Below are 72089 nucleotides of genomic sequence, written 5' to 3'. Positions count from 1 at the left end.
AGACAGCGGATAGAACCATCGATAACTTTCCAGAAACTTCACATAGCTTGAGGGTCGTTGTGCGGTCTAGAACAATTGTTAGAGAACGAAACGCTGTCACTCGACAAACAAGTAACGTGTTTATGTCCCCCCTCCCGCTGATGTTACAAACATACAAGGGAATCGAAAAATAAAAGCACATTTATTACAGAGAAAGTAACAAAACTACCAACAAATGAAGTCCAAAGCAACGAAGTCCAAAGAAAATTGAAAGGCCCACAATAAAATATTCCCAGACGTCGTTAGCGCTGCTGCGACCGCCCAAGTCGCACAATATGATGTAATTTAGGGCATCAGTTTTGGCGCTGTGAATACGAAAAGCCTTCTGGGACGACCTCTTATTCCAGTGTGCCAATGCGTCGGAAGACCTTGTAGGAGCGAATTAGCGGTGTAAAAACTTCACTCTAAGTGCTCGTCAGTGTGACATGTCCAATCAGAAACACGGTACGCAGGTTTGTATTCCACGTATCATCGTGGAATATTGTAGTTTCGACTGCCGGTCCTTTGCTGGTTCATTATGTGCAGGCGGATGAGCTGGCACCGATATCGGGATTCTGTTCGTCGGTGACGTCCGCCAGCATGGTGTCGAGAGTGGCCGCAGGGTTCCTGCCGTAAGCAAGCTTGAACGGTATAATCTACCTTGTTTCTTGCGCCACCGTGTTGTAAGTGGAGCTTACGTACGGCAGGACTGCATTTTACGTCTTCTGTTCGACGTAAAATTACATTGTAAGCATGTCGGCGAGGGTCTCGTTGAGTCACTCCCTAAAACATTTGACTACTGGTGGTAAGCAGTTGCCCTCCTGTGGATTGTCCGGCTGTATTGCAAAATGGATTGCGTGAACCCTGCAGTGAAGGCCGGTCCTCTGTCGAAGATTAGGATTTCTGGGGCACTGTATCGAAACACGGTGCCCTAGACGAAGAATTTAGCGACTTCGGCTACGCCACCTCATGGCAGAAATTTTGTTTCGTCCTAGCGCATAAGGTAGTCGGTGGCCACGATGATTCACTTGTTTCTAGATGTTTACGTTGGAAAGGGTCCCTACAAATGCATTCCGATCTGGTGAAACTTTCGACAAGGAGGCTCGATCGGCTGGAATAACACAGCCGCCCTCGTCGCTGGTTTCGTGCGTCGCTAGAAGTCTCGTTATCTCCTGACCTAACACGCGAGATCTGCAGTCAAGCGTGGGCAATAGTACTTTTCTTGTAATGATGCGAGCGCTCGAGAAAACCCGAGGTGCCCGGCAATCTGATCATCGTGCAGGCCGAGCAGCGATTCTTATCGGAGTGCTGTGCACAGAACTAGACGGTAGTATGCGCGGGCTCGCGAAAAGTTATTCACCAGGAAGTCGTTCGTTTATTAAATCAAATGAAGACAATCCTGCATAAATATTATCGGGACAAAGTCGTTTGGCCCTTTCAGGTTTTCAGCAAGGCTTCGGAGCTCCGGGTCTGCTCGCTGCTGCTTGGTAAAATCTCTGCACTTATCGTAGCTAAAAGGGCGTCCTCCTCTTGGTCCTCTTGGACCGGTGGGACGTTCCCCATATGTGGCAACTTGCTTTTTCTCTACTTTCATTTCTAATAGTTTATCATTTATTTAGCGCAATTGGTAAGTGCAAGTAAAATCCCCTATGTTTTCCCTTGGTGTCGTTGTTTGTTGGCTTCTTTTGATATAATTCCAAATCGGGCCACTCGGTTAATCATCTATTTTCCCGTTTCTATATATGTACATTTATATATTGTAGCACAATCAAGGATATACAGAGAAACCCGGCCGTTCTATTCTTTTTCATCTCCTCTTCTTCTGTTTCGCTCTTCCGGAGAAGCCTCCGATTCCCAGTGGCGTTCTTGCATATCACGTTCGGCCATGCTGCGGACATCGTAAAGAAAACAGAAACAACAGTTGAGTACAATCGGTGCAATCTTTTCTTAAGGCGTTACACTTGCACCGCGAAGTTATTTCTTTTCCACCGGTCTAGTGGGAATGCTTGGATCCGAGTTGCGAAAGCACCACGTATTATCTCTTACGCTTTTCGTCAACTTGAAAACCCCCGTCGAACTTTGCAAGGAGTTTCTTGCCCGTACAGTTGCCGCCTCTTCGCACCCGCACCTCATTGTCGAACCGGTACGGCGGGGGGGGGGGGGGGGCGGTTCGATGGCGACGGTCGTAATAACGCTTCTGTGTATCTTGTACTCGCGGGGATATTTCCTTCGCCGCACCTCTGATCTTCTGGCAGGTGACTGTGCGGCTAACAGAGCGTGGGACGCTAACGGGACCATCTAGGATGCAGACTGCTTTCAGCTGGAGCAGCTGCCCATATGCGATTTCAGGCGGGGTCACGTAAGTAGACATCTGCAGCGCTGTGTTAACCGCATAGCCATGTGCCGGATGGTGGACATCCCAATCGGCCTCTCTTTTCAGGTATAATTTCAGGCTTGAGCTGGTTGGTTGCACATAACGCAAATGGTTTCGAGCACCGTTGCTCCATTGCGCCATTGCACCAATAAATTTTACGACATAAACGGTTTCGGAAAACGTAATGATCAGCTGACACGCGAAAATTTAGAAGCCATGGCAATTACCAGAAGCGGTAAATCTTGAATGAGCGCACCAGCAATACTACTAACAGAAAAAGAAAAAGGCGACTTGTTCAAAGAGAATATCTCATACTGAGGAGTCGCTTAATAGCCGCGACAACGTAAAAAAAGGAGGCATAGGCTATCTTGAGCTATAAAAATTGTGTTAAATCAAGATTAATCATTCAGTTGCTCGACCAGCATGTGTATTTGTTTGTTCCTGTCCTTGTCAGAACGTTCGGCTGGAAACAAATTGTGCTATGAGTGAGTCTTGCCTGAAGGCTCTAGTTTATTCGCTCAGTAGCGCCGTTTGCCTCAGGATGCAATGTGGAGGCGTTATGTTGTAGAACCCCTGCCGTGCAAAGGTACTTTCGCAGTTCCAGCCTGCGAAATGTTGTACCACTATCTGATATCAATTTATTTGGCAAGCCATGCCTGTGTTTTATGAAACCGATTAAATGAGCGTATGCAAGGCATGATACGGCTGCTACTGCAACATATTTGGACAGCTAGTCCGCAGCTACATTGATGTAGCGGTTTCCAGCGGCGGTGATGGATAGCGGCCCTATGTACTTGATGTCATCCATATCAAAGATGCCTTCAGATGTCTCACCAGGTGTTCCGGGCTGGCATCCCGGCAGACGCTTAAACGTTTGACGCGCTTCGTAGCTTGAGACGTAATAGCGCAGATTATTTTGCATCTTCAGACACCAGAAGCGTTCTTGTAGCTTGCGCAGCGTGGCTCATTGACCGATGTGCCCTTATTCGCGGTTGTCATGAATGACTCACAATAATTCTGCGCGAAAACATTTCGGATCCGGTATCGATGACGTTATCGTCGGTGTAGCACGTCGAAATCAATGCCGCAAGTCTAAATTATGTTCCTGATGCGTGATAGTCCACCGTGCAAATTTCTGCTTCAACTGTTGCCTGAAAAACACCCCTTAACGCGGAATTATCTGATACCATAGCGAATCTGCCCTCGAAAGTTGTCGTACATGCTCCCCACCCCTTCCATACATTCCAGCTTATTTATTGGAGTGATAGGGGCGCTCGGCTTTGGATAGTTTTCGGCTGGCGTAAGCAACGATGTGTTCGACGCTACCAGGATCGCGTTGCACGTGTGCTGCACCTAAACAGACTTGGCTAGCATTGGTGTGCACTTCAGTGATCCACTCATCATTGAAGTGCACAAACATTGGATTGGAAAGTGGGCAAGGTCATTTCAGATGCGAAAAAAAGCTACACATCATCACCTAAAGATTACCGTCCGATATCCCTGGCAAGCGTTTGTTCCAAATTGATGGAACACGTTCTTTATCCTGAAATTGTGCATTTTGTCATTTCCGTAAATTATTGTCTTGTGGTATATGGCACACATGTGTTTTTGGGACCCTTGCAAAACTAACCACATTAACATGTTAGAAGGAATTCAACATCGCTGGCCGCGGTTGATATTATCTGATTATTCTTTCATATTCAGTCCTACACAACCTAAGTCACTGGCTAACCTACCTAACCTTGTACTTCGCCGAAAACTACCCGTCTCTCGCTATTCCACAAGTTCTTTCATACATCTCTCCAGTCCTCCAACATTTCGCCACTTTACCTCAGTTCTAATCGGACCAACCACAACAAGGCCTTGCATACTCCTTCAGCCTGAACCACCACTAATCAATATTCTTTTTTTCTGTACATCGAGAGACTGGAAGGACCTTCCCGCTTCAAATGTTCTTCAAGAACCATCTACACTTTGAACGCATCATTAGATAACTAAGTTATGTTGCATAAAATATACGCGCTTACCCCTCTGGTAAAACCCCTGTGGTCGCTTTGAGGTAATGAAATAAATAAATAAATAAAGTTGCCTAAGACAATATATACATGAGGGTGGGGTACGGTAATGTGGCTGGGCGCCAGCCCGCCTGAAAAAATGACAACTGTCCTCCTTAGCATGCGGCACTTGGGAAAATGTTAACCCAAAGATTAAGAGATAAGAGAAAATTCAGAAATAAAGGTGCCAATATTCTCGGAAAATTAATAATTTTTCTAAACGGCCTGATAGCTTAGTTGCTAAGGCGTAGCACAGCAAAGTATGAGGACGCAGGATGAAATCCCTGCCGTGAAGCCCCCAATTTGACGGAGGAACAATACGAAAACAACCACGCGCCTGTAATTATATGATCCTTATGTTTCCCCAGTTACTAACCATTATCGAAGTCCCTTATTTCCGCATAATGGAGGATCATATGATGTTTCTGACATATAAATACCGTTGGATACATTCACATAAAATTCTGTGTGGACGAACTACAGCACTTGTAAATTTTAATTACCAATACCCGAGTTCCTTATCTGCTGGAAACCTGCAAACCGACAAGTCATGTAGACGCAACGCTTCAAGCACCATTTGTTTAATGGAAAAGTCCATTTTCTATTGAAAAAGTTCGAAAGAAACAATTTCTGTCGGAATCGGGTTCTGATTCTGCTGGGTCACGTAAGTTTGCAGTCTGTAATCGTATCTGATTTTTGGGAAACTTAGCAAACAGTATCTTATCAGGTAGATTTCATGAGTAGGAGACCATGAAAAAGCAACGCGGTTGCGACGACGTAAACCCTAACGAATGTCGCAGAAAACTTTTATTACAAAATCTATGCAGCCTATGCAGGCTTCAGATGAAACATGCAAGAGCTGAATTAGATATGCTAATCTATTCACAAAGTTAGACTTGCAAGGTCTGAGAAGAAATCCCGTGACATGTGTCCGGGCGTTCCTTTTATTTATGACTGTTTCTTCGCATGATGCATTACCAGCTTAAGAGAAGCTTCTAGTTCGCGGTTGTTGATGCACTTTACGATGAAAGCACCGAGTTTAATCTATTCAGTTGCGCTGCGCCAAACAAAATTTACATGTATACTTTTGCATTTTAGTTGACGGTGTTGAAATATCTAGCAGCAGCAGGTGAAGACAGTTTAAATGTGTCAAATATACATGGTTGCGAACATATGCGCACTTTATTCTACTCCCGCAAAAGACGTACACAATATTCGTTAACACCCTTAACCCCGCTGTAGGGAAATCAAACAAAAAACGTATAGTTTGACATCTCAACTTCCCTTCAACCGGTTTCTCTGCGAAGAAATTCTCTCACAACGAAATGTTCCAGGTGAATCATTGTAGCATGGTTTTATACGGAAATATTAGTTTCATCGTAAGGGTGAATCAATGGACGTCATAGCAACGTGTCAGTATATTAATGAAAGTCCAAGGCTACCAGTTGTAAACACAAGCTAGCTATGTAACCATGCGTAGTGTGGAATGTGAAGATACATGGGTACATAAAACTACAACAGCGCGAGCAGCATCGGTTACAAAGAGTCAGGGGACCTTGTCCTCATTGCCGTCTTCGGTTGACCTCGCGTTCCCCTACTGCGGCATGCTCACGGAGGGCACGATGCGTGCGACTCCTTCGCGCCTTTTAAGGCGGCGCGCCTTTGTCGACGTTGTCACTCAGCGTTGGCGTCCTGTTCCCGCAGCGCCACGTCTGCACTCCTCTGGCGCTGAGTTGCATCGTGCGCCTCTCTTGCAGCAGCACATTCTATGTGCAGCAGATCTGACGAAGCAGTCCCTGCGCGTATACTGTTCTTTACATTCATTGGGGTTTCGTTGGAGTTTCTCGGGCGGTGGTCTGACAACACGCGGGGCCATACATGCGCCAAGTCAAGGACGCGTTTCTTTTGTGTGGAAACCACACTCTGCCAGGTACCCGTAGGTTTCCCTGTCGTACAGTGGTCCTCACGTATGAGCTGCAATTCTGTCGTGTTGATGTTATCACTGTAGTTGTATCATCGGCATTCAAACTTCGACATCCGGCTCTTTTCCTGCCACCGCCGTTCATACGTTTTCATCATGCCATTGTCGTCTCGCTGTCGCCATTGCACTGTCGTTTTACTAACGTCATCACTTCAGTAAATTATTTTTGTTATGCTGCAATTGTCAAACTGCATTCGTTGATCCATAGACGTCATTTACTCACATTACTTCCATCGTAATCATTCTGTCCTCGTGTAATCTCGACTATGCTGCCATCCTAATGGAATTGTCGTCCCTGCGTTGTCGTCAGAGTGTTGCTATCACGAAACCGTTGCGATGGCTTCACTGTGATGCCGCTGTTTTCCTGACATCGTCTTCATACCCTCGTCTTTAAGCTGCCATCCTTAGGTCAGCGTCTCCACGCTGTAATCATTATACCATGATGAACATTTACAAACCATTTCGTTGGCGTCGTGCCATCGTAGTCATGCCGCCTTTGTTCTTCCATCAAGTTATATTTTTTCATCGTTCCGTAGCCGTCACTGCGTTGGCATTATACAGCGGTAGGGAAGCCACCATGCTTCTGAGCGATCTTGTCAAACCAGGACCATAGCAAAGTGGGGCGAGACCGGCGTACGTCGAATATTCTGAAGCCGGGAAAGTCTAACATAGAGAGCCCCTGATGGTATGTAACCATGACTCCAGAAATATGGTGCCGCTGCCTTGCTTGCGCCTGAATTGGATTCCCTGGACAGTCAGGGTGATATTAGTTGTAGCGTAATTTTCCCTCTAGTACTCAGCGATGTGTCCTAGTGGATATGACGTTACAGTCCTAAAACTCACCTTCGTAAATATTTGATAGCAGATTCATGAATCACAAGCGCACATACTAAGTGGGGAGACCTATTTTCTTCCGGACGCCATACTGCGTACATCCACTGTGGGATAACAACCAATTTCACAAACTTCCGCACACTTCTAAATTTGAATTCGCCATTAATATTTTGCCTGATGGCAGTTGAAGTAATCCTACACTGGATTAAAAGTTATGTAGCTTATACAATACTATGGGACCGAAGAGGTTATGATATACGTTATGCGTCCGACTGTGTTTCCTCCTCGTTATACAGTAATGATATCATCCTCACATGCTTTCATTTATCCAGTAATATTTATGAGTCTCTGACTTTTAGTACTAGCTCCGACGCTGCATTTTTTATGTACTATAATCTACTTAGTTTAGATAAGTACTTGTGCTTCTACGAATATATATAACGTATCTTCCATCCCCCAGAGCGGCTCACATTTAAACAGAATCAAAAGTATTTTTATTAAAGCACACGATTATGGAAAGCGATTATTTTTTATCCTAATAGCAGGTACACATATTATTTCGCTTTGCTTTCTAATGCGACAAGGTAGTTTAGTGTCTATGACATTGTTCTCGGTGATCCTAGTCACCAGCTCCTAACCGCAGCGACTTATTTTCAGGTAGGCAAATTTAAAACCGGAGCTCTGAAATTAGCTAATGATCCCCAACTTCTATGTGCCCAATAATAAAAGGGTGGTTCAGGTAATTTAAAACGCGAAGTTGCTCTTGTCACATAGTATGTATAATTTTAAAGGGACCGAAAAATGACAAGACTGTGTAGCGAGACGTTGATGGAACATAATCGACCATGATTCAAGTGATTCAATCTAGCAAGCTCTTCGGTATGTAAGCTCAGATTATAGTTTTAAATTGACAAAGAAAATCTCAAAAACAAGTGGTGGGGCCCGGCAGTTAAATCTTGGTACCTTGGATGTAGTCTATAAGCTTATTGTAAGTCGGCCGTTATGAAGTGCAACATTATTATTGCTTAAAATTTCAGTTCCAAGGTAATAAGACCCTCGTGTTTTATTCTATGCTTCGCAAACCAAAAGCGCACGCATATATACGGCAACACCTTGAACCGTCTATCACGAGTAAAAGCGTATTTCTTTTTCGAACCCATTGTTTTCGCTTTGACTGGTTGAATACCAAAGCAGTCGGTCAGGAAACCAAGAAAACACGGATCTAATAACGTTGAACTACTTCACCACTTCGGAAAACATGAATCTTAAGTACATGGCCTTGATAAACAAAATAATACTATCTTACAGTTATGGCCACACTTGTCGTCTGCCTACCACTAAAGCGGGCGTATAATCGCTAACGAACTCATCTATCACCGCTTTCAGCATCCCAGGTCGAAAAATTCTGATCAAAAATGATCCACGGTGTTCTCCTCGTTACCACCTCCTCAATACACTCTGAACAGTAAGCTTTCCATTGCATAAACAAAATAGGAATCATAAAAATTGGTCGTCACTACCTTTAAAAGATGCCTTCGGGAACGTCGCCGAGCTGTACACAAAGTTCCCCAATGGAATGCCGGCGGGAATGGCTTATCTTCACTTAGGGGTAGTACTTTCTAGTAAGCGTCAATGCGTACTACAAAGGAAAGTCTTTCAAGATATCCGGCAACGTTTGTGGTTGGAATTCGTTTTTCATTGACAAGGGAACCACACATATAGCGCCGCTTATATTTTGGTGTGATTTGTGAATACTATATCGAGTCACTAGCCAAGCGCTGAAACTAAAAGATGGACCAAGGAGCCCACAAAAACCACGTAAACCCAAAGTATAAAACCAACCATGAATGAATTTTTGCCGGCCATAACCTTTTGGCACCATACGTGGGTCGAACCACATTCAGCCTTGTTTAGAGCATTTCGACTGGGCGTGGGAGCCGCTTTGCAATAAACACGTCTCCCGGACCGTAACAGTGAAATAGGTGCGAGAGCGTTACCCATTCTGACGTTCGGCTATTTCACATGGAGCTAGACACTTGAGGAGGACGCACACATGACACGAAAAAACGTGCATGAAATCGCAAGTCATTCTTATTGTTCCACGGTAATTGTTAAAGCACACTTTAGTCGTAGTGTGTGACAAATTTGCCGAAACAGAACTTCTGGCACGGCGGACGCAACCAATGGACGTTACTCCTGAAGTACATTATCTGAGAGGACCTTCCAGGGTGCATCAAGTTAAAGTTTAGGAAGTGGAACGATTTTGTTTTGTCCGATTGGTAATTTTTTGAAGCCGATCAGGCTCATTCCTGGTAGATGTATTGCAATAAATTTCTCTTGACGTCCAACACCAACTCGCAGGAGCGATACTGTGCCTGGGTAATGCCAACGTCCACAGCGTAACCGAATTAAAGTGTAACATCAAGGGGTTATTGTTAGTGCAAGCTGCCCGCTCAAAGCCCCGGCACATAATTCCGGGGAAATAGCTGGGGAATGCGTTTGTTAGGCTGTAAGGCGTTTCATATTGATAACCGGGAATTGAACATGAGGCCAACTAAGCAGTTAGGTTTGTATTTATATATACTACAATATTTTTTTCAGGATACCCTTCTGCTTTTCCTGTCCAGGTCAGTGAGCATGCATTGCAATTGGTCCCTGAGTTACTAAGCAAGCCAATATTATGAGCGAATGGCAAGTTACTAAGGTATTCTCAATTAAATCTTCTCCCCGACCCTTAATCCATGTCTCTGAATACCTCCTGTAAATACGCTGTGAATAGTATTCGAGAGATCGTATCTCCCTGCCTGACGCTATTCATTAAAGGGATTTTGTTGCTTTCTTTATGGAGGACTACGGTGGTTGTGGTCGCGCTGTGTACATCTTTTAGTATTTTCACATACGGCTCGTCTATACCCTGATTCCGTAATGCCTACATGACAGCTGAGGTTGCGACGCAATGTAACGCTTTCTCGTAATCAGTGGAAGCTATATATAAGAATTGCTTATATGCCGCAGATATCTCTATGACCTTATTGATAGTATAAATATGGTCTATTTCTAAGCAGCCTTTAAGAAATACTGCGTGGCCCAATGGTTGACAGAAGTCTAAGGTGTTCCTGATTATATATGCGATTTTTTTTAGTAAATGCTTTGTAGACAATGGACAGTAATACCGACCATGAAATGCCGGTGCCTATGAGTACGGGATATAAAGCAACCACATAAGTGTACGTGTAAACAGAAACCTAAATGCCAAAGCAAACTCATCATAGATATTTTAGCACTAAAAATACATTCAATAGGACGCGATGAAGCCGATTTAAAATTCGTTTGAGCAATTCGTACATCTTGGAACTCTCCAAAGGAATAACAAGCCAAACGTTAGTCCTTTCGTACTTTGACGTTTGTTATTGGACATAATAAATGAGCAATGTCAGACAATGTTCTTTTACGTCATTGGTCGCACTTGAATAGAAAAACACCGAAGGCTCTGAGCAATTGATTTGCATTTTGAAAGGAAATAAATGTGTTAGAATAAGTCATAGCAGCAGCGAGCGTAAATGTCAAATTTACAGATGTTCTTACGTATGAGTACACTTCTTTCCACCCTAGAAATGCAGATTCACGGCGGTGTTGAACAAGCCGCGCGGTACTCAAAGGAAAGCTTTTTGGAAGCCTTGTGTATTTTATACTTTCTGCCAATACCAGACACCATCAATCCGAAAAACGTTTGAGGAGCAGTATGGTTTCCGTTTTGCTAATTGTAGAGTTACCAAAGCTGTGTTAAACAGATAATTATTGTCAATTTTTAGCTTCCTAGCCGATAACAGGGTAATGATGTAATATGCTCGCTCATCGTGATTTTTTCCGTTTGTTTATTAGGGCGAAGGCAAATGAAAAAAAAATACTGGTCGTGTTATTGATGTTGAATAAGTATGACCATAGCTTCCAGCGCGAGAAAGACAACGTGTTCAGTAGTAGAGGGAGGCAGCGCAGGCTTTCAAAAACACACGTATTGAGAGTTGTTGATATCTCAGTCCAGTTGGTCTCATCTTGTGCTGTATCTGTTGCGAATATTCAGCAAAAAAAATCCACAGTTCCACCCGTACGCCGCATTTCTTGATGAGGCTTCACCTTCAGTAACAGTAACAAATTATCTCACTTCGGGGCTGTAATTTTTAATGGGAATGCCTAAGTTAATATGAAAAGACACACATAAAGAGATGGAGGTTATTATAGGTCTTAAATGGCAATATAAGTTGATTTTGAGTTAATCGCCATGTTATTACCTAAATTCCTATTATGTCTACATGAATCAGCGGTAAGTAGAATACAGACGTGATCTTAAAGAACGAGACATATCAATGAACAATGCTCCAAAATATGCTCAGGTAGCATCAGTGTTCACCTCCGCAAAAGCAATATTGTGTTTTGATATACTGCAATTATTAGGATACTATAACGTAAATAGTTTACCGATATTGTTTCAACTATTCACGTATGACAGCTGTTTCACCGTCTTAAATCCAGTAAAGCACCATATTTCTTAGTGTTGTATTTTTGTGAAATATTTTTAGGGTACATATGGAAACACATATGGAAAATATCAATATGAATACTCTTTGCTGTTTAGCCAGCTACATTCTCTTCGAGCGCCAATAAGTCGTATTTAGACACAGAAGTACACTTCAAGCATTCATGTCATTCTGCACTTACTATATACAATTCAATTCAATTTATTTCGAGAATTACAAGTGTTCTGGTGGATACTAAAGGCTACAAGCTGTTGGAAAACAGCTTGACTAGGCCGATGGTCCGTTACAAGACCTAAATGGTGGTTACATCAATATCGTAACATTGTTAGACATTCAGAATAAATAATGGCATATATTCACTATAACAAGACCGAAAATAATATAAGGACTTAGACAAAAAACATATTTGATACATCAGAAAAATGGAAGTATGTCTGTAAGGGCTAGTAACCACACTAATACAATGTGGTCTGACATATAGACACCATAATGCAGACTAAAAAATGAAGAAACATTCGATATACCAGACGGTAGAAATACATGTGTATGGGTTACAAAATTGGTAACACGTACAGTTGTCTCTGAAGAACGATAAACAATCACTGATCACATGTTTACAAAATGCATTCGCAGTTCCTAGGATGAAGTAGTGTATGAACCTTTATATTTATTTAAAATATGTGGTAGATTATGTTTTAATGACTGTCGGCTATATTTATTACGAAACCACGGAACATACCACGTATCACTATTTCTTGTATTGGAAGGATTAGATTTTGGTGCCAAAGATGCACTAGACACTAGCAAATTTTTGAAGGCAGTATTTGCGAAATAAAACGAATTTAGAAGGCGAAACATGTAGAAATATTCTATTTTTATAATTTTATGCTTTAAGATCGCTGGCCGCGTTGTCTACTGATAAACCATGTTGTCAATGTGCCGAATCATTTTCTTTTGCAAAGAAAGTATTTTCATTATAATTGTCTAACCTGTAGTCGCCCACACTAAGCTACAGTAATTTAAATGAGAAGAAATAAGGCATAATAAATGTTGAATTTTGCTTTGATTGGAAGAAGATGCCGACATCGACACAGACCGCCTGTTACAGCAGACGTTTTTGCAGATATTTTCAATATGTTTGTCCCAAGTAAGGTGCGAACAAACAAGGACGCCTAATATTTAATGTTCATCCACAATTTGCAGTTTTTTACCAGCACACGCTAAAGTTTGATTACTAGTAATAACTTTATTTTTTGCATGAAATACGATTACTTTTGTTTTCGTGGGGTTTATTTTTAGACAATCAGCGACTGATCATTCAGATAGCTTATTGAGAAGATAGTTACATTTTTCCATTAATTCTTGTGAATTCGGACCAGAAATGAGAAGATTAATGTCATCGGCGTACATGATAAATTTTACAGTTGTATAAATATAGAAATATGAGGTTTTACGTGCCAAAACCACTTTCTGATTATGAGGCACGCCATAGTGGAAGACTCCGGAAATTTCGACCATCTGGGGTTCTTTAACGTGCACCTAAACCTAAGTACACGGGTGTTTTCGCATTTCGCGCCCACCGAAATGCGGCCGCCGAGGCCGGGATTCGATCCCGCGACCTCGTGCTCAGCAGCCTAACACCATAGCCACTGAGCAACCACGGCGGGGTTGTATCAATATTAGTAATACCGTTAATGTAGAGGTTAAAACGCATAGAACCTAGTACGCTCCCTTGTGGCGCGCCATTTAGTAAAGGAACAAAACTTGCTTTCGTGTTTTATGCATACTGATTGTTTTCGATTAGTAAGGTAAGGCTCAAATAATGCAAAAGGAGTACCTCTAATGCCATTCTGGGATAATTTCCACAGCAAAATTTTATGATTTATGCAATCGAATGCCTCACTGAAATCAATGAATAGTGCCAATGTGAATAGATTTCTTTGTTTTTAGTACATGTTCCTTGAGTGTGAGCAAAGCAGTTTCTGTTGACCTTCCTCTACGAATGACACACAGAGCACTAGATAGAGTGTCTTGTCTGTCGAAAAAGTTTGATAAGCGAGAAAAAATAATCTTTTCTAATCCTTTGGAACATATTGGAATGATTGAGATGGGACTGTAACTTGACACGTCGTTTCTGTTGCCTCCTTTAAAAAGTAGTTACCCTACTCATTTTCACCTTTTCTGGAAACACCCCAGACTGTAAAGCTTGATTAAAAATATGCGTTAAAACTGGAGTCATGTATTCTAAAACATGCTTGATAGGTTTTATTTGGATATCATCAATATCAAGAGCTTTATTATTTTGAAGGTTCATGATAGTGGTAAATACCTTAAATTCACTAGTGGGATTGAAAAATAAGCTGTTAGAAACGGAAAGAAACGATGACGTATCAGCCCGAGTTTGCTGCGGCACGGTTATACTCGCAAAGTACTTATTGAAATGGCTTGCGAGTGCTAAATCTGAAATTTCATTGTTAATATAGATTGTCTTGTCTGGTGAGGTATAATGCTTTTCCCGGCCAAGAACCTGATCCATAATGCTCCACAAGGGTTCAGGATGTTTACCAGTGGCGTTTGCAAACAGATGTTCATTTATGCATTCTAAGCGCGTCTAAGTTCCGTATTTAGTTTGTTGCTCTGCTTTATAAACAGCGTCAGCGTTTCAGGCGAGCCTGTTGTAAGAAATCTGTGGTACAGTTTATCTTTATGTTTTATCATTGTAAAAAATTCCTGTGTAATTTACCGAAACAGCCTGTGCTTTTCATTGAGAATCTATATGTGGGCAGATCTACAGCCCTCTTTAGTGAGAGACAAACTATTACTCATTAGAAAACATCTGAAGCAAACGATGCAATTTGTGATGAAAGCCGCTCACAGAGGGATGAAGGAGGATAACTATTTAGAGACCTATCTTCTAAGGAGTCTCCTAAATCTGATTAAGCGATGAAACGGCACTGCTAAGAGATGTGTAGACCAGGGGTCATCATTTAAAGAATGCAAGATGCTGTTTACTAAAACATATCTGCTACGTATTCGCGAATCATAATCATCATCGTCATCATCATCAGCAGCAGCCTGGCTACGCCCAATCCATGGCAAAGGCATCTCCCATACGTCTCCATCTACCCCGGTCATGTGCTAATTGTGGCCATGTTGTGCCTGGAAGCTTCTTCATCTCATCCGCCCGCCTAACTTTCTGTGGCCCACTGCTAAGCTTCCTTTCTCTTTAATCCTGTCCCTAACCCTTAACGACCATCGGTTACCTTCACTCCTCATTACATGCCCTGCCCATGCCCATTTCTTTTTCTTGATTTAGACTTAGATGTCGTCAAATCGCGTTTGATCCCTGACCCAATCTGCTCTCTTCTTATCCCCTTGACGTTACACCCATCACTCGTCTTGCGAAAGCTCGTTGCATCGTCCTCAATTTAAGTAGAACCCTTTTCGTAAGCCTCCACGTTTCTGCCTCGTAGGAGAGTGCTGCTAAGACGCAGGTGTTATACACATTTCTTTTGAGGGATAATGGCAACCTGTTGTTTATGATCTGCGAATGCCTGCAAAACGCACCCCAACCCAGTCTTATTCTTCTGATTATTTCAGTCACATGATCCGGATCCGCAGTCACTATCTACCCCCATTACCACTTTCAGTGCCTCGCTACCTTTCTGCTTTCTCTCCTGAGACTGTTACAGAAAACTTCATTTTTCTGCAGATTAATTTCTAGACCAACCCTTCTCCTTTGCCTCTGCAGGTCAGTGATCATGCATTGCAATTGATCCCCTCAGTTACTGTGCAAGGAAATATCATCAGCGAATGGCAAGTTACTGAGGTATTCTCTAATAACTGTTATCCCCAATTCTTCCCAATTCAGGTCTCTTATTACCTCCTGTAAACACGCTGTGAATATCAATGGAGAGATCGCATCTCCGTGGCAGACGCCATTTTTACAGGGACTTTGTTGCTTTCTTTATGAAGCACTAGGGTGGCTGTCGTGCCGCTAGAGATATCTTTCAGTATTTTTACATACGGCTCGTCCACATCCTGATTCTGTTATTCCTGCATGACTGTTGAGGTTTCGGCTCAGTGAAACGCTTTCTCGTAATCAATGAAAGCTATATATGAGGATTGCTTATACTTGCAGATATTTCTAGCACCTGATTGATAGATTAAATATACTCTATTGTTGAGCAGGCTCTACGAAATCCTGCATCGCCCTTTGGTAGACAACAGTTTAAGGTGTTCCTGATTCTATTTGTGCTTACCTTAGTAATTGCTTTGTAGGCAATGGAGAGTAATACCGACTATGAAATGGCGGTGCCTATAGAGTAAGGGATATAATGCAGCTGCTACATAAGTGTACGTGTAAACAGAAACGTAAATATCAAAGCACACTTATCATACATATATTTCAGCACTAAAATACACTCTATAGGACGCGATGAAGCCGATTTAAAATTTGTTTGAGCAGTTCGTAAATCTTAGAGGTCTCGAAAGGAATAACAAGCCAAACGTTAGTCCTCTCGTATTTCGATGTTTGTTATTCGAAATAATAAATGAGCAACGTCCCACAATGTTCTTTTACATCATTGGTCGCACTTGAAAAGAAAAACACCGAGGGCTCTGAGCAATTGATTTGCATCTTGAGGGCAGATAAATGTGTGAGTAGAAGTCATGACAGCAGCGAGCGTAAATGTCAAATTTAGAGATGTTCTTACGTATGCGTACACTTCCTTGCACTCTAGCAATGCAGATTGATGGCGGTGTTGACCGAGCCGCGCGGTACTCAAAGGAAAACTTTCTGGAAGCCTTCCGTATTTTATAGCTTCTGGAAATAGCACGCACCATCTATCGCAAAAAGCGTTTGACGAGGAGTATGGTTTCCGTTTTGCTTGTTGTAGAATTACCAATACAAGGTTCCCCAGATAATTAGTGTCTATATTGAGCTTCCTAGCCGATAAAAGGGTAATGATGTAATATGCTCGCTCATTGAGACTCTTTTCCGCTTCCTTATTAAGGTGAAGGCAAATGAAAAAAAATACTGGTCGGGTTATTGATGTGCAATAAGTATGACCATATCTTCCAGCGTGAGAAAGGCGACGTTTTCAGTAGCAGAGGGAGGCAGCGCAGGCTTTCAAAAATACACGTATTGTGAGTTGTCGTTGCTGATATCTCAGTCCAGTTCGTCTCATCTTGCGCTGTAACTGTAGAGAATATTCAACAAAAAAATCCACAGTTCCACGCGTAAGCAGCACTTCTTGATTAGCCTTCACCTTCAGTAACAGTAACAAATTATCTCACTTCACTGCTGTAATTATTAATGGGAAAACCTGTGTTATTATGAAACGCAGAGACACGGACAAAGAGATGCAAGTTAATATAGGTCTCAAATGGTAATATAAGTTGATTTTGAGTTAATTGCCATGTTATTAGTTAAATTTCTATTATCTCTACATGAATCATTGGTAAGTCGAATACTGATGAGATCTTATTTAACAAGACGTAAATATGAACAATGCTCCAAAATATGTTCATGTAGCATCAGTGTTCACCTCCGCGAAAGCATTATTGTGCTTTGGTGTAATGTAAATATTATAATACCATAATGCAAATAGTTTACCGATATTGTTTGAACTATTCAGGTATGACAGCTGTTTCACCGTCTGTAAATCCAGTAAAGTACCATATTTCATAGTGTTGTCTTTTTGTGCGGTATTTTTAGAGGAAATACACACATGGAAGATATCAATATGAATACTCCTTTCTGTTTAGCTAGCTACATTCTGCTCGAGCTCAAATAACTCGTATTAAAACAATGAAGTACACCTCAATCATTCATGTCATTCGGCGCTTACTGTATACAACTAAACGGCCAGTGTTTTTCTTTGAGAATATATATGTCAGCAGATCCACAGCCCTCTTTAGTGAGGCACAAACTATTACTCATTAGAGAACACATCAAGCAAATGGTGCAATTTGTGATGAAAGCCGCTCACAGAGGGATGAAGGAGGATAACCACTTAAAGGACTGGCCGGTCGAACTACTTTGCGACCTATCTTCTTGGTAGTGTCCTAAATCTGATGAAGCGATGATCCGGCACTGCTGAGAGATGTGTATTAACAGGCGTCATCATTTAAAGAATGCAAGATGCTGTTTACTAGAACATATCTGCTACGTATTCGAGAATCATCATCATCATGAGCAGCAGCAGCAGCAGCAGCAGCAGCAGCAGCAGCAGCAGCCTGGCTACGCCAAATCCATGGCAAAGGCCTCTCCCATACGTTTCCATCTACCCCGGTCATGTGCTAATTGTGTCCATGTTTTCCCTAGAAGTTTCTTCATCTCATCCGCCCGCCTAACTTTCTGTGGCCCACTGCTACGCTTCCTTTCTCTTTAATCGAGGTGCGTAACCTTTAATGACCATCGGTTATCTACCCTGCCCATGCCCATTTCTTTTCTTTATTTCGACTAAGATGTCGTTAACTCGCGTTTGTTCCCTGAACCAATCTGCTCTCTTCTTATCCCCTTAACGTTACACCCATCACTCTTCTTTCCATAGCTCGTTGCATCATCCTCAATTTAAGTAGAACCCTTTTCGTAAGCCTCCACGTTTCTGCCTCGTAAGAGAGTACTGGTAAGACGCAGGTGTTATAGACATTTCTTTTGAGTGATAATGGCAACCTGTTGTTCATGATCTGGGAAAGCCTGCCAAACGCTCCCCAGCCCATTCTTATTCTTCTGATTATTTCAGTCTCATGATCTGTATCCGCGGTCACTATGTGCCCTAAGTTGATGAATTCCCTTACCACTTCCAGTGCCTCGCTAGCTATCGTAAATTGCTGTCCTCTTCCGAGACTGTTAAACGTTACTATAGTTTTCTGCAAAATAATCTTTAAAACCACTCTTATGCTTTGCCTCTATAGATCAGTGAGGATGCATTGCGATTGGTCTCCTTAGTTAGTAAGCAATGCAATATCATCAGCGAAGCGCAAGTTACTAAGGTATTCTCCATTTACTCTTATCCCCAATTCTTCCCAATCTATGTCTCTGAATGCCTCCTGTAAACACGCTGTGAATAGCAATCGAGAGATCGCACCTCCCTGCCTGACGCCATTCTTTACAGGGATGTTTTTGTTTTCTTTACTGAGGAATATGGCTGCTGTCGTGCCGCTATAGATATCTTTCAGTATTTTTACATACGGCTCGTCTACACCCTGATTGCGTAATGCCTGCATGAGTGTTGAGGTTTCGGTTCAGTGAAACGCTTTCTAGTGATCAATGAAAGCTTTATTTAAGGATGGCTTTTACTCCGCAGATATTTCTATCACCTCATTGATAGTGTAAATATGGTCTATTATTGAGCAGGCTCTACGAAATCATGCCTGTCACTTTGGTAGACAGAAGTATAACGTGTTCCTGATTCTATTTTCGATTACCTTAGTAAATGCTTTGTAGGCAATTGACAGTAACACCGAGTACGAAAAGCCGGAGCCTATGAGTAAGGTATATAAAGCAGCTGCATAAGTTTACATGTAAACAAAAATCTCAATGTCAAAGCAAACTCATGATATTAACACGTGAACTCATTTATCTTTTACGGGTGAGCGCTTTTACTGTCCACGAAATGTCATCGCTCAGCGCAGGACGCGTCTAAATTTATCTGGATTGGATTGGAAAAACATTAATAAACATCCTGCAGGACGCACGTCAGCGCGCAGTGGGCGTCTCCCACGCAGGAACCGAGAGGGAGTACCTGGCGGCCGATGCGCGAGCCTGCTGGACGGCCCATTGCTGGTCTCTTAGGAGCGGGCTTCGTATGGTCTTGTCCCACTTCTCGGAGCTAGAGTCAGGTGGAGCGTTTCTGCACACCCAGAGCACGTGTGCGAGTGTCGCCGTAACCCCGCACGAGGGGCACGCATCGTCTGTGTAGACGTCCGGGTAGATGGTGTGTAAGCTGGCGGGATTTGGTCAGGTATCTCTCTGTAATAAGCGTAGCGTTAGCGCCTGCGGCCTGTTTAGTTTGGGGTGCGGGAGCGGTAAGAGACGTCTTTCTAGAATGTTATCGATGGTTCTATCCGCTGTCTGTTGTCGCCGAACCTTGTGTAATCTGATTGCATGTATTGTAGTTATCGAGTCACGTCGTCGATATTTAGAGCAGGTAAAGTGAACTGACATTCTCTGAATTCGTTCTAGTCTATCTTTTAAAACCTTTTAATGGGCGTTCCACACAGCAGCAGTGTATTCGAGGCTCGGACGGATTATGTCTTGTATGCAATCAGCTTGCCTTCTTTCGTCGCCTGGCGCAATTTCCTTTGCAGGAAGCGCAACTTCTAATATGTTTATTGACAAATATTTTCAACATGGGGGACGCCAGTTCAATTTATCTGTTATAGTTATACCCAAAAATTTAAAACTACATACTGTTACCAGTATATTATCAGCAATATTATATGTGAACGAGATCACTTCGTTCCCTTTTATTATGTGTGTGTAAGTGGTTTTTTTTAATTAATTTGCTACCACATTTTTGACACCACGAGGTTAAGTTTTGAAGGCACTGGTTGATTTTCAATTGACCTTCCCTGCATGTTACTGGACAATAAATTAGGCAAACATCTGCGAAATGCTTAATATTTACAGGTGATTGGACAGCCGCTGAGATATCATTAATGTATTGCAGAAAAAGTAGTGGCCTTAGTACAGAATCCTGTGGCACGCCCGAATACACCTCACGATTTCCCGACGCAGTATCTGCGACTCTGACTGCTTGTTGGCGATCATTTAAATACGCTCCTATCCAATCGAGAACATCAGCACTAAGACCAATATTGCGGAGCTTGAAAAGCAGTTTACGTTGTGGAACTTTGTCAAAAGCCTTTGCAAAATCTAAGCACATAACATCTACTTGCACATAAGTATCTATAGCAACAAATAAATCAAGAATCATTTCAATCAACTGCGTTACAGTTGAAAGGCCACTGCGGAATCCATGCTGAAATGGACATAAATCATTTTGTTCCAAAAATTGTCTGTTTTTTGCCACTATATGCTAAATATTTTACAACACACCGACGTGAGAGACACAGGCCTATAATTGCTCAACATTGTTCTATTGCCGCTTTTATAAATTGGGACAACTATTGCTCTGCGCCAATCTTGAGGTAGCGAGTGGCATGCATAGTTTGGTGCTTTACACAAAAGCTCACTTAGTGCTTGTGACACTAAGTGCTCAGTCTCACTTAGTGCTTGTAACAGTAAAAACATTTTTTACCTTAAGTATTTCGCGAAATCAACATTTGACCTATATTAAGGCCCTCAAGTTTTTCAAAAAGAAATTTCAAGCGGCCGTGTGCCAGGTTGGGACAGCCGTCATGTACTAGCCTGCTTACACAAATAGGGAAGGTCATGTACACATTACTTTATGTTAAGATACTATTATTGATCTACAAAAGACAAAATGAAGAGTTCCATCCTATAAGCAGCTCTTCACATTCATTTACACTTTTGCAGATTTACATACATGGAGTCTGCTGACTTGTGTCTGTTTTCATTATCTGCTATGTGCAAATGGTAAACTTCAGGTTTGCCCTATGGTGAGTAATGTTTTGGTGTTTATAGATATGGATCTGTGTTTTTCAGGTCGGCTCGAAATTTCACGCTAGCCATGCCACACACTCGCTCCAGGCCTCTTGCAAACTACTTATAAACAGGCTCAACGCATCAGTGTCGAGTGAGTCCGGAAATCAAGGCAACCTGCTGTGCAACCAGCGTGCAACCTTTGGTGACCCCTGTACATGTTCCACCTAAATCACAACTGCATCTCAGCGTCCATCTATTCAAACACCATCAACAGCTGTGGTCACTTATCGAACCATGGATGAATGTTGGGGTGGGGTGATTTTAAGAGACATTCTATTCGCTTCTTCAAATTCTTACTAAATATATCTGGTATTATAATTCATATGTGTCTTTAGTACCTAGTTTTTAATAGTTCGTTTCTCAGAAATTTCACCATCGACTCCTGTTATTATAATGTATATCTGTCTTTATGCTCAGTTTTTCATAGTTTTTTTGTATTTGTGTACTTAATTGATAGGTTCCTAATTCTTGTTAAACAAAAGGCTAAAATGCAAACTTATGACATTTTTTTTCCTTTGATAATCTACAGCACAGCAAAGTGTTCAAGAAATGTAACCTAACACGGGCTCTGGTGCAAGAAAAATTTAAGAGCAATATAGAGTACTTATTTCAAACACCCATTATTTTTGAAAGAATCAGAAATATAGGAGCACAAAAAAAAAATACATTAAGCTGGAGAAACATGGGTTCCCCACATAAGTCTGGTAATAATGTGACTTTCTTTCACTGCAAAGATACTGCTACTCGCATACAAGGTTTGAGACATGAAAGCTATGATACCCTTGGCATTTCTCAGTGCCTATTTGTAACACTGACGAATGTCAAAGGCTTGTAGGTTTCATACACACATTCTGTTGTGTTACACCTTTTGAGTATTGCATTTCTCAAACACAAAGGTATACAGCAGTGCTTTAAGTGGCAAATGTATTTCCCAATTTTGAGAGTTTATTAGTGCAAGAATTATGTTACAGATCCTGTAAAAATAATTTTACAGACTCTATGTCCAAAAATGCATGCTTCTTCTGATGACATAGCAGTGACATCTGGTCGTGGGATGAATACCTTTATTTCAGATTGAAATATTGGCTTCCAGGTCTGGCTTAGTCTCCTACACTGAGTATTCTACGTCAGACTCCATTTAATAGAGGAAAGTGAATTAAACTAGGAATTCAAAACATCAAAAGATCTTGTTCGGGACACTAATGTGGCAATCAGCAAGGTTCTTTGTGCATTCATTTCCAAATTCATGAGGATATATTTTATGACTGCTCTCATTAATGCAAGAACAAATATTTCTTTATTGTAACACTAGAGGTTGCTGCCCCCATTTGTATACAGCCCCTTTACAGGCTAAACATTCTGTGGTTTAACAGCCTGTTTTTGGTTTTGCGCACTCAATGTTACGGGATGCAAACGGTGATTACAACCGAGTGCAAGAATGACTAAGAAATGCGAGCAGGGCATGAGACTTTTTAGGTAGATGCGTGCCTGTGCTGTTTATAAAACTCCCTATGGTATGCCTGAAGGCATTTTTTAACCATTTGATACAATACACTGACACCCACTTCCGAAGGAGGAATGCTCCTCGAAACAACTTTTTTAATTATTTGTACTAGAGATCTTAATATAATGCCATTCATAGAGTGCTTTATGTAGATTTGAATTGCTATAAATTTTTTTTGTAACTGTTGTTTTCTAAGTTATGTCCAATATGATGGCAAAATATTTTGTAGGCACTTTCTTGTGCATAACATTTTCACAAATAGCTTCACGCTGTATCTTACTTAGCTAGTTGCATACCGCAAATTGACTTTACCTATTCAGACACCTTGTACAATGACTGGACCTATGCAAAAAAATATTAGGCCGCCCTAAATAAATTTACAGATCGCAATTTCAATTAGATATGAGCATTTTGAAAATCTTGAAGAATATATATGCCGAATTTTGTTAGCAGGCAGGTATTCTCATGCTATGGTGAGAAAAAATTATTGAATTATACTCAATAATTTTTTTTGCAATAGCATGAGTAGTATGCAAGGTTAGGGCAGGCCTGCCTACCTGCCTGCTAATCTTGCATATTTCTTGTAACTTTACATGCTGTTTGAATAGATATGGGCACTTTGTAGTCCACAAAGAGCTGAGTTAGATACAGCACACTGCTTTTTGTGAAAATTTAATACACAATAAAGTGCCCGCAAAGATCACTGTATTTACCCGTAGTGTAGGAAATAACTCAAGAAGCAGCCAACCGAAAACTAATGACGTATGTGAAATCTGCATGAAGAACTATACAATTGCCTCTCATTTCAAACCTCTAGCACAAATATTAAAGGTATATTGAGTAATATTCAATGAGCAAAACGGGCCCCTTGCTATAGTGACCTACAGCATTGCGACGGAACGTTGAAGGCAAATCCTTTTGTCGAAGCGACTCTGGGCTGTCTTCCGAGGGGCTGCTGTTAAACACTGAATTTTCCTGCATTCGCCAGAAGTGCAGTACTAAAACGTTTGTGAATGTGTAATTACTATTGGCACACTAACAAAAAAGAAATAGTTCTGTGAAATAGAGAATCGAATATAACTTTGTTCGACATTTACAGTTTGACTCCATATCTTTATTTGTGTTTTGTACTGGGTGTTTCAGAGGTGACTATCTCTAATTATTGAACATAAATGCTTCATGACAATGCGACAATTTTCGCTAAGAGAAATTTATAGCAGTGGCAGGCATTAGAATTACAGAACTCCATAACTTCTACATTGTAAGAACTCGGACTGAGATAAAGAACCCCAAAAGTTCTGAGATAAAGAACCCCAAAAAACAATGATCAAATGGGTTTCTCTTTCACACAGAATTCTCCCACAAGCATTACAAAAGGCTTCGTGGCAAAGTAATATCTGAAACAGCAAATCATGTTTCATCAAGTATGGTGACAAATATTTCAGAGCGGTCAGTGTGAGGACTCCTACAAACTAACAATACATTCAGCACTGACTAACTTCAATGATGGGATGTCAGCCGTCTTGCTGAAATTAATAAAACTTGAATAATTGTGATGTTGTTTAAGAAGACATTTGCAATTATGATGCAGCTCTAATCTCTGTCACTTTTGTAAATATCTTGCGATTATTTTTTCAGGCTACAAGTTTTGGCAATAGAGGTATTCATTGAAGATAGAGCTAGTACATGGCATTTGATAATAAAAATACTGGTCATTGTAGATTTACTGTCTTCAGCATTTGTTCTGTTACACAGCTGTTTCTTGAAATCGGAAATTATGTAGGCGCCTCCTTATGTTTCCAATAAAACAGGGAAATTTGTCAGTATGTTTCGTTTTAGATACAGCTGATCAACCCAATAGTTAGGCTATTTGCTAATTATAAATCATAACGATAGTAGTTCAGGACCATAAATATAGATTGGTGCTGACTCACAACTGTGCCCAGCTACATCCACGCAGCTATGCCATACAATGTACATGTGTTCAGAAGAGCCAAACGCCCCACAGAGAAAGCAACAGTAACTCATGGTTTGCCATCTTGTATAAGCAGATTATGCGACAGATGTACTTTATGCTGTGTAAATACATAAATCAGTCATGTGAGGTGTCTTACTTTATGTTGCAAGTTCAAAGTTCTTGTAATCTTGCTTGTTTTTATTTTGTTTCCATTGTGAGCATGAGTGACTTGGTTGCCATGGCACATTATCTCAAAACTGTGTCTTCATTACTGGGAGTCACGAAAGTTCGTGTACACATAAAATTACCATTTACTAAAATGGTGGGGTTCGAGCTAAATTCTCTTACTCTTTATATGTTTATTTTTATATGTTTATATGTTTATAAAACAAAATAGTTTTAACGTTCATTGAAACATATACACGCAATGCGCAGTGGGCACCCAAATTATAAATATATGTTCTTGCTTTCTACCCTGCTCTGGAGTTTTCTTACCCTGGCATTGGTGCAATGGCCTGTGTGCAGCTGCAGAGAAGTAGCAAAGTGGCTAAAATTAAAGGTAAACAACATAATAAATAACAACGCAAAAATATAGGTTTGCAATTGTCCTCCACAACCAGTGTTTCACTTAGAATTTGAAAAAAAAATCGACATCCCGCTATGGTGTGAGAGTTGCTTTGGGCACCAAGTGAACTGCCAGCACCTGTGCTAGAGCACACAACAAAGCAACATATCACTCCAGATTGGAATGGCAGTGGAAATTGAAGAACAGATATGTTATTTCATGCAGCATTAATGTCGCTTATCATCTGCTTCTGTTCTGTGGGAACGCATACACTGGGAAGACAATCCTTTGCGCCAATGTTACCTTAGCACGACACCAAAGAAAGGTAGAAATCAATAACAGGTATTCACACTAGGTTGCCCACAGTGTATTATCTATATGTGCTTCACTGTACAAAAGGCTACTGTGGTAGATAATCATAAAGACAAAGACAAAAGAATTAAAAATTGTATGTGTCAGTCATCCGTTCGTGACCTCCAGTGTTTATAGAAACACTGGTTTCTGTATGTGTGCCAAGCCATAGGGAAGCTTTCCGTAACTCAGTCATGCTTGTTAAGTTAAAAATTGGAATAAGGAAAATCACAACATTGTATGAGTAATTTCTTAATGTAGCACCTAATGTAGCATATTCATGTATGTGCTGAGGGTAGAGTACAGCCAGTGCATAATGCGCTCTAACAAGATAACGTGTGATGAGTAAAAGTAGCCTTCCTCACATCTTCCTCTTTTTTTTCTATTGGATCTTTGTGCACCATGGTGTATTGTTACAGCTGCGTGCGTGCAGCTGGGTATAGTTTGTTTACATGTTCTGCTTCCTCCCTTGTCCTCATCATTCATGCGCTATCTTTGCTGTAACAAAATACAGCTACTTGTGCTGCTTATTTTGTCAGCGTGTTTGAATTACGGGAAGTTTTGTATTAGTGGTTGTTTCAATCTGTGAAATTGTCTGTGTCAGCTACTATACATAGTCTTGCAAAAGTATATGTTTGCCAACATAAATAAATGATCAGTATAAATGTTGCTGTATTTAGTTTGGTAATATTACCAGTTATGAAGTTTTTATACACTGTTGTATGTTGTATGACAGAATAAAATAATGCACAACTTTTTAATGTGTGTTCTTCAGATCAATATTGAACTCGTGCTAACACGCACAAGTTGTGTGGGAAAAGTGCCAGCAAGAGTACCATAAGGTAAGACAGCTGTTCTTATGGTTAGATTGCATTATCAATTGCCAACAAGTTGCTTTCAGCAAGCATAGTATATTGCATAGATTAAGTAATCTAAGTTGTAATATTGTTTTTATTGCACTTCATTATCTGGGTCTCCTTTGTACATAGGTGCAGTCTTCTTTATTTATTATGTGTAGCTTACTTGCTTAGGATGTTAAATCATAGGTTGTAAATAAAAATACCTCCCTGAGAACAGTGAAATAGGTTTAACTTACAAATCTTCTGACATATTATGAGAGACATGTGAAGTAGTGAATTGAGCTTCCACATGAGTTACATAATATTTTAGTTTTTCATGCTTCTGCGTGGCATTGCAGTGTCGTGCATATGCAGCCGCATGCTACATATTGGATGATTATTTAAGACTGTTCTTATTGCTTGGTTGGCCATTGAACCGGTTTAATAGTAATGAGAACTGTCTTACAATCATTGTGATTCTGTGCTGACTGATACATTTGAATTTTCCAGAAGACAATAACAAACAGTGATAAAATATTTACTTTTTCTTGCACATCTGCCATGTCCTTTCTGTCAAGTTTGCTATGGATTCCTTATTATTATTTTATTTTTTATTTATTATTATTTTATTATTTCTTTATTAGCAGACGTTGTTGACATATATTGAAAAGCGGCTAGACACTGCCATCCAAAAGTCAAACCACTTACATAAATTAGTTATTTTAGTCTATTTGCAAGAAACCTGCCCCACGCACTAAGGGTTACTTGACACATGCTGCTGAAGTCCTCAGACTCATCAAGAGTAGTTACCCGAATCCTTCAGCAGTGGTCATGTGACCCTTTATCTTGAGTCGTCTGACTCATCTAGAATAGTTAACGGACTTCCTCAGCAATAGTCTTGTAACCCTTTTGAGAGGGTTAGGAGACTACAACAACAGAGTGTGCATGACTATTGTGTTCGGAGTCACGTAACCACCTTGTATCGAGCACAGATAGTATCGGGACTCTCTGTCGAAAGAGGGTTCGGGTGTCTCCCACAAAGTGTGTCGTATACGTGACAAGTGCAGACTCTTCGAAAAGAGTAAGGGATACTCTTTTTTTTCTTAGTGTGTACAGCTTATGTAACCGTAATGTTTACCAGGAAATGTCGGCGGTAAACGGCGAGCCTCGCGCACCGCTGTACTTATAATTGAAATATTGTTGGAAAAGGGGTTTGTGTTTGGGTTTCCACATAGCAGACCCATGTTTTCTCGTATATTCAATTTACAATAAGAGGTCATCGTATCTCTAGGTGGTCTGTAAGCCCTACCTTACGATTTGTCTGACACAATTAAAGTTATTCAATTAGTTTAGTAACTTTCTGCTACCGGGAGGCCTGTGTGGGACGCTTTGCGTACTTCGGAAGGATTCAGCGAAAAGACGGTCCATTCTAGACCCTGGATCCCGCTGGCCGGATTTTCTGCGACACTGGGCTCTTAAAGCTTGAACCACGTTGCGCGTTTTTCGTTTGCGAAAGCGTGACGCGCGTCGAACGCCCGCACCACCGCTGACGCTGCAGCCCCCGCACCAGCACGCCGCGCTCACGCAGGCCACGCCTCGCTTGCTTGGTGCTCCGCGGAGCTCTTCTGACAGGTGCATAAAGCCCCTAAATTTTTCAAAATTAGCGCCATTCTTAAATGTTTGCGCCACCCCGCTCACCCTGGCGTTTCCTCCTCAACACCTCCTGTCGCCCCAGCCTCCTTCGCTCCCCCATTGGCCAATCTGTTTCACGTGGAAGCAGGCGCCGCGCTTTTGTATATTTGTTTCTTTCGATCGCGCTCCGACCTCCGTTGTTGGCCCTGCGTGACGAAAGCATGGCAGACGGACTGATGGAGTACGTTAGCGGAATATAATGTGTTCGGGACGAGAACTTAATTGTGATGCCGTGCTGCTGCGCCTTCTTTTGCCGCAACCGACACTGCGACGGCAAAAGGCTTCTTTCTTTACCATCCGGCGAGCGCAACGCACAAAGAAGGAAAGTGGGGATACACAGGATCAAGCGGGCTGACTTCGAGGAATTGGCAAAATACGCACGGCTTTGTGAAGTGCCACGGTTTCTCACAACTTCTTCTTTTGAGCTTAGTTCACGCCTCTCGCTTCACCCGCCTTGGTTGGTCAGTGGCTATGGTGTTGGGCTGCTGAGCATGAGGTCGCGGTATCGAATCCCGGCCACGGCGACTGCATTTCGATGGGGGCGAAAGCACCCGTGTGGTTAGGGTTAGGTGCACGTTAAAGAACCCCAGGTGGTCGAAATTTCCGAAGTCTTCCACTGCGGCGTGCCTCATAATCAGAAAGTGGTTTTGGCACGTATAACCCCATAATCTTTTAACGCCTGTCGCTTCGAAAAATTGTATCTATTCATGCTCTGCGTGTTGTACGCGTTGAAGTTGACTTTTATTGTGCGCTATGTTTATTATAGTTTCGTCTCGCGGCGAAAGTGTACGCATCTGCAGCTGGCCTGTGACATAGAAGCAACTTAATTTTATTCATGGTATATTTTGAGCTCCACCAGAAGTTAGCACATTCTCGACGTTTTTGCAAGGCTCACTATGACTTACGGAGGCAGTCGTTTAGCTTCGAATGTATCCCCCATGTATTGATTTGGTTTGGGTTAATTAACGTTTCTAACGTCCCGAAGCGACTAAAGCTATGAGGGAGGTCGTAGTGGATGGCTCCGGATAACATTATTTAGGTGTCCTGGGGATGCTTCACGTGCACTTTGATCGTAGTTGTTCGTGGGCCGTCAAATTTTTCGTTGGCGTTTCGCAATACTCGCGCGGGCGCGGTAGTGCTGCGCCAGAAGTTGGCGCCTCTGCGTGATTTTATTTCTTTATTAAATTGTATTTACTAGTTGCAACAACGAGGGATTATTTTGTGTTATTGAGGGTGCCGCCAGAGCACCAAAATGGCAACGGGAACAGTTGTAATGTCCCGTGCTCTCCATACGCCTCTGTTAGCCGTTACATGTTTCCTCTTGGAGCAGTACTTGTCAAAAAAAAAAAAACAATTTATTGTCGCGATTAACAAAGCACCCCGATACAAAAAGGCGCCCCGCGACTGCTACAACGAACCGCGCCCATGCGAGGGGAATTACGGATCACCAACGAGGAATCGTTTCTGGGGCCTCTTGCATTTAGCCTCCATCGCGGCTGCTGCCATACGCGTCCTCAAAATTGGAGGCATGAGCAGCGGCTACTCGCACGTTTTGTGTGCAGGATTATAATGGCCGAGAAAGGCAGAAATGGACCGCAGGCCCACTGACAAGGATTACCATTTCTACTGCTTAACGTCAACATTTTTATGCGTCCGAATAAGTAATTTAGTATCGCATGCGTCATATGCACTGTATGTGAACCTACGAAACCATGTACACATACTTGCACGCTTTCAAGGCCTGAAACTCTGGTAATTACGCGCGTGTTTGAGCACACCGCGTGCTTGCGTCACGTTTCACCAACGCGAACTCTCAACGTGAGCGTGCTTTACACCTCAAATACGCCTTAAGTAATGATTCGTTTCTCTATTTTTTCCGCAATTCCAACACGACATTCTTAAGGCCAGTTACCGACAGACAAAACAAGATCTCCATTGAAAAAACTGCTCCGCAGGGCTCGAACGAACTTGTACGCATATTTCCTCCGGTAGCGTGTTAGCGGTTGTCTGCTACGGCAGGGCCAGCATATCATACTTTTCCTTCTAATAGCATCCTATTGTAACTCCACCCATTTGGTATTTAGCTGGTCTGCATGAACAATGCTTCACGCCAACTTAGAACAGCATGTAATAATAAATGGCATGCGCGACTTTTTCTTGAAGCTTTCACTCCCACTTGACGCAGTGAATACATTCCTCCGGTAATTTCCTCTTCTTGAAGAAACAATTAGATCTGGCCAAACCTATGGCACTGGGAAATGCAACGTCAGTGCAATAGAGACTAAAACGATGTAGCGTGATACCGTGGAGCCGAAAGGAATGAATTATGGGTATAATAATGATCATATTGTTTAAAATGAATTAGGAGAAGTTACATACTGATCATAAAAGTGATTGCTATTCTCATCACCGTTGCGATGATCTCAAGAGAATGAATGCGTTGAAAACTATCGGATAGAAGCTCCCGATCAGCATCATGAAGCTCAAGTAGCGACAGGTACATTTACGTTGCGTTGGCGAAGTTGAACTACGTTACACACTAGAATAGCGTTTGTTACCTTGTTGCATAAGCATGTTTGACATACCTGACTGAACTTTGCCAGCACCTGGTTCAAAGCTCTCAGTAGTTACAAAAGGTAAATGAGCGTAAAATAAATCAATTAGAGATACATGAAAGACATACTCAACAGTTTACTCTAAACATCTATGTTTTTGCTTAAACAGAGTATGCTTTATTTATTTATTTATTTTATTTATTTAGTACATACTGCAGACCACATTGTGGTCCTTGCCGGACGGGCAGACATTGAGTACAATACATATACAAGATACGTTCGCATACATTCATAAAATATATAGACTTTACAATGATATGTTGCTCACACAAACATTTAGTGAAAAGGATCAAAACACAATACCTAAATCAATTAATGGTGCAAACAGAACGATGTGAAAAAAAGGCAAGGGAAACTGCACATCAAAGGCAAGGGAACTGTACATCAAAGGCAAGGGACCTTGAGAGCCGGGGACCTGCCCCGCTCATTCAACCGGAAGAACACATTCTATACAGAAAAAAAAGACAATAAAAGCTTACATAAAACAGAGTTCCATTCAGAAATAGTTCGGGGAAAGAAGGAGAACTTATAGCTGTCTGTCCTAGCATAGATAGGTGTCAGTGTATCCGGACGATGGTGTCGTATATACCCAGTGGTGTGATTAATTAGATTACCCAGTGGTGTGTGATATACCCAGTGTGATTAATTAGATTATGTAAAAAGTCTAGCCTGTGTTTTTGTCTTCTTTGTTCAAGCGAAGGAATACCGTTAGCCAACATCAGCTCTGACGGGGAATCCGAACTTTCGAACTTAGAATAAATAAAACGAACAGATTTTCTCTGTATTCTCTCAAGTTTGTTAACATTGACTTTAGTAGAGGGATCCCATGCAACGCAAGCATATTCAAGTTTTGGCCGGATATAGGTTAGGTAAGTGAGTAGCTTAACGTTTGAAGGTGCATTTCTTAGTTTGTGTTACAGATAGGTTAGCTTCCGAAAGGCGGAAGAACATGTGTTATCAATGTGAAGGTTCCAAGAAAATTGATTAGTGAACGTTACGCCAAGGTACTTGTAACTCTCAACTTGCTTTAATGAAACAGATCCCATTTGGTACGTGTATTCCTGGGGATTCTTTTTATGCGTTATGCGAAGAGAGACAGTTTTATCTATATTTGCAGCCATGCCCCATTCTTCGCACCACAAAAATATATTATTCAAGCTAGAGTTAAGTTCCTTCTGATCATCCACGGACTTAATAGTACGGAATACAACGCAGTCATCTGCAAACAGCCTTATTTGTGTTCCTGGTTTGACGACGGTAACAACGTCATTAATATATAAAAGAAAGAGCAATGCACCCAGGACACCGCCCTGAGGAACACCTGAAGTGACTGGTAGATATCCCGAGTTGTGATCGTCAACTGAAGCACACTGTTGGCGATTATCCAGATAGTCTGTAATCCAGGTAATTATGATGTCCGGAAGATTAATGTTCCTTAATTTTAAAATTAGGTTTCTGTGAATTACCCTATCGAATGCTTTACTCAACTCCAAAAACACTGCATTAATTTGACCGTTGGCATCCAAAGCTTTGGCAATTGACTCAATTATTGTAACTAATTGTGTGGTAGTAGAACAACCTTTTCTGAAGCCATGTTGAGCACTTGTTAGTATGGAGTGTTCATCTAGAAATTCATTAATGCGAGTTGCGATTATGTGCTCGAAAAGTTTGCAGCACGATGACGTTAATGATATGGGGCGGTAATTCTCGAGCAATAATCGATCGCCTTTCTTAAAGACCGGAACAACTCGAGCCATCCTCCAATCTTCAGGCACTTTCGCGCTTAACAAAGATGCTCTGAATAATCCAACTAAGAATTTGGCAACAGTTTCGACGTATCGCCTAAGAAACACATTCGGGAGGTTGTCAGGACCAGGGGTTGTTTTGGTTTTTAAATTGAGTAACATACACACTATGCCATGGTAAGATATAAAGCTCGCCTCATGCTCCTCAAACACTACAGAACTCAAAGGTGGGCCTGACCGTGCACGGGAGAATACGCTATGAAAATAAGTGTTAAAATGTTGTGCGATGGCATTCAAGTCGTTAAGAATGGTTCCATTCACTGCAATTTCCGTAACAGTCTTCTTGCTATTGCCAAGGAATCCCCAAAACTTATCCGGTACACATTGTACACATTTTCCCGTCTCAATTTCTCTCATTTTCTATTTTATGAGTTATGGTTCTTTATGTGCACCTGGCTTGAACATTGGTACACTCCGAGCCACCTTGGTGTTCCTCCATTCGAGAATCGGGAGCATAATATTATGGCCAATGTGAGGACTTTTTCCATGCGGTGGTACAAATATCAACTTATCAGTGCGATTGTCGGCGAATTAGTGTCGGTAAGTGCGACATTTACGACATCAACCGTAATGTCTCTGAAGCCATGTTTGTATTTTATGAGAGCAGACGATAGTGAGTTGAAGTCCTTCATGTAGCATCACCTTAAGGAGTCACAGAAGTGCTTTTTACAGCGAAGCTCTTAAATTCTAGCCCCCGTGAGCATCCCCCTAATGCGTTTCCAGGGCAGGTGCCTTGGGCGGGTTATATCTGAATTGGGCTTAGGGCGCGTGGGCAGGAATAGAGATGCGTAGGGGAGAAAGGCGAAAAGAGTGTGGCGACAGCACTGCAGCAATGGATACGGGTAGGGGGAGAGGGGAAAGAGGCTCCTGCGCACGTGGACTGCGCTGCTGTCGTTATGAAGTTAGGCGCGTCGAAGGTCTCAGCTTGGCTTCAGCAGCGCTTGCGGGAGATGCATGGGATGTGCCGCGACAGGGACGTGGTGAAGCAGGCCAGAGTAACGAGTGAAGAGGCATCTACTGCAGAAAGGCGAATACGAACAGCGATCTTGGGACCGCCCAAAAGCGGATAATATGTATGCAGCCTTATCAGCTACGCTGGTAATCCTTCGCCATATAAACTTATGTTGCGGCCTCACAAATCTTTTTAGGAGAGCAGTGAAGAGTTTCATTCGGAGCGGCGAGTGGTGAGACTAGGGTGAAAGGGCCATTAGCGACGAGCTTATGGCGAACGCAAATGGTGATGGTAGGAACTGTTCCATGTAGCAACAGCGTCGGCGCTAGGAGGTCGCTGGTGAAAATAGGCCACGAAACAGGGCGGGTTTGATTCAGACCCGCGCGAAACAAAAGATGTTGGCCGTGCAGGCGAGGAAAATTCCGGGAAGGCGACCGCCACTTCCGGCATCAAAAAAAAAAAAAAAAAAAAAACGAGAGAAGCACGTTATACGTGTAGAGTGCACCAACCCATGTACCCCTGGTGACGGCCTTGCTCAATCCCTTTGGGAAGAAGGCACACGTCCATAGTAGATTTCCGTGTCACTCCCCATTGGTCTCTGTTCATGTTCCCTGAGTGAATTAAGAAATACGCAATGGATGTTCGATGTGTGGGATAGTCGTAGTTTGAAGAAATGTTGAACAGCTGTATTGTGGTGTGAATAGGTTTACTGACAACTCGGGACGCCGAACTTGCGTGTGCAATGGCACAAATGGAAAACCGCTGTTGCCGGGGTAAATTTACTGCTCCCACGCTTTCATTCTGTCAACTCGGTGTATCTTTGCTGGTATATTGCCGTATGATTGCTAGGTATCCATGTCTTGGTTTGGATTTGCGCCATGCAGCGTACGGATGAATGAATTGCGCTCAGGTTCAGAATTCAGCAGGGTGCTACTGTAATTGCTAGGATGTACAACTGCATTGGTGCATCACATTGTGCGCAATAAAGCTACTGCGTGCTTCAAGCAGTGATCTTGTTGGTGATCGTCGCACCAGCTGTCATACATTTCATGTTTTAGGATCTATTTGGTGCCTGGCTCAGGGAATATTTGCCAAACATCGTTTCCAAGAAGAATAAATCAGGCTCTATTTTTGTGTGATTACAGCATAGTGAATTTTCAGCAGACAGGTGTTCCTTTTTTGGGGGTAGGGGCACTTTCTATATTGAGTTTACATTGAAATTGTTTTCGAAATGTGGTAGCTCAGGGCAAGTACTGCTGCTAAGTGCTACATGTGCTGTTGCTCTTCGATTTTCGCTGTAAATATCGCCTTATGTTTGTGAAGTCATTACAGCTTGGTCCTGTCTGAAGTGACTCATCCCACAGTATGCTATATGGGTTTCACAACAGTGTGCATCATGCGTGTGCATTTTTATTACTCTTAATGTTTCGTTAATATATTTCGCGGCGTAGGTCTGCAAAGTTTCCGCCGCAAAGGACTAATCGGCCGTTGCCTTCAATGCCCAGTACTTAGGGCAGCGCTATTCTGCCTTATGTATATCAGGTGATTTCTGTCTACACAAACTTTCGACTCAAATAAAATTCTAAATGGTTCCTAAAACTTTATTTTTCTACGATTACAAGCAGCTGACTATGATCACTTCAATTTAGGAAAGCACTAGCGACAAGGAAAGTTCCTAGACCTACGCAGCGGAATGTCATTGATGGTGCATAGTTCACTAGAACTCGTTTTCACCCGTTGTACTTTGGTGACTTGGTAACTTTTCTATGCAAATATGACAATTGGTCTTGTTGAGGCGATCTTCATGGCTGTCACTCGACGATATCAACTTTTTCAGAAGTAGCAATTTCACTAAAACCTGCACCGACATCTGGCTGTGTGGAGTCTTTTGAGGTATATGTTTTAACCAAAGACATGTGCTCATTACTAAGGAAATATGAGAGGACTGTGACTTCGAAATATTTCAGGATATCGAATCATTCAATAAAATTCACCGTTATTAAACAGGAACTTCATTGCGTAACTGGACTTGGCTATGCATGTCAGCGCTTCGCAGCTTGCACTGCGATGGCTCCTGCCACTGCGTCCTGCAATCACCGTGCCCCGACTACGTCACCTAGGGAGTTGACAGCCTTAGTGATGATGCCAAGCAGGCTGCCAGCCGACAGAAAGATTCAGGTAAATACATGTAATTAAGCGGCGTCATTTTGAGTGAAGTGGCTTGTAGCCACTCGGCAACGAAAGACTCCCTGCTATCGGTACAGGAATGCTCAAGTCCATGCATTTTGTCTTAGCCGCCATTAGGCTATGTGGATAAGACGAAACTCAATATCAAACTTTGGAACTTGTGGGAGACCACTGGTACAATATTTTTCTTGCTTAACGCAAAAACTACTTTAATAAAGCTTTGCCAATTTAAAAACAATACAATCTACTCTCATACATAATATTTGGCATAAATTTACTAGGACTGCCTAAATAGTAAGCGTGCCGATAAACTGAAAACTGAATTTTTTTGCAAGTTCATCCTCATCTCTGTGCACTGCTGCATAATTCATCTTTCTGAAACCAGTTTTTGCAAACAGCACAAGTCCTAAACACGTGGTTTACATAAATTTGCAGCTTTTGCTGTAAGCCAGTTCAGTCAAAATAAGGTTAATTAGCCATTTGGTCCTTTTTAATGACCCATAATAAACTGAGCAGTGGCTAATAAGCAGTTCGATTTTCGGCGTAAGGCCTCTCTTCGTTGTCCTAAAAAAATTTCCCTCTTCATGAGGGAAACAATTTTTTGGCTATGCCTTTTATGATTTATTTATTTATTTAGTCATACTGTTACCCTCACTTGAGGGTCGTTACAGGGAGGGTCAGTAATTGAATTGTACATAGAACAAACATTGAAGATCATTTGTAGGAGAACATTTTTAACTCATAGAACATTTGTTACATGCAAGCAATAAATAGTAAGCTACAAAGTTTGAGCGAAATACTTATCAAGACCAACCTCAAAATCAGTCACAGTATTTTTTGTACCAGATCATTCGGTAATTCATTCCACAGTTTAATAGCGTCGCCAAAGAAAGAAATGCGCAATAAGTCTGTTCGAGCTAATATTGGTTGCACGAATGTGATGCATGTTGTTCCTGGGAACCTTTTGTGAAAGAGCGTTAGATAATCATCCTTGTTTATTTTCATCTCTGCGTGTAGTATTTGAAAAAGCAGTTTCAATCACAGCTTCTGCCTTCTTGATTACAGCGGGTCCAAGTTACATATTTTTAACATTTCAGTTGTCGAGTCACGTGGTCGATATGTAGAGCAGATAAAGTGAACTGACATTCTCTGAATTCGTTCTAGTTTATAATTTAAAGCCTTTCTATGGGGGCTCCACACAGCAGCTGTGTAGTCCAGGCTCGGACAGATTACGTCTTGTATGCAATCAGCTTGACTTCTTTCGACGCCTGGCGCAATTTCCTTTGCAGGAAGCACAACTTCTCATATGTTGATTGACAAATATTTTCAACATGGGGACGCCAGTTCAATTTTTCTGTTATAGTTATACCCAATTATTTGAAGCTACATCCTTTTACTAGAATATTATCAGCAATATTATATGTGAACGAGATCACTTCCTTTCTTTTTATTATGTGTGTGTATTTCGTTTTCTTTAAATTAATTTCCCTACCACATTTTGAAGGCACTGGTTGATTTTAAATTGATCTTCCGTGCATGTTACCGGACAATACATTAGGCAATCATCTGCGAAATGCTTAATTTTACAGGTGATTGGACAACCGCTGAGATATCATTAATGTATAGCAGAAAAAGTGGTAGCCCTACTATAGAACCCTGTGGCACGCCCAAATACACCTCACGATTTTCCGACAGAGTATCTGCGACTCTGACTGCTTGTTGGCGATCATTTAAATGTGCCCCTATCCAATCGAGAGCATCAGCACTAAGACCAATATTGTGGAGCTTGAAAAGCAGTTTACGGTGTCGAACTTTGTCAAAAGCCTTTGCAAAATCTAAGCATATAACATCGACTTGCACACAGGCAACTATAGCAACAAAGAAATCAAGAATCGTTTCAATCAACTGCGTTACAGTTGAAAGGCCACTGCGGAATCCATGCTGAAATGGACATAAATCATTTTGTTCCAAAAATTGTCTGTTTTTTGCAACTATATGCTAAATATTTTACAACACACCGACGTGAGAGACACAGGCCTATAATTGCTCAACATTGTTCTATTGCCGCTTTTATAAAATGGGACAACTATTGCTCTACGCCAATCTTGAGGCAGCGAGTGGCATCCATAGTTTGGTGCTTTACACAAAATCTCACTTAGTGCTTGTGGCAGTAAAAAGATTTTTTGCCCTAAGTATTTCGCGAAATTAACATTTGACATATATTAAGGCCCTCAAGATTTTCAAAAAGAAATTTCAAGTGTTCGTGCGCCAGGTTGGGACAGCCGTCATGGACTAGCCTGCTTACACAAATAGGGAAGGTCATGTACACTTTAATTTATGTTAAGATACTATTATTGATCTACCAAAGACAAAATGAAGAGTTCGTCCAATAAGCAGCTCTTCACATTCATTTACACTTTTGCACATTTATATACATTGAGTCTGGTGACTTGTGTCTGTTTTCATTATCTGCTATGTGCAGATGGTAAACGTCAGGTTTGCCCTATGGGGAAAAATATTTTGGTGCTTATAGATATGGATCTGTGTTTTTCAGGTTGCCTCGAAATTTTACGGTATCCATGCCACACAGTCGGTCCAGCCCATGCTCAACGCATCAGTGTCGAGTGAGCCCGGAAATCAAGGTAACCTACTGTGCAACCTGCGTGCAACTTTTGGTGACCCCTCTACTTTTTCCACCTATTTCACAAGTGTACGCAAATTCCATCTATCCAAACAGCATCACCAGCTGTGGTCATTTATGGAACCATGGATGAATGTTGAGGTGGAGTGATTTGAAGAGATAATCTATTCGTCTCTTCAAATTCTGGCCAAATACTCCTGTCATTATAATACATATGTGCCTTTAGTAACTAGTTTTTCACCATCGACTCCTGCTATTATAATGTATATCTGTCTTTATGCTCAGTTTTTCATAGTTTTTTGTATTTGTGTATGTAATTGATAGGTTCATATATCTTCTTTTTGTTCCTTTGATAATCTACAGCACTGCAAATTGTTCAAGAAATGTAACCTAACACGGGGTCTGGTGCAAGATTAAGTTAAGAGCAATATAGAGTACTTATTTCAAACACCCATTCCTTTTGAAAGATACAGAATTATAGGAGCGCAACAAACAAAACATTAAACTAGAGAAACATGGGTTCCCCACGTAAGTCTGGTAATAGTGTGACTTTCTTTCACTGCAAAGATACTGGTACTCGCATACAAGGTATCAGACATGAAAGCTATCATACCCTTGACATTTCTCAGTGCCTATTTGCCACACTGGCGAATGTCAAAGGCATCGTAGGTTTCATGCACACATTCGTTGTGTTACACTTTTGAGTATTGCATTTCTCAAACACAAAGGTTTACAGCAGTGCTTTAAATGGCAAATGTATTTCCTAATATGGAGAATTTATTAGTGCAAGAGTAATGGTACAGATCCTGTAAAAATAAATTTACAGACTATACGTCCTTGGATGCACGCTTCTTCTGATGACATAGCAGTGACATGTGGTCGTGGGATGAATACCTTTATTTCAGATTTAAATATTGGCTTCCAGGTCTGGGTTCGTCTCCTACACTGAGTATTCTAGGTCAGAGTTCATTTACTAGAGGAAAGTGAAATAAACTAGGAATTCAAAACATCAAAATATCTTGTTCGGGACACTAAGTTGACAATCAGCAAGGTTCATTGTGCATTCATTTCCAATTTCATGAGGATATATTTTTTGACTGCCTTTAATATTGCAAGAACAAATATTTCTTTATTGTAATACTAGATGTTGCTGCCCCCATTTGTTTACAACCCCATTACAGGCTAAAAATTATGTGGTTTAACAGCCTGTTTTTGGTTTTGCGCACTCAATGTTAAGGGATGCAAACGATGACATACAACAGAGCGCAAAAATGACTAAGAAATGCAAGCAGGGTATGGTGCTTTTTAGGAAGATGCGTGCCTGTGCTATTTATAAAACTCCCTTTGGTATGCCTGAAGGCAGTTTTTAACCATTTGGTACAATACACTGACACCCACTTGTTGAGGGGAAATGCCCCTCAAAGCAACTTTTTTTTATTATTTGTACTAGAGATTTGAATATACTGCCATTCATAGACTGTTTTATGTATATTTGAATTGTCATTGATTTTTGTGCAGTTGCTGTTTTTTAGTTATGTCATATACAGTGGCAAAATATTTTGTGGGCACTTTCTTTTGCATAAAATTTTCACAAATAGCTTCATGCTGTATCTTATTTAGCTAGTTGTATGCGGTAAAGAGACGCTACCTATCCAGACAGCTTGTACAATTATTGGACCTATGCAAAAAAATTTTAGGCCACCTGAAATAATATTACAGATCGCTATTTCAATTAGATATCGGCAATATTCATATCTTGAAGAGTATGTACGCCAAATTTTGTTAGTATAGGAAAAATATAAGTGCCCAAGTTTATTCTCAAGCTAATGTGAGAAAAAATGATCGAAGTATACTCAATAATTTCTTTCACAATAGCATGAGAAGTATGTAAGGTTACGAGGCAGGCCGGCATGCCTGCTAACCTTGCATACTTCTCGTACCTTTACATGCTGTTTGAATAGATATCGGCACTTCGTAGTCTACAAAGAGCTGAGTTAGCTACAGCACACTGCTTGTTGTGAAAATCTAATACAAAAGGAAGTGCCCGCAAAGATCACTATATTTACCCGTAGTGCTGGACATAACTGAAGAAGCAGCTAAACAAAAACTAATGACGTACTTGAAATCTGCATGAAGAACTCTACAATTGGCTTTCATTTCTAACCTAATAAAATAGAACAAGAATATTTTTAGTAATATTGAATTAGCAAAACGTGCCCCTTGATATAGTGACCTACAACATAGCGACGCAAAGTTGAAGGCAAGTCCTCTTGTCGAAGCGACTCTGGGCTGTCTTCCGAGGGGCTGCTGTTAAACACGGAATTTTCCTGCAGTTTCCAGAAGTGCAGTACTAAAACGTTTGTGAATTTGCAATGGTTATTGGCACACTAACAAAAAAGAAACAGTTCTGTGAAATACAGAATCGACTATAACTTTGTTCGATATTTACATTTTGACTCCATATCTTTGTTTTGTGTTTTCTACTGAGTGTTTCAGCGCTAACTGCCGCTAATTGTTAAATATAACTGCTTCATGACAATGCGACAATTTTCGCTAACAGAAATTTATAGCAGTGGCAGGCCTTAGAATTACAGTACTCAATAACGTGTACATTGTAAGAACTCGGACTAGCACCAGTTCTGAGATAAACCCCAAAAAGCAATGATCAAATAAGTTTGTCTTCCACACAGAATTATACCACAAGGCTTACAAAAGGCTTCGTGGCAAAGTATTATCTCAAACAGCAAAGCATGCTCAATCAAGTATGGTGAGAAATATTTCAGAGCTGTCAGTCTGAGGACTCCTACAAACTAACAGTACATTCAGCACTGACTAGCTTAAATAATGGGATGTCAGCCATCTTGCTGAAATCAATAAAACTTCAATAATTGTGATCTTGTTTAAGAAGGCATTTGCAATTATGATGCAGTTCTAATCTCTGTCACTTTTGTAAATATTTTCCAAATATTTTTCAGGCTACAATTTTTGGTAATAGAGGTATTCATTGCAGAAAGAACTAGTACATGGCATTTTATAATAAAGGTACTGGTCATTGTAGATTTTCTGCGTTCAGCATTTATTCTGTTAAACAGCTGTTTTTTGAAATCTGAAATTATGTACCCGCCTGCTTATGTTAGCAATAAAACAGGGAAATCTTTCAGTATGTTTTGTTTTATATGCAGCTGATCAACCCTATAGTTAGGCTATTTCTTAATTATAAATCAAAACGACAATAATTCAGGACCATAAAAGTAGATTGAGACTGACTCACAACTGTGCCCAGCAACATCCACGCAGCTATGCCTTACAATGTACGTGTTTCCAGAAGAGCCAAACGCTCCAGAGAGAAAGCAATAGTAACTCATTGTTTGCCATCTTGTATATGCAGATTATGCGACAGATGTAATTTATGCTCAGTAAATACATAAGTCCGTCATGTGAGGTGTCTTACTTTAGGTTGCAAGTTCAAAGTTCTTGTAATCTTGCTTGTTTCTATTTTGTTTCATTTGTGAGCATGAGTGGCTTGGTTGCCTTGGCACATAATCTCAAAACTGTTTCTTCATTACTGGGAGTCCCGAAAGTTCGTTTACACATTAAATTACCAGTTACTAAAATGGTGGGGTAAAACGTGAGGAAGGCTTGTTTTACTGATCCCACGTCATCCTGTAAGAGAACATTTTCCACTGGCTGTATTCTACCGTCAGCACATACATGAATAAGTTACAAGTTACAATAAATGAATACCTGTTATTGATATCTACCTTTCTTTGGTGTCGTGCAAAGGTAACATTGGCGTAAAAGATTGTCTCCCCAATGTAATGCGTTCCCACACAAAAGGAAGAGATGATAAGCCACGTTAATGGCGCGTGAAATAAAAAATCTGTTCTTAACTTTCCAGTGACGCTCCAATCTGGTGTGATATTTTGCTTTGTTGTGTACTCTAGCAGAGGTGATACGCAGTTCACTTGGTTCCCAAAGCAACTGTCACACCATAGTGGGATGTCAATTTTTTTTTCGAATTTTAAGTGAAACTCCGTTTATGGAGAACAATTGCAAACTTATATTTATGCTTTATGTCTTTATTATGTTGTTGACCTTTAACTTTAGCCACCTTTCTACTTTTCTGCACGTGCACACAGGCCATTGCACCAATGCCAGGGTAAGGAAACTCCAGAGTAGGGTAGAAAGCAAGAACATATATTTATAATTTGGGTGCCCACTGTGCATTGCTTGGATATGTTTCACTGAACGTTGAAACTTTTTCGTAGGTAAACATATAAAAGATAAGAGAATTAAGCTCGAACCCAACCATTTTAGTAACTGGTAATTTAATGTGTAAACGAACTTTCGGGACTCCCAGTAATGAAGAAACAGTTTTGAGATTATGTGCCAAGGCAACCAAGTCACTCATGCTCACAAAGGAAACAAAATAGAAACAAGCAAGATTACAAGAACTTTGAACTTGCAACCTAAAGTAAGACACATCACATGACGGATTTATGTATTTACTGAGCATACAATACATCTGTCGCATAATCTGCACATACAAGACGGCAAACAATAAGGTTACTATTGCTTTCTCTCTGGGGCGTTTGGCTCTTCTGGAACCATTTACATGGTATGGCATAGCTGCGTGAATGTAGCTGGGCACGGTTGTGAGTCAGTACCAATCTATATTTATGGTCCTGAACTATTGTCGTTATGATTTATAATTAGCAAATAGCCTAACTATAGGGTTGATCAGCTGCATATAAAACAAAACATACTGAAAGATTTCCCTGTTTACTGCTAACATAAGGAGGCGGGTACATAATTTCAGATTTCAAAAAACAGCTGTTTAACAGAAAAAATGCTGCACGCAGAAAATCTAGAATGACCAGTACCTTTATTATCAAATGCCATGTACTAGTTCTTTCTGCAATGAATACCTCTATTTGCAAAAATTGTAGTCTGAAAAAAAATTGGAAAATATTTACAAAAGTGACAGAGATTGGAACTGCATCATAATTGCAAATGTCTTCTTAAACAAGATCAAAATAATTGAAGTTTTATTGATTTCAGCAAGATGGCTGACATCCCATTATTGAAGCTAGTCAGTGCTGAATGTATTGTTAGTTTGTAGGAGTCCTCAGACTTACAGCTCTGAAATATTTGTCACCATACTTGATGGAGCATGCTTTGCTGTTTCAGATATTACTTATGTCTCATCCATCTTTGATTAAATCAACCATTACTCTATCTTCTCCTGTTTCATGTCTCGCAAGGCCCTTGTAGCTTCGTGGCAAGCCATAGAACTAACCTCTGCAACTTGTTCATGAATACTTTGAATGGAGGTGTCGCGGCTCCTCTTGGTACTGTACAGGTCAGTATAGAACCCTTTCGCTGATTTGACTATATCTTAGACATTGCTGATGAAACAACCCTGTTTATATTTCAGTGCGTACATCTTAGTTTGTTTATGCCATGTTTAGTTCTCCCTGATTTTATGCTGCGTCCATTTCTTACGGCTTCCTATGTCTTTGTCACGTTATATTTTCGAATATTCCTTATTTTCTCGTTGTTGATATGTTTTGACAGCTCCACTAATTCTATCTTATGTCTTGAGTTGTACATTTTCATTCCTTGTCGTGTCTTTTTAGGCCCTTTGTTACTTGGAGAGCTTACCTACTGCCTTACTTTCGACTTCAATTCCTTCTGATGCAAGCCTAGTTAGGGTTTGATTCATTACATATATGTATTATTCATCTCTCGGTTTTAAGGGTACATAATGATTGGCAAGTACCAGCCTGAATTAGTCTGATTCGACCCTTGTTGCGTCTAGATTGACTTGCTGCTTCCTGACCAATTTTACTATTTCTCTCTTTAAATATAAGTGAATCCTAGATTTCACTTGTCTATGATCCCTGCACATTACCTGACCTAACACTTCAGCATCCTGCACTATGCTGGGATCGGCAGAAAATATGAAATCAATTTCATTTTTTGTTTAACCTTAAGGGCTTTTCCAGGTTCACTTTTCGTTTCTATGCTTTTTGAAGAAGGTGTTCATTATCCGCAGCCCATATCGATCCGCGAATTCTACCAGAATCTCTCCTCTTGGACTCCTAGTGTCGACGCGGTACTTCCCATTTTCTGTTGCACCAGACTGCATCCCCCCCTTTTCCGTTGAAGTCGCCCAGTAATACGGTAGAGTGAGCTTGCACTTTTCTCATCGATAATTCGACATCTTCATAAAAATGATCTTTTTCTTCATCATCATGACTGGTGGTGGGAGCGCTGGCTTGCACTACGTTTATTCTGTACTTCTTATTAGCTTTTATTGCAAATACTGCTACCCTCTCCCTAATGCTTTAATGTCGTCGATGTCACCGGCTATGTCCTTGTGAATTAGCATTCCTACCCCGTATTCCTTATAATCCGAGAGTCCTCAATAGCTGATGACAACATAGTGTCATTTGATGTCACTGATAATTCTGACGATAATTCAAGACTAATAACTTAGAAATTCTAAAACATAGATCACTAGCGATCAAAAAGTTCTGTGGCAGTATAGCGATAGCCATCAATTATTCATCTGAAATCTTCCATCATGAGCTGTAAAGAGCTGTAGAAGTGCCAATTGTGAAGAATAGGAAGTACTGCCTGTGATGACCGAGGGCACGACCGAAGACTAAAGAAGATTGTGTTAAGTGGACTATGACATATCCATGTCCTTTCTGTGTGAGATACTAAATGCAACACTACACTCCATAGATAAACAGATCGTATCAGCACACTCAGTGTACTTGACGAAACTTTTGTTCGTTACCCAGGGACTTGCTTTCCAGGAGCACCTCTTGAACAAAATTATTCAGCGGACATTGAAGCGATGTCGTAGCAAATTGCCGCCTAAACAGTCGCTTGCACGACGCAGATGTTTGTGTAGGGCTGACGGCGTAATAACACTTGAATGATGTTACATCGGTCATTTCAGAAAGGTAGCTGCGCTGCCTGTCGTGTTTAATTCTATACTTCTTTCCACAACCATTTTGACGTTCATCTCCATGGCGACTTCTTTATTGAAAACTATTTGACTTGCCCTACCCAAATCGTTCTGAGTCACGAATGCCTGTCGTTGTTAATTGGCAAGGCAAGCCAGGTTTAGCTATATACTGTGTCATTATTTTTGCACCCTTTCTCCGCATCGTTAATGTCTTGCTGATTTTTACATTGTTATTCCGAGAGAAATGAAAACTGTTATGCAATATCCTGAGCATATTGCCTCGGCGCTTGTTGCAGTAGGAAGGTTCACACAATCTTGCTGCAGAGCTTCTACTGCGAGAAAAGTACCTTCACTTGACTTCACTGGTTCGCGCCTCGTGGCCCCAGACATGCGGCAAAAAGATCGGTTGTGCTTGGAGGTTTTGCTCTTTATTTCTAAGAAATAAAGTACTCAGTTAGGATGATTTATTACAAATTTATTAGAGCTGCAAGAAGGTATAGCCCTTTTTTTACACGTCCTTCTTTTCTTTCTAGTTGTATAGGCTAAAACACAAAACTTCGATATCATACTTTTCCTGCTAATAGCACCCTATTGTAACTCCACCCATTTGGCATTTAGCTCATCTGCATGAAGAATGTTTCAAACGAACTTAGAACAGCATATAATAATAAATGGGTATGCGCGACTTTTTCTTGAAGCTGTCACTCCCACTTGACACAGTGAATACATTCCTCTCTTTATTTCTTCTTCTTAAAGAAAAAATTAAGTCTGGCCAAACCCATGGCACTGGGAAATTCAACGTCCGTGCAATAGACACTAAAGCGATGTAGCGTGATACCGTGGAGCCGAAACGAATGAAGTATGGGTATAATAATGATCATATTGTTTAAAATATATTAGGAGAAGTTACATACTGATCATAAAAGTGATTGCTATTCTCATCACCGTTGCGATGATCTCAAGAGAATGGATGCGTTGCAAGCTATCGGATAGAAGCTGTCGATCAGCAGCATGAAGCTCAAGCAGCGACAGGTACATTAACGTTGTGTTGGCGAAGTTGAACTACGTTACGCACTAGAATAGCGTTTGGTACCTTGTTGCAGAAGCATGTTTGACATACCTGACTGAACATGGTCCAGCGCCAGATTGAAAGCTCTCAGTAGTTACAAAAGGTAAATGAGCGTAAAATAAATCAATTAGAGATACATGAAAGACATACCCAGCAGTTTACTCTAAACATCTATGTTTTTGCCTAAACAGAGTATATCTATACCATGAGGCAGGTTATCTATCTACGACAGCACAAATAGCAGAAGAAGGTGTCTTTTCTCAGGAGGCTACGTATTGTAATGAAAAGAAATCTGTTCTTCGGAGCCTGCTCAGTAGTATGTTGCTTCATCTTTAACTAGACAGAGCATATCAATATTACAGGCAAAAGGAAGAAAAATGATCACTGATGACAGCATCAACACTTTCATAAATATGTTTTCATGAACACAATAAAATTACTCAAACTCCTGAACATGGTCGGCGAATTTTTTTTTTATCATACTGCAAATGCTGAACCCTCCCTACATGCTAGCAATGTGTAATTCCCCCGATTATCCTGACTAGAAAAGCAACTTGGCTATCATAAGCTTCGAAGAGCAACCCCGTCACGAAGCATCGAGTTTCTGCGTGGTTAATCTAATATTGTAGCTCCATCATGCTTTATGCTTAAACATTATCCTTCCCCCCATTGTGCATCACGTTTATGGCCATGATAGTTCCGCTCTGGCTATTTTAATACAGGACATTGCACTGGTGCGCCTTTATTATTTGCATCTGCACATGAAGATCAAATACACGGTCAAGCGTCGTTCCATGCTGGTTTACTCGGGAAGTAGTGCCGGTAATTAAAACTATCGTCGAGCTTGTGTTTTGCTACAACCGCTTCGAGTCCCGCCTGGACATTGCTTGAACTTCTACCGCACCTTCTCGCGACATTGTGCTGTGTTTCGGCTGAAGCGGTAATGTGTAGACAACAATCTGTCCTAACAATCAGTTCAGATAACACTGTGAGGACATTGAAGTCAGGTGTTACGAGCTGTTTCCAGCAAAAGATTTCATGAGATGACAATCAGTGAGAAGTTACGCATAATTTCGCTCCAACAGTCCTGGATGCATCAGTCTGTAAGCAGTCTTTAATATCCTTGATTTAATTTGAAGTTTCGCACAGGTAGACCGAACATTGGAAACCACAAGAAGATATACTGATCGCATCACTTTTCCGTGAAACGCATAAAGAAGCTCACACTGTCTTCATATTCATATTATCAGGTATTTTATAGCGGCGTTTGTTGTACGCAATCCTAATAACATACGCGATTAACCTTGATGAGCTCGATTTATGCAGTTTTGCTCGCACATGAATCTCGTCGTAAATGAGTTGCAGTTGTAAACCTCCCCGCTTTGCAGGCACACATTTCGGTCTGTGTCATAGTGAAAGAAAGCAGGTATCATCTGTCCATAGCCTAAATTATGGGGACACTGGCAACCTGCAAAATATCAATAAAGGAGTCACGTCATATGAAGCTTATATGCCTAAATGACATCAAAAAGCTAAATCAATGTAATGCGAGCGAATGGCACCAGCAATCGGATCGGAGTTAGCTCCTTCTGTAGTACCACGTGTGGCATTTTAAATGACACCGGGTTTAAATCCTATTGGATAAAATAGAATGTGGACGTCGAAATAAACACATACACATAGACACGGTCCCATCCTTTTGCTGAAGCGCTGCCTCTGTTCCGTTGGGCTTACACATTCCATCATGGATTTAACGCAACTAGCCCGTCAACATGTTTTAACCAAGTTCTTGGGGAAAAACCTTCTGTGGCAGAGCTTTTGAAATTTATGTGCCCGTTCAGGCAAAAAAGTAAGTCCGATGTGATGCTTAGTGTACAGAAAGCTTTTCACGTTAAGTGCAGTAAACTAAGAAAGGGTGAATATTTTTTGCGGATGAAGATGCACAAAGAAACAACGTTTAACGAGCAATCAAATTGTGCATTTCCAATTCTATTTTTATTCTTGTACCTAAATAATATTCGCCATCAAGGTCATTGTTTTCGAATGGATAAGAATATTTCCGTGATGCTAATTACTCGGGATTACCCGGGACGCCTAATTTGCATGAGCAATGGCACAAATGGATAACCGCTTGCCGGGGTAAATTTACTGCTCCCACGCTTTCATTCTGTCAACTCGGTGTATCTTTGCTGGTATATTGCTGTATGATTGCTAGGTATCCATGTCTTGGTTTGGATTTGCGCCATGCAGCGTACGGATGAATGAATTGCGCTCAGGTTCAGAATTCAGCAGGGTGCTACTGTAATTGCTAGGATGTACAACTGCATTGGTGCATCACATTGTGCGCAATAAAGCTACTGCGTGCTTCAAGCAGTGATTTTGTTGATGATCGTCGCACCAGCTGTCATACATTTCATGTTTTAGGATCTATTTGGTGCCTGGCTCCGGGAATATTTGGAAAACATCGTTTCCAAGAAGATTAAATCAGGCTCTTTTTTCGTGTGATTACAGCATAGTGAATTTTTAGCAGACCAGTGTGTTTTTGGGGGGGTAGGGGACATTTTCTATATTGAGTTTACATTGAAATTGTTTTCGAAAAGTGGTAGCTCAGGGCAAGTACTGCTGCTAAGTGCTACATGTGCTGTTGCTCTACGATTTTCGCTGTAAATATCGCCTTATGTTTGTGAAGTCATTACAGCTTGCTCCTGTCTGAAGTGACTCATCCCACAGAATGCTATATTCGTGTCACAACAGTGTGCATCTTGCGTGTGCCTTTTTATTACTCTTAATATTCCGTTAATATATTTCGCGGTGTGGGTCTGCATAGTTTCCGCAGCGAAGGACTAATCGGCCCTTGCCTTCAATGCCCACTACTTAGGGCAGCGCTATTCTGATTTAAGTATATCAGGTGAGATCTGTCTACGCTAACTCTCGACTAAAATAAAATTCTAAATGGTTCCCAAAACTTTATTTTTCTACGATTACAAGCAGCTGACTATGATCACTTCAATTTAGGAAAGCACTAGATCTAGGAAAGTTCCTAGATCTACGCCGCGGAATGTCATTGATGGTGCATAGTTGACTAGAAATCGTTTTCACCCGTTGTACTTTGGTGACTTGGTTGAAGATTGTAGAACTTTTCTATGCAAATATGACGATTCGTCTTGTTGAGGCGATCTTCATGGCTGTCACTCGACGATATCAACTGTTTTCAGAAGTAGCAATTTCACTAAAACCTGCACCGACATCAAGCTGTGTGGAGTCTTTTGAGGTATATGTCTTCACCAAAGACATGTGCTTATTACTAAGGAAATATGAGAGGACTGTGATTTCGAAATATTTCAGGATATCGAATCATTCAATAAAATTCACCGTTGATAAACAGGAACTTCATTCCGTAACTGGACTTGGCTATGCATGTCAGCGCTTCGCAGCTTGCACGTACGTACGCAAGGTATTCCCATATTCCTGTAACATCGAATACGTGCCTGCTCTCAAAGAGGACCCCTTTTTCCTGCTGTGTCACTGCATATGAAGAGTCGCCCCAACATTCGAACTAAGGAAAAATCACGGGCGTGAACTTCAGCTCTTCTTGCTGCAAAGCATTGTCCCCTGCTTCTAGTCCCGAGAGTACTTTGGAATGCGTCCGCTAGTTGGCCGTCAGTGGTGCGTCTATGGGCGGTGCGAAATTTCGGCACCAGCAGTGCACTGTGGTAGTGACTACGTATTTTTTTTCTTTCTTTTTTTCTTTTTTTTTTCTTTTTTATTATTTTTTTTGAAATGTTTACAGAAAAAGTAACTCTAGGATGTCCCATAGTCAAAGACTACGGAGGGACCTCCAACAATAAATACATAGAAAAAGTATACTTAATGCGGTTAACAACAGCAGTAGCAATCCTAGGAACAGAAAGTATTAACAAACAAAGTCGAGTCATAGTAATAACAATAAATTATAAACACAAAAAGCAGATCCAAGGAGTATTATTCAACATACAGAAGCGTAAAACAATATATACAACACAATCACTTTCCCAAGAAATGGTGACGAATTTTCCTCTTAAATAAATGAATGGAAGGAGATGATTTAATGGGGGGTGATAGTGAATTCCATATTGATGTTGCCAAAAAGTTCGCAGTAACTTTGCCGTAGTTAGTCCTTGGTTTCGGTAGGAGGTAGTTATTATGGTGTGAAAATCGAGTGCCAGTGAAATGGGGGGTTTGGTCTTTTGATATCAACGAAATTGGTAATTCTCCTCGACAAAATTTATTCGTCAGGACACTAAGACAACATTTATTTGAATCCACTACGGACAAAATATTGTATGTGCGGAGTAATGGCAGAGCACTACATGAAAAATGGCTGTAACTGATTATTCTCAAAGCTTGGTTTTGTGTGTGTTGTAGGGGTGCCAAGTGAGTTGCGTAAGTTATACCCCAAGAAGAAATGCAGTAAGAGATGTGGCTGTGAATAAATGCGTAGTAGAGTGAAATTAATATACGTATAGGAAAATAGGGGCGGACTTTGATTAGTATTCTGATACCATATGCTGCTTTACAGGCTAATAAGGATATGCGAGTTGTAAATTTCAAATGATTGTCGAGTTCAACTCCAAGAAATGTTGCATGGTCAACAGCCTGAAGCGAAGTCGGACCAATGTTAATGCATGGCTTATCCTGTATACTTTTTTGCGGGGATGAAAAAATTACAAATTTCGATTTAGTAGCATTAATATTGAGCATATTATCTCGGCACCAATTAACGATTTTAGCCACGTCGGCATTAAGGTAAGATATTCGCAATTCCAAGGAAGTGTTAGAAGAAAAATTGTTGTGTCGTCAGTGTATAAAATACAACTGGAATGTGTAATGTATTCTGGAAGATCATTGATGTACACGAGGAATAAAATTGGTCCTAGTATTGAGCCTTGTGGAACCCCTATGTTAGTTAGTTTGGCACGCGAATGTGTATCAGAAATAGAGACGATATGTTTTCGATCATGTAAATAACTGCGAATAAGGGAAAGTGCTGGACCACACACGCCAACAGCGTTTAGTTTAGCAAAAAGTATGTCATGATTTAATGAATCGAATGCTTTAGAAAAATCAATAAACAAGGTACCAGCCAATTTACCTGTGTCAATGGCTGTTTTAAGATGATCAGTTAAAGTAATGAGCGCTAATTCAGTTGAATAACCAGATCGAAAGCCAAATTGATGAGAGGACAAAATACTGAACTTTGTGAAATAGCTAGGTAAACGTACTACGAATAACTTTTCAATTATCTTGCTGAAAAATGATAAAATGGATATAGGGTGGTAGATAATTAACGAGTTCTTGCTACCCTTTTTTAAAATAGGAATGTCTTTGGCGATTTTTAGGCAGCTAGGAAAGACGCCAGTTTGGAAGATTCGATTTATTATGTGTGAGAGTGTGTCACTGATAAGATGAGCTATAAGCTTTATATGAGATGAGTTGAAGTTATCTAAACCAGCTCCAGTGTTCTTTAAGCTCAGAATGGTCATGCGCACTTCTTCTGGGGAAACTGGACCGAGAAAAAAACTGTGTGGCAAACGATGATAAGCCTTGTCGATGTGAACTGAGAGACGTGGCTGGTCAGGGCAAAAAGAATCGACAAAGGCGTTAGTAATGGCTCAAGGATTATTAAGGGTTTGTTCGCCAACTTGAATAGCAGTTATGGCGGGATTTGGCGATGTTCTATTTAAAAATTCATTGATAATTCTCCACTGTTTTTTAGTATCGTTGCCAGCACGGTCAATTTCATTTTCATAATACTCTTTCTTAGCGTTTTTAAGAAGCCTGCTCAAAATATTCGAGTAGCACTTGTAACGAGTGAGCAGGGTCGAATTAAATGGCTTCTTTTTGTTTTTTTATAAAGATTATCTTTTCTGCGCACGCATTTGAGACGATTATCAGTCATTCACGGACAACGAGGAAAAGCGAACCTTTTCTTACTCGTGGTTATTGTGGTTGATTCGGAAATAGCGTTAGAAATTATATTGCAAAACAATTCGAAGGCGATTTCTGGATTATTTTGCGACGTAACGGGATACCAATTAACTGCGGCGATTTTTCTAACAAATGAAGTTTTGTCGAGATTTTTTCTTTTAACATGCATATCTGGAATATTCATATTGGAATTTATACGCACGAATATTGGATAATGATCAGTTAGTGAAACTTCAATGACACCAGATCCAGGAGTAACCATGAGGTTGGACAATGCATGGTCAGTTAGTGTATCCAGACCATTTATATTCCGCCGAGTAGGTACAGTTACAAGAGATTCAAGGCCATGACCATTCAAAGTATCTGTATAAGCAGTGCATGATGAACTGTGAACATCTAAAAGGTTAATATTGCTGTCACCCATAATAATGATGTTTTTACATTCTAGAGATAGCGTGTGCAAAACATGGTTTAGTTCTAAACAAAAATCAGTAAAGGATGACGACGGCGATCGATAAATAGAACCAACCACTAAATTTGTGGCGTCAATATCGAGAAATGATGCGTTCAGCTCAATCCACACTGATTCGCAATTTACTTGATTAATTGTTAAGTCCCGATGCCTGGAATATTCTAACTCTGATGAAATGAAGACAGCTGCGCCGCCATGACAGCTGTCACTCCGGTGACAGTATTCTGGTGTATAAGATGAAAAAGAGTACAAGTTGTTATCGGCTTCGCTGAGCCAGGTTTCACTTACACATATGATCGAGAAGTGGTGCTGACTGGATGATAGGAAATGATAAATGTCATCAAAATGTTTCCGTAAGCTGCGTGCATTAAAATGTACGAGGGATCGGCAAGGAGGCTTAAGGTAAGAATCTAGTTCGGATGGTGTGAAGTATGAAGCCATAATAGGTCTCTTGGAAATGGATTGACATTATGCACGTGATTCAGGTTAAGAAATAACAGAAAGGTCCGTTTCATAGTTAATGCGGTGAACTCGGCTGTCTTCGGACTTGCGTGCGTTAATACGGCAATTCTTAGTCCAGAGGAAGCGCCATCCTTTTTCTTTCTTGAGTGCTAAGGCCTGAGCAAACAGCCTCTTGTTGTCAGGAGTAAGGTGTTCGTTAATGAAGATGGGCCCTGTGTTCTCTCCAGAGAAACCAAGACTGCTGGTATCCATCCTGGCCTTGCGAGCCTTTGCCAAGAAATCATTTTTTTTTAGCGCGGGAGCAAAACCTAGCAATAATATTTTGATGACCTGATTTAGTGGGCACACGATGCGCTATCTCGATCTCGACCGGAGCAAGAGAGCATGCCGCCTTATCGGCAATGGCAGTTACAATAGAAATGCAGTCTTCATCATTTGTAAATGGTATTAATGTGATCTCAACATTGTTGATTCTAGAATACTGTTCCATCTCGGCTAGCCTTTTTTTAAGGGCTTCATTTTCTGATTTCAGAGCTTTGTTTGATGCCGATAGCTCAGCTTGCTGGGTACGCGTCTTCTCGACAATTTCATTTAGCGTGGTCAGACTGCCATCCATGCCAGAAACTTCGGTACGCAGGGTGCTGTTATCCAGTCCAGCTTCCTGCAGCTTCCCTTTCACATCGGAAACAAGTTTCTCGACCAGTTTTTGCAATCTATCTTGAAATTGCGCCTCGAGATCATCGAGTCGCTTGGCCAACTCCGCATTGGCAGGCATAACGGAAAAGCAACTTGGAAAACGATAGAGTACGAAACGCGAATGCAGCAGCAGCAGCAGCAGTTGTATGTATTCTGCGTTTATTCATTATCGCTCATTCATTCATTATTCATTCATTATTATTTATTATTCATTATGGCTTTGTGCTTACTGTTGTTCCCCACTATGTAATGTCTACGGGGCTTTTAGGGTATTTGAATAAAATATAAATTCCTTTATGGTGATTATCGAGGCGAAGCTAGAGCGCAAGCGAGAGCTTGCGCGGCCAAGGCATGCGCAGATAACAGAGGCTTGAGAGAGCGAGAAGTATACGACGTCGTGGCGATTCCCTCTCACCTAACGCAACACCTGGTGCGGTCGCAGTTGTTTTTTCATCCGTTCTGCTACGTCGAGGTGCGCGCGTGCCGTCGTCTAACAACCAAAGGTAACTTAGTTGTGGTTTCACTGCTGCACATGATAAGCGCCGCCTTTTAATGTCAATGATCAATTTGATGATTTTGCATTAAAAACAACCAAGGAGCTAAATACTTTCAAGCGCAATAAATGTGCCAAACACAATGATCAAATCATGCACAATAAGAAACACGCACGGGACACCTTAAAAAAGAGTCGCGATTAGGAAAGATAGTGTGCCAATTGTGTTTTAGAGCGGGTTGGAGCACGTTAGCTAATTTGTGGAATGCTCGTCGAAGTTCTGGTCAGAAAAATCCTTAGGCTGCTAGTATTTATGCTGCAGGAGAGAATGGCCTATTGCCCGCACGTTGCCATTTTCTTGCCAAGTAAGCCGGCCTGCAGAACATCGCCGCCATGCCACATTCTTCATCTGACTCCCGATGCATGTGCACTCCCCATCGATGTCCAAAGCGCTCCGATATTTCCAGCTCTATTCTCCACGCTTTCTATATTGCTACGAGTCGGGAACCAGGTTAAAAATGGTTCGGTAACTCGCGAGACGTTCGTTTTCCATACCCGCGAAGAAGCGTCCAATGGCCTTGGCGGCAGAGGTGGCCACGGTTAAGATTACACGATTACACGTTAAGATTACAGATGAGACCGTCAAAAAAAAAGAGAAATGCTTCAAGACTGACTTCGCAAATACGTTTCGTCAAATTGTGAGTAAAAATGAAGTCAGAAGGAAATGTGAGAATTCCGGTTTTCGCATTTCACTGGACCTGTGGATATGGACGACACATGATATCGTAAATTTATGTTGAGATATACATAATATTAAGAAATGATTAAAAGATTTATAAAAAGATATTTCACTCCACAAAGCGCGAAAGAAACATTTAACAAGGAGAGGTTGAAACCATATTATCATAAACTCTATTTAAATTCAATTCATGTTCAATAGCCTCCGTGACTGAGATGTGACAAGGCACTGCTGCGTGTGGCCTAAAACCATATATACATATATGCAAGAGCCATTATATATAAGTACAGCAGAGGAAAAATCACTTTAACTTATGTATTGAAAGATGTAGGAACACAACTGACCGCAGGTCGAATACGAACCTACGTCTTCTCATTACGCTTTTAATGCTCGTACAATTCCTCTACCGCACACGTGCGGCACCAAGACCGCGGGTGGCGGCGCTGGCTAGCGCTACAAGGCTTCTGCTAGATAAACATAACTACCCCAGAAAGTCCATCGGAACTACCCATTGTGTACCGCGGTTCAAGATATAATAATAAGATCGCAAACGTAATCAGGATACTTTGGTTCTTATTCCACCTGGAGCCAGTTGCCCTTGATCCCCTTTATTTCGCATTCTGTGATCGTTTCAGTAATCCAAGTTAGAACAACGCAGAATTCCCCCCATGCGATATTTTCATCGATTGCCCGCTTCTTCTTATGAGCATATATATATATATATATATATATATATAAAATGTGAGAACATTACATTACCACTTCATCTTCTTCATCTGTATGTATTCATCATCACGACCAGCGTCCTCGTCTTCAGTGCGCAACCGGCGCAATAAACCGTTGAGGCTTAACAGCTGTCTCGCAAGTGGTGGAGGCTGCTTTCGATCCCTTGGTCCTCTACGCCTTCGAGTTTCGCTGGAGCTTCGCTCAGGTCGCCGCTTGCTCCACCTTTCCGCCAGGATGCCCCAAAAAGATCCTCCAGGAGACTCCGGCGTCACCGTCTCTGCCCCACGGGCCGTTCCTTCATGGACCGTGAGCACGCGGCAGCGCGATCCCACCAAGTTCGCTGCCCTTCGTAGCGACGACGTTGATGACTTGCTGGACAATTATGACCGCGTGAGTGAGTTTAACCGGTGGGATGACATGCACAAGCTTCGCAACGTCGCATTCTACCTCACTGACGTTGCCAGGACTTCGTTTCTCAACCACGAGAGTTCCTTGCGTGACTGGGCGGCATTCAAACACCAGCTTCGCCTGATTTTTACCGCTCCCCACGTCCGCTTTGGGGTCGCCAAGAAAAAGCTTGACGGACGCACGCAACTTCCCTGGGAAACATACACCTATTATATCGAGGACGTCCTCGCCCTTTGTCGCCCTGTTGACGCCACCATGACAGGATCTGATCGTGTTTGTCATATCCTAAAGGGCGTTGTCCACGTCGCGCTTAACGCACTGGCGATCAAAAATCCAAATACCGTTAACGATGTGATCGCGACTTGCCAACACCTGTACGCACTACACACCATCCGCTTACAACCTGTCGTCGGTGACGCGCCTCCTTTGTCGGATACCGACCTGCGTGTGCTGATTCGGACTCTCATACGCGAAGAGCTCCAAGCGTATGGCCTGCTCAGTCCTCCCGTTCTCCAGCCTCAGCCTTCGGTTCCTGGCCTGCCCGACATAATCAAAGAGGAGCTGTCTTCCATGACCTGTGTTGCAAGCTGTGGCCCTCCATCGCCATCCACCTCGTATGCTTAGGTTGCGGCTATGTACACAGCGTTCGTTCGGACAGCACCTCCTGCTCCTGCTACTGTCCCCAACTATCTGGCGACTATACCACCCCGTCCGCCTGCAACAGGATTTTACACTACCCGGCCTACGCCCCGCCTCATTTGTTTTTATTGTGATATTCGCGGTCATATATCGCGTTTTTGCCGAAGACGACAGCAGGACGAACGCCGTGGCTACGATATTTATGAGAGACACCTGTTGCTTCCTCCGAGGCCTTACCAGCCTCGGCTCTCCCCACGCTCAGCTTCTCCACCTTCCGAAGCGCCTCGCAACTACCGTCCAGGGCACCGCCGCTCGCCCTCCCCTCTCCGACGCTCGACATCACCCCTGCAACCGGCCACCCGCACTCCTGACTACCAATTGGAAAATTAGATGGTGTAGTTTTTGGAGGGAAAGCTGCACGGCTCGCACAGACTACAATTCCTCCAGCGTGCCCGGCCAATACTTTATTTGTGTGTGTAGAATGTGTACCAGCCCTAGCATTGCTTGATACGGGAGCACCGATTTCTATTATTCACGCTGGCTTGTGCGCTCGTCTACGCAAAGTTACTACACCTTACGTTGGAGCTCCTCATCGTGGTGCAAATAATGTTGTGATTCGGCCATAGGCGCAATGCACCGTTAGAGTTTCGATCGGTGGGGTACGCCACCATATTCAGTTCGCAGTGTTGACTTCCTGTGCTCACATGCTTATACTAGGGTGGGACTTTCTCTCTTCGGCGTCGGCTTTCATCTCGTGCCGTGAACGCCTCGTTAACTTGACAGAGATCGACAATTCCACAACGTGCACTAACCGCGCCTTCGCTTATGAACTGCTGACGATTGTACGGTGCCCCCCGGTCGCCAACAACTCCTTTCAGTTAACTCTGACATCACCGATGGTGACATTTTAGTTGTACAGTCAGCCCGTTGGTTATCCAAAGGGATTGCTCTGGCACCCAGCCTTGTTCGCTTCACCAACGGCATGGCCACTTTGGCTGTACTCAACACGACCAATGAGCCAGTCCTGCTTTCTAAAGGCGCCGTTTTCACGTGCGTCTTGGACATTCAGCCTGTCTCTGTGCTTACCACAACTACTGCTGTTTCACAACCACCCACAGCTATGGATCCTGTCCCTGCTTCTGATCTCGCTAGTACCATCAGCTCCTATCGAACGCCACAGCAGCCGGCGGAGTTACTGGCGTTGCTATCCAAGCATAAAGACTCCTCCGACGTCGACTCTGCTCTTCTGGGACAGACTTCTGCGACGGCTCATCGCATACACACAGATGGAACCTTCCTCGTGCACCGGCAGCCATATCGCGTTGCCGACATGCTGAAACGTAGCGTAATCCGCCAATCTTCAAGCCCTTGATAGTCACCTGTCATTTTGGTGCGTAATAAAGACGGCTCAGTGCGATTTTGCGTAGACTACCGTGCCTTGAACAAGATAGCCCGCAAAGATGTATATCCACTGCCGCGAATCGATGATGCGTTACATTCATTACAAGGCGCGGAGTATTTCTCCAGCCTTGATCTACGCTCCGGATACTGGCAGGTACCGATGCACGAAGAAGACAAGGAGAAAACCGCCTTTGCGACACCCGATGGACTTTTCGAATCTAACGTAATGCCTTTCGGCCTCTCTGATGTTCCCGCCACATTTGAGCGGATGATTGACACCGTACTACGGGGCGTAAAGTGGAAGACTTGCTAACGCTATCTTGACGACATCATCATATTTTTGTCGACCTTCCATCAGCACTTGCAGCGCCTCGACGAAGTCCTGACATGCTCTCAGCTGCTGGCCTTCACCTGAATATAAAAATGTGCCACTTCGCCAGCAAAACCATTAAAGTGTTCGGACACCTTGTCAGCAAGGAGTGCCTTCGACCCGACCCCGACAAGATTACCGCTATCCTCCGCTTCTCCAGGCCTTCACGCGCCAAAGACTTGCGTAGCTTCCTTGGCCTAGCTTCGTATTTCCGGCGCATGATACGTAATTTTGCCACCATTGCGGCACCGCTCCATCAACTCCTTCCTTCTGGAGCTCTCTACGTATGGTCGGACGAATGGCAAACTGCTTTTGACGCCCTGAAGCGTGCCCTCACGTCCGAACCTCTGCTTTGTCATTTCGACAACACCTCACCCACTCTTCTATATAATGACTGCCAGCGGACACGGTATCGGCGTTGTTCTTCTGCAACGTCAGCAAAATTCTGAAGAACGTGTGGTTGCATACGCAAGTCGCACGCTAACAGCTGCAGAGAAAAATATACAATTACCAAGCAAGAGTGTCTCGCCGTTGTTTGGTCCGTCCAAATATTTCGGCCTTATCTGCACGGGCGCCACTTTACGGTCGTTACTGATAACCACGCCTTGTGCTGGTTGGCGACGGTACAGAATTTAACGGGACGTCTCGGCCGTTGGATACTTCGTTTACAAGAATGCAACTTCGACGTCACCTAGAAGTCTGAAAAGAAACACCAGGATGCCGATGTTCTCTCTTGTTGTGCCTACCACCGTCTTCAAACGCTGCTTGCTTACCACCTTTCGTGAGGGAACCGCAGGGCGCGTCGCATGCATTCCCTTCGCTCGCAGCTCTCGACCGGCTCCCATCCAGCCATTCTCATACGTTTCTTTCTAGTCAACGTAATGACTCCTATCCCACTCCGTTATGGAACGTACTCGCGGATCATCTCGCCCATGCAACGTTCCGTTCCGTGGGCAGTTGAAGAACTTCAAGGTCGAAAATTCGATAATATACCAGTACGTGTTTCATCCGAAAGGACGCTGTTGGGTTTCTGTCATTCCCCGATCACTTCGGCCCCACATACAGGGAGACCTTTCACGACGATCCCACTGCCGGTCACTTTGGTTTCCATAAAACTTACGAGCGAATTCGCAGCCGCCTCTCTTGGCCGGGACTTGAAACTAGCGTAGCAAAATGCGTGGCTTCCTGATCGCTCAGTCAACACCGCAAATAATTGACTTCACCTACGGCTGGACTCCTCCAACCTGTCCCGTGTCCTGAAGCTCCTTTCGCTGTCATTGGTTTCGACCTCTATGGACCGCTAGCCTTAACCACTGGCGGTAAACGATGGATTGTCACAGCTGTAGACCACTTGACACGGTACGCTGAAACAGCCGCACTGTCTTCGGGATCCGCAGAGGAGGTTGCAGCCTTTTTCTTGGAAGCCATCGTTTCACGGCACGGAGCCCCACGTGCCGCGTGGGGCTCCGTGCTTTTCAGTGACCACGCGAGGACCTTTCTCTCTAAACTTTTGGACGATGTTCTCCGTGCGTGCAATAGCATCTATAAACCGACTTGCATCTACCAACCTCAAACTAATTGTCTCACAGAGCGCTTTCATCGCACGCTGTCCGACATGATATCTATGTACATCAACCCTGACCACACCAATTGGAATGCCATTCTATCATTCGTCATTTTCGCATACAACACGGCTGTCCAACGCACTACGGGATACTCGCCATTTTTCCTCGTGTATGGTCGCCAACCGCTCACTATCTTCGCCGCTTCTTTCTTCGGTGTCCCCGTGCCTTCGTCAAGATCAGTGTGTGAGCAGTTAGTTTCGCGCAATGATTGGTGTCGCCAACGTGCCCGCCTCAACACCGACGCCAGTCAACAAGAGTGCTAAATTCGCTATGATGCATCTCACCATGTCGTTTCCTTCCAACCAGGAGGCGAAGTGTTACTGTGGACCCCAGTTCGCGCTCCTGAATTGTGCGAGAAATTTCAGTCCCGTTTTATTGAGCCCTACATTGTTTGGGACCAGACTGCGCCAGTTAACTAACGTGTCACTCCACTTGTATCGTCATTGCACGGCCGCTGTCATGCCTCAGAGATTGTGCATGTGCCGCGTTTAAAGCTTTTCATACGGCGTTTCCCGCCATAACCAGCGGCCAGGTTGGCCGCTTCCACGCGCGGGGGAAATTGTGGGAGCATTATATTACCACTTCATCTTCTGCATCTGTATATGTTCATCATCATGGCCAGCATCATCGTCTTCAGCGCGTGACCGGCGCAATAAACTGTTCAAGCTTAGCAGCTGTGTCGCTAAATATATATATATATATATATATATATATATATATATATATATATATATATATATATATACATATATATATATATTTAAAGAAATGTATATAGAAATGGAGAACAAATGAACGAGCAGTAACATACATAACGAAAATAAGAACACATACCAGCTGGATATTGGCATACGACATTCCTGGCGTCACATTCTGTAAAAGAAGGCGTGCAATGGGGGATTTAAACGCAGGTACCAATCTATAACGCAGTTTAATAGGCATTGCACTACAGTGATGCATTCATACTAGTGATATCATTGCTTCGTGTAAATATTTATGGGTAACTACGCTCAACACATTTAGTTGATGATTGGCGAAGGCGACATAACAGAAATGGATTGTTGTAGTCTGCGTACACTTTAGGTGAATCAAGCAGAACATTGATCCCAGTTATTTGGTCATTCATGTTTCAAACAAACAGGAGAAGGAAGCCGACGAGGAGAGAACTACAAACTGAGAGAATGTTTACAACTACTGATGAAGCCTTGTGGAAGTTTTCCTAATCGATCCCTGACCTATCTTTTCTAAACCTAGTGAAAGGAAACGCGCAAATGAAGACGAGGCACAAGGCGGCCTCATATTTAGCCAGAAATAAGTAGTCGAGTTTCGCACCGGGAAGTTCTTTGAAATGGGGTTCTGCGTGTTAGGTCCCAGCAACGTTGTTAGAATAAAATGCTAAGAATCAGTAGTCATAGCACCTGCGCTTCACTAATAAGATGTTTCGTCGTGGAACAATGCAGTGCTGAAAGTCGCTGTCTAACAGCTGTGTAGGCAGATTCAGCACCAGCGAGTCGCGGATAGGATGATCGCATGTGGTGTTTGATTGCGTTGTTCATACTTTGAAAGAACAAAAACAATCGCTGGCCAACTACGTGTTCCTGCAGATTCTTGCCGACGTGAACGTTTACCATCGCGAACGGCCACCTTTTTGGCTATGAACGCAGCCACAAGGATCGCAAATATTGTGAAAAAAGCGTGGCTCTATATTTCTCTGCAAAGTTCGCTGACATTCACGTACATAGCTTTGGTTTCCATACAATTCACTTATAATTAACTATTCAAGCCATTTCGGGCTCATTTGGAAGTGACAGCACCAATGAAGCCGTGGTTTTCCATTTGACCTCTACTAAAAGTGATAAACTTCCAGGTATACTTGATTGGAGCGAGAAATACAGTTCGAGAAAAGGGATAGAAAAAAGAAGACAGTGACTACCTTCTTTCTTCTGGCTCATTTGACAAAATGTATTTCTCGCCACAATCAGATATACCTACAAATCCAAAGAACCAACTTGCCCAAGAAGAAGCCGTTTTGTGAAAAACTTTTTCCGTTTCTATACTTTGCCAGCAGGCCCTACGGCGCGCTGCCGACTGTTAGTAAAATTAGGTTCTCTTCATTTGTTGTGGTTACGTTGACATCAGTAATGAAGATGCATTCTTCTACATGCGATGCAAAACAATGTGCCTCAACTGATAAGGAAAAATGCGCGTCTCAAACGTGAGATTAACATGAAAATAAGAGTTAAAGCGAAGTGTGACATTCACTTGTCAACCGTATGACGCCCTTTTCGAAGAGGAGAATGTAAAACTCGGGGGGTTTCCTTGGTTGAAGGATATTGGTCTTCAAAACATAGTGCAGAAAGCTAGAGAAGTGTTGGTGTGTTATTAACTCGGCAAGGTATTTATGTATGTCTTTAGCATTCTGCGCAGAATCCTCGAAGGAGGAGAATACACATTTGTAACAGGTAACTGTCTTTCGAGTCGTGATGCGGGTTTTCAGAAAGCACGCAAGGCAAAGTTAAATAAAAAATACATTGGTTTTCTTTCTAAGCAGGCTGTTTTCGTAAACGAGCACTTCTGCACCTAACTCAAGGCGTTACTCCACATCGCAGGTGAGACGAAAATGGAAATAAAAAGTAGGTTTGCATGGGCATATATGGAAAAAGTGCTCACGTAGTGATTGGAAACGTCTAATGCTGTTCAGAATGCGCGTGGGACAGTTGTGACAAAAAAATAGGGAATAATCTTTATTTTCTAGCCATATTTGCTTACGCGTACTATTTAGCAATGCTCTCCCACACAAGATGTTTTTTTTTTCACTCCGATGACCCCCTTGCCTTTTCCTCTTTAACTTTTTACAAGTACAGGATTTCTTAACAATTTTACGTAGAAGTTCGACCTAATAATGATGAGGCATCGTGCAATTGGTTATTGAATTGGTCATTTTTAATGATTGTCAAATTCTGTTTCTCTGCAGATCTCATTGTCTTGGAGGTGGCGTAATATTGATGGTCTAGGAAAAACATTTGCGTAACTTCGTAACTTGATCACCAACTTTTCAACGGTTGCACATAAATATACTAAATACTTACGAACTGGCGACGATCTCTTCTTTTGTGGTTGTCTAGCGATAATTTGATTCTAATCTTTGAAACTATTAGCTCTTCACAGCATATAATCAGTTAGGTAATGACATTTAAACACTGCGCCAATCACCCACCTATTGTAACAACCCTAGGCAACTTCATGCAGGATACCCTGCGCAAGCGTAACAGCACAAGGACAGAAATAGAAATACAGACGCATAGACAGCGCTGTTTCTACCTCTGTCCTCGTGCGGTAGCGTTTGCACACTGTATGATGAATCGAAAATAACCAGCCCGCCAACAGATTTTACCAAAGTTAATACAACTGGCGTCATTATACGGAATACAGCGAGCAGGGGCCGCCCTACATGCTTTCCAAATAAAAAAATATACCCAAAGCAAGAAAAAGCCATTGCTTATGTATCTTTATGAAACAAATGAATCCAAGACGCCTAAACAAGTTTCTAAGCCAAATTGAAGCGGCAGAAGGCACGCACCAATTTAAGTACAGCCATGGTGACAATGCCTGCGGAATGTAGTGCGCATGATAGAAAATCACTTTTCTACTGCTTCAGATTTCGTAATCAGATGGTTATCTTGGCACGTAAACCCCCATAATTTGTCTTCTTTAAATTTGGAACCGTAAAATGTTTCGCCAGATACGTAAACTTTGGTTGTCAAATGAGGGCCCGAGGATGAATTAAAAAAAGATCTACGCCTAAATTTCCTACAGTCGATGATCCCTAATAATATGCGTACCATCTAAAGATATTAAAGCTTTGTAAACAAAGTTCCTAAAGACACATAAACTTTATACATTGAAAAAAATTAACAATAGATGGTCTTTGTATAGGGCACATTATTTTGCGGGGATTTACTTGGCTCTTAGAACTTAAAGTTGTACATAACAGACGACAGCTCAAAGCTGGGTAACTAGCAACGCACATCATTGAACAGCTTGCAATTTTCTTGAGTAGTATTCAAACTTAGAAGCCGTAACCTTTATGCGTGACCAAATGTGAACACATTGTTCTTGAGACAACATTTCGTGGCCAATAGAATTCATGTCCTAAATACTAGCAAAGTATGTTATTGAGGGTCCCCAGAGTAGACCAAATAAATTTGCTATTGAGCTTTAAGCAGCAACACCCACCTAGCACGTAATCTTTGCTTGTGTACCGGTGTATTTTTGAGAAAAATAGAATAAACCGTGGCAAATATATTATTCAAATCTGTTGACAGAAGTGGCACTTCAAACTACCGAGCAGTGCGTCTGCCTGATGTCATCTCGAAATGATTTGTATATTTGATCTGATATAGGGTAATTTGATTTGGTGAAAAAAATTCCGTGCTTTTAAACAATCATGTCGGCTTTGGCAAGTACTATAGAAGTCATTATAATTAAGTTAGCCTCATTATGTATTACGCCCAGTTATCGATTCACCCATGGCATTTGACAGTCCCGATCAGTGTATGTTTTACAGTGCAATGAGTTATGGGCTCATTCAAATAGCCCTTTCATTTGAGGATAGTGGCCACCACCGCCGCCACCGGTGTTCGGAGTCTGTAGCAGCTATAGTCGGGAATGAGAAAAAATACTCAATTCTGCCGGAATTGAAACGAGGCCCGCTGCGTGGGAGTCAGCTACTTTACCACTGAACCGCGTCAGCGCTTGCTAGCATTACCCGGGAAGTGCAATATAAACGCCGTTTTTGCACGCGAGGAGACTGGAGATGTCACATGCGTGCCGCCTAGCGTCGATGCGTGCAGATTTGACATTACAGTTGCATATTATCACATCATGTAGAGTGAAGCGTAGCAGATGCGCAGCTCGCAGCACAAGGCAGATAAGGCATTTAAAGGAAAGAGAAATATTTAAGGAGATGCCTACATTAATAATAGAAAATATGTTATTGACCTGATATAATCAAGCTGGCTGGTTGTCTACGTAAGTTTCTCGTATCATAGGGAATACCAATAATAATCATTATCACCATCATATCATCCCACTTGCCTTGCGGTCTGCGATGCGCGCCGCGAAGCGTCGATAAGTGCACCCCTTCCATTACAGTTGCATGTTATGCCACCAGGATGCACCTCATGTAGAAGTTGCATATAGTAGTTTCAAGCTCCGCGTGGCGTCACCTGGACAACTTAAAAAGAGTAGCTGGCTGTTTGTCCCTACCCTGTTTCGAAGGGGATGCCAATAAACCTTGATTAGCATCGTCAATAATAGGAACGAACCGTGCCACGGGTTAAGCAATGTGGCATACGCTGCACGTTTTGTGTATGTCTGTGTTTGCTTCACGCTAGATGATATGGCGCCTTCTCGCAAGGTACGAACAGCTGGAGAAAAAAAAGGAATCGCAGAGGTTCGCGCGCGGCTGCAACCAGGCAATATCGGGCTCAGCAGACCAATGTACAGATTGCAGAACAAGCCGCAGCGAAAGCCGCAGCTTGCTGTCGGCGCCTCGCCGACAGATCAGACCCCTGTTGTTAAAACGTCGCGAAGACAGCCGCGAAGAACCTCGAGTGCGTGGGTCCAAAAATGGAGCTCCTGTAAAGCCGCTACTCTAGCTTGCGCTGTGACAGCGCTGTGTGTATTACGCAGGCTTGTAACTTTTCTTTTCTCGTCTAGATCAATACTGTTTCCCTGGGTTGCCGCCTTACGTTTCGAAGCCCTACTTAAGAAAATTGTCTTTATGCTGTTCATTAGATTATATCCCCGTTGCTTAATTTAGAAGCAGGCACCCACCAACGAAGCATAGCGAGGCCTTTAGGGTCAACAGTAACTTAATTTGTATACCGAGATCAGTTGCTTAGCATACTAAGTATTAAATGCAGATGATGCCACCTATTGCAGTTGCGTGATGTTGGTTGTTTATCAGATCTATCTAACGTCGCTCTTGGTAAGCTCTTGATAAGAATTTCTAATTACAATGAGAGACTTTAACTTTTCTCTATCACTTATATTTTTTTACAACAACTTATGTATTTATCATCCTTTGTCACAGCCTTTGGTTACCTTGCAGGCGCAGGCGCAGTTGAAGTGTATATTAAATTGTCCTTTGAATAAATATCTCCCAACTTAAAGCCAAATTTACAATTATCTTCCTTCGTCTTTGTTGTCAGCTCGTTGTTGACATAAGGCGTGAAGGAATCCACTGAACCAAAACACATCTACAAGGAAAAGTAAATTTTCATTTTAAGTTACAGCAAACCGCACGCCAGGTACCCCGGTTGGTTAGAGCCTTGTTTCAACAGCAAGATGTGTGACACACATGGTTGTGGCTTGTCGCACACTCCTGTGTCTGACCTCATGAACCACAGAGCGAACACACAGGTTGTGGAGTATAGTACTGAAGGTGTGCTCTCTAGGATGCCGGCGGCTCTAGTGAATAAGTAGGGCCCGTTTCTGAACTCTTGCAAATTCCTCCTTGAGCGAGCTCTTTTGGGGTGAGTACAAAGAAAAGCACAAAAAAAGAGACGCGGAAGACTGTCGCTGTTTTATCCTGGGGCGCTATAACGTAAAACTATTCCAAACTTTTCTATTCCAATTCTGCTATCAGCCCTCCACGATTGGTCAAAAACTTTTTTCGACCACCCCCACTTCACCTGTCTGTCACGCGACGTCACGAAAACTGCGATACCTCCCCATCTGATATGATGTGTACACACTGATTATGCATGATTTGACAGAAGAAAGAAAAACGGTTATTTCTTATTCGACCCCTTTTCGCCATTGGCCCTCAGCTATTGGTAAAAAGCTTTCGGGCTGCAACCACTTCACCTGCCTGTCACGCGACGTCACAAAACCGCAAGAACTCACCGCGTCAAAGTGACGTGTATGCGATAAATATGTATTAATATGCCGAACAAAACTGAATTTTCTTCGGAATAGCCGCAGGCTGCCCCGTTCCGAAAGGAATAGAAGACGGCTACCGCCGATCGCTCAGACGCTGGCTACTCGCACCTGCCGGAGAGCAAGGGTGTATTTGCGTATAATAAAACTTATTGCGTGGCCGTGTAACGTTTTCGAGCACTTTCGGCACGTTTACCACCTCATTCTGCCAACTCTTCTTTGCTGAGGGTCAGTTTTAGCGTCATTCTTGAGCTTCCGTTGCATGCCGCCGCGATTTTCGACCAGCCACCACAAGCTAAGTAAGGGAAAGCCGACCAATCGTAGCCGCCGGCACCACCCTCTTCATCCGGTTATCGACTTTCAGTGAAGTGGCTCAGCCCCATCGAATCCCTCTCCACTTGAGCGTTCTCCTCGCCTCTTGTCACCCAATTAGATACGACAAGCCGCTCAGTGTAAGCAATGTTATTCGTTTTTCAAGCAAACAAAAGTGACCTCCTATGAACGAGGAGAGTGTTTGATTGGTCTGTACAGACAACCCTGTGGGTGACCGCCCGGTGCTTGCGTCAATGGTTACGCAAATTTGACGTCAGGAAATTGGAATAGAAACATATTGGAATAGTTTTACGTTATAGGGCCCCTGGATCAACTAATCGGCATACGTATACGGGACTTCTGCACACCATCCATGACGTATTGAGTCCGTTTTGTATACGTTACCAGGTCTTGGCTCACACATAGTAAGAATATTCCCTTACAGTACGAGTGAGTTCCTGTGGTAGTCTATTTGCGAAACTTTTGATTGACCTCACTGAAATGCAGTCGGCATAAAGGTAGTGTTCATGTTCTGTGACAAAAGGAATTGATTCGTGTGCGCTATTACTATATCGTTGAATATGAGTTGGCATCAATATAGTAAGGCTTTAGAAAACACATGAGCCCGGCACGTAACAACAAACTTTAAAAGGTAGTACTACCGAGAGAACTAGTACGGGCTATTACTCTTATGTTGTATTTACGAAATTTAGACAACAACATTGTATGAGATATCGAAGAGCGAATTGAGTTTATTATTTTACGTTAAGGAATAGCCACTTCTTCAAAGGCAGTTTACTGCTTTTGCTTCAATGCAATGAAAAGAAAGAGGTATTTATACCTGGTTGATCGCGTCTAGCCTCCACATCACCAGCTGCACGTGCTCCTTCAAGAACAAGTAATAAAGTAAGCAGGAACATATTTGGATGCATGTTGATAGAAGCCAATACTTCTGCCGGGGTTCCTCGAACTTGTTCGGTCGAACTGTGCGAGAAGTAAAAACACGACGATTATATATGCTCCAAAATTCAGACCTTCCGCAGCTGTAAACAAGAGGAACATGTCAGAGCCAGCAACACGTGATATTCCACGATGCGGCTACGGATAAAGCTTTTCACAAGTTTGAAAACAACATCTTACCTTAGGTTTAGAGTTGTTTTTGTTCAATTGAACCTTAACTAATCTATTCTTCTACGTATGACAACGGAGACCATGCTATATTGTCACTTGTTTTGACATGCGCAAAATGGTAAGGAGTGCTAATATGCGCACCTTAAATGCAGTTACGAAAGGGAACTTTTTCTTTTTTGCGAAATGTGCATGACATCTGCTTTATGGTTGGCAACTGTGTTCGTGAAAAGGTAAATCATGCAAAATGCCTTTATCAGTTTTGTATTGTACCTCATATTTTTTCAACCAATGTTTTCGGAAATCAAAAACAGTGTTCTCGTCCCATAGAATGACGTTATGTAGTACATGAAAATATTGCTACGTGACAAGATATTCTCTTAACATCAAGTAATCATTTCTGAACACAGCTTCTATACGAGTTAGGTATTAGACAATAAAATTGATAATTGGCTGCTAAAAATCGTACTTCACATCTTCTGCAGCAACGTGTAACGCTTCAGAAGGTCGAACCCGAATGAAAAAAAAACCCTCTTTTGTTACGATAATAATTATCAGCCTAGTTTCACAGAAAACTCTAAATGCCTATGGGGTCTGTCAGTTGACTTCAGCATTTGCTTACAAATTAGCGGCATTACCCCATTTGAAATGATACATAAGCATGCATTTTATTAGCAAACGGTTATCTAGCCTGGAAGTCACATTACCTGGCCAAGACTATTGTTTTGCATGGTACGACAATACCAGCTTGCTCGATTGCTCTATAACAGCGGTGTTATATTCCTATCATTTTTAAGTCTGCTAGCGTTACTACTAGCTCTATCGCCCTATTGTTTTCAGTGGGTGTCCTAAGTCTATAAGAATAACTGCATTAACTTAGGTGTGACACAGAAATAAATATGTACGTAGGATTGCGCTAGTTTTTTTTAATTTCGGAACTTATATGGACGATTTCAGGAACGTTGCGCATGGGGACCCACTTTTCCGGCATGTCTCTGCCCACAAATGATGCTTTTCGCAAATGTACCCAACTTTTATTGGCTCGTACGAGACAGATCCGAAGTGGCGTGGCGTGAAACTGCATTGTATTCAATTGAAAGATCGTGTTTTTCGCGAATGTTTAAAAGTACAGGGTGAATACCTCAGTAGTCGTATGGTAGAAATGTTCTTGAATACACCCACTCATGTAAAGCTCACTGATTACACTGTGGGAAGCTTTACTTTCTTTTACAGAAGGAGCAAAGATTGAGTAAGGGAAGCCTAGTGAAACGGATAAAATATTTACTCGATGTTTGAGACAAAAGCCGTCACGATTATAACACAAGGGATGCCATCGCGAAAGTCACGACAATGTATGTAGCCCAAAGACTCAGCCTTCTATTGATGTATGTCTCGACTCGGAGTAGTTGGGTTAAGATTGTTGTTAAAGCGATTTTTAAAATACGATCATGCACAATCGCGTGACTGCTTGATAAGCCCTGACGTGCGATTGCGTGGTCGGTGATAGGAGTGGCCGCGTCATGGGTCACGGCACCTATCCGCCCGCCTTTCACTGGCCATGGTTTAATACATTGCGCTGCGTTGAATTTCTTTCTTCGGCATGTAGGACTTGTATCCACAATCTCCGACCTAAGGGCAGAATTATGAAACTGAAGCTTTGGTTGTGGCGTTGCATTTGCGGTGTCAGTGCTTCCCTTCAACTAATATATTTTGAATTTTCCTTGCCAAAGCGTACCAATGTGTTACTCATTTTTTAGGTCTTTGTTTTATTCATTCTAAAGCATAACTACGAGTAGAAGCATGTGCGTGGCTTTGTTCTAGGTTGCATATTAATGGTGGTTTCATGCCTGATGTGCCGATACACTACACTTTTGGCATGTCGGTGAAAGCAATGAGATTTAATCCTGCTTATCGAGACCCTATAGTGGCAATCGGAGTGAAATAACCATCCTAGGCTTTTTTTTTCAGTAGAAAAGGCGTAAATGGGCGAAGGCAAGTAGCGTGAAAACATATATATGTAAATTAACGCTAAGCATTCCTTCCTCTGCAGGACTCGCTGCATTTAACAGAGATTGCTGCCTAATTGACGAAAAAAGAAACTTTTTACTCTACGGCGTAAATTATTTGGTATATTATTTAAGTACCAACTGCATCCGTAATTAGGGCACATATAATGACTAAAATTTATATAGCGAAAGTAAGAACATCTTTCCTTAAGAAAAGGTAATGGCTCTTAAAGCAGGTTGGTTGGAGAAAATACTACCACAGACCTCTTATGGGTATCGTGCATCTTCGCAATGACACGTCCCACCCCATTACAACACGCCACAGCACACATACCTCTTTTTAACAGAACCTAACTTGAAGCGTCGTCGCGGCATAACAGCTATCCGCGACACTGCTTGCTTGGTCACGCAGCGTGGCGCCATCTCTCGAGCCAGCGCAAAATACGTATTGCTGTGCTGACGGACAGTTGTCGTTGAACAGACAATCCTATCTCAGCTCCAATAGATTACAAGTGTGTGGTGCCCCGTATCTGCCTTTTGTACCTCGGTATGGGAAATGACAAACAAACTTTCAACAAGCAAGAAGTTACAGTGTGAGTGACATTGGGAACAACAGTTAAAAAGAACTCGAGAGCAATATTTTTTCATTTGTTTGGGCAGTAACTAGGGTATTTAATGCGGTCCTCTACAATACGGGGCGGGCCACGGAACACAAGTTTTGATTCGTTCTCCCGATGATCTCGTTTTGCCCGGATGTTCTCCTTGGAGTGCATGGATAACGGCCCTAGCTTTTGGCGCAAGGTCGCCGGCGACGGAAGCTGAACGCATCTTATGCTTAATATTACGCTTGAAATACAGGCGCTTGTGTAGGGTAACCTCAAAAAATCGAAGTTTTCGACACCGAAACTGAAGCAACCGGCGCTCGCTCTCTGAAATAACGCAGAACTCAATATATTCAGAGCAAGATAGCTCGGTGCTTCTAAATATTCTGAGTCTTGCGTGGGCCCTAAACGCTAGAGGACGGATGCTGGTAGAATTCGCAAAAAGCAATGAGCTGAGAATAATGAACACCATTTTTTAGGAAACGTAGCAATAGAAAGTGGACCTC

At 42.0% G+C, this 72089-nt stretch overlaps 1 long non-coding RNA gene across 1 annotated transcript; it reads right to left on the bottom strand.

Moving 5' to 3' along the window:
* Positions 1 to 47741: 47741 nt before the first annotated feature.
* On the bottom strand, positions 47742 to 68821 carry LOC129385458 (uncharacterized). Its single transcript, XR_008612983.1, has 3 exons — positions 68689 to 68821; positions 61425 to 61463; positions 47742 to 48060 (listed from the first exon to the last, which is right to left on the bottom strand). It is a non-coding gene; the product is annotated as an uncharacterized lncRNA (long non-coding RNA).
* Positions 68822 to 72089: the final 3268 nt, after the last annotated feature.

This window comes from Dermacentor andersoni, chromosome 7 (assembly GCF_023375885.2).
Source record: "Dermacentor andersoni chromosome 7, qqDerAnde1_hic_scaffold, whole genome shotgun sequence".
NCBI classification, from domain to species: domain Eukaryota; kingdom Metazoa; phylum Arthropoda; class Arachnida; order Ixodida; family Ixodidae; genus Dermacentor; species Dermacentor andersoni.
The sequence above is the reverse complement of the archived record's forward strand: the minus strand, read 5'-3'. Positions and strand labels throughout refer to the sequence as shown.